Raw genomic sequence first — 69,210 nt, 5'->3', positions numbered from 1 at the left:
CCCACACGCCACGGAGCAACCAAGCCCATGCACCACAACTTCTGAAACCCACGCACCCTAGAGGCCACATGTGCAACTGAGCCCACCTGCTGCAACTCTGAGCCCACCTGCTGCAACTACCGAAGCCCATGCTCTTAGAGCCTGTGCCAAGACAGACCACTGCCATGAGAAGCCAGCACACCAAAACGAAGAGTAGCCCCACTCACCGCAACTAGAGAAAAGCCCACACACAGCAACAAAGATCCAGCACAACCATAAATAAATAATTTTTAAAAAGAAACAACTGTTAGCATTTTGGTAGATTTTCTTCCAGGCTATCACAGATACATGCACACACACACACACATAGACAGAGAGACAGAGACAGAGAGAGACAAAGAGACTGAGAGACAAAGACAATAATTTTTTCCATATATGATAGGTCTGAACTTCAGAAAGATTACTGTATTAATGTACTGAGGTTGCTGTAAAAAATTACCACAAACTTGGTGACTTAACAGGAATTTATTCTCTCACAGTTCTGGAATCCAGCAGTCTGGAATCAGTATCACTGGGATGAAATCAAGGTGCCAGCAGGGCCAGGATCACTCAGGAAGCTCTAGGAGTGTTTCTTGTCTCATCCAGCTTCTGGTTGGCTGCATGGCTCCAATTTCTCCCTCTGTGGTCACAGGGCCTTTTCTTCTTCTTTATATGTCAAATCTTCCTCTGCCTCTCTCATATAAGCACACTTGTCATTAGATTTAGGGACCACCTGGAATACTCTTCATCTTAAGATCCTTAACTTAATCACATCTGCAAAGTCCTACTTTTTTGCCAAATAAGGTAATATTCACAGGCTCCATGAATTAGGACATGGATATATTTGGGGGGCATTATTCAGCTACCACAGTCACTCTGGCAACAGTGTGTAGTAAAGATTGGGAGAGACAAGCTAAGAGATCAGAACACCGGCTAGAATACAATCATAATTTCAGGTGAAAGATGGGGAAGGACTGAACGAAGTCTTTGTAGGGATAGAGAAGGGGAAACCAAATCTAAATAACTAGAAGGTAGGATCAAGGAGGGAGAAGTCAATGGCACCCCACTCCAGTACTCTTGCCTGGAAAATCCTATGGACGGAGGAGCCTGGTAGGCTGCAGTCCATGTGGTCTCGAAGAGTTGGACACGAGTGAGCGACTTCACTTTCACGCATTGGAGAAGGAAATAGCAACCCACTCCAGTGTTCTTGCCTGGAGAATCCCAGGGACGGGGGAGCCTGGTGGGCTGCCGTCTAAGGGGTCGCACAGAGTCGGACACAACTGAAGCGAGTTAGCAGCAGCAGCAGCAGCAGCAGGATCAAGGAGACTTAATCAATTAAGAAGGTAAGGAGTAGAAGACTAGAATGATTTGCAGGTTTCTGGTTTGGGTGCCTGATTGTCTGGTTGTGCCACTAACTAGGACGGGAAGCAGGGGAAGCAGAGGGAAAGTCAATCAGTGCAGTTTTGGTCAAGGTGAGTTTGAGGTGAGAAGAGCCAACCAAGCAACAGAGGAAAAGGGTCAAAGCAAGGCTCTGATAAGTCCATTTTTTCCTAATTATCATTATCAATCACATAATACTTGAATATTTTCAAGGTGCTGAACATAATAATGGCGCTAGTGGTAAAGAACCCGCCGGCCAATGCAGGAGATGCAGGAGGCACATGTTCGATCCCTGGGTCAGGAAGACCCACCTGGAGGAGGTCATGGCAACCCACTCCAGTATTCTTGCCTGGAGAATCCCATGGACAGAGGAGCCAGGCAGGCTACAGTCCTAGTGGGGTTGCACAGAGTTGGACACACCTGAAGCGACTTAGCACGCACACTGAACATAGTAATATAGGGTTTCTCAGTACTAAGGATGATCTGTCCTCCACAAATTACCAACTAGATAAACAGGTAACATCAATGTTTTAAAAAAGGTGGCACTTCCCTGGCAGTCCAGTGGGTAAGATTCCACTTCCAATTCAGGGGCCACGGGTTCCATCCCTGATCAAGAAACTAAGATCCCACATGCCATGTGGTGCAGCCAAAAAGAAAAAAGTGAATGGTCCAGTGTGCAAGACTCTTTTTTTTTATTATTTTAATTGGAGGCTAATTGCTTTACAATATTGTGGTGGTTTTTGCCATACATTGACATGAATCAGCCATGGGTGTACATGTGTTCCCCATCCTGACCCTCCCTCCCACCTCCCTCCCCATCCCATCCCTCAAGGTCATCCCAGTGCACCAGTCCTGAGCACCCTGTCTCATGCATCGAACCTGGACTGGCCATCTATTTCACATATGGTAATATACATGTTTCAGTGCTATTATCTCAAATCATGCCACCCTCGCCTTCTCCCACAGAGTCCAAAAGTCTGTTCTTTACATCTGTGTCTCTTTTGCTGTCTCGCATATAGGGTCATCGTTACCATCTTTCTAAATTCCATATATATGCGTTAGTAAACTGTATTGGTGTTTTTCTTTCTGACTTACTTCGCTCTGTATAATAGGCTCCAGTTTCATCCACCTCATTAGAACTGATTCAAATGAGTTGTTTTTAATAGCTGATTAATATTCTATTGTGTATATGTACCACAGCTTTCTTATCCATTCGTCTGCCGATGGACATCTAGGTTGCTTCCATGTCCTGGCTATTGTAAACAGTGCTGTGATGAACATTGGGGTACACATGTCTCTTTCAATTCTGGTTTCCTCGGTGTGTATGCCCTGCAGTGGGATTGCTGGGTCGTATGGCAGTTCTATTTCCAGTTTTTTAAGGAATCTCCACACTGTTCTCCATAGTGGCTGTACTAGTTTGCATTCTCACCAACAGTGTAAGAGGGTTCCTTTTTTCAAGAATCAATATAGTGAAATGAGTATACTACCCAAAGCAATCTATAGATTCAATGCAATCCCTATCAAGCGACCAACGGTATTTTTCACAGAACTAGAACAAATAATTTCACAATTTTTATGGAAATACAAAAAACCTCGAATAGCCAAAGCAATCTTGAGAAAGAAGAATGGAACTGGAGGAATCAACCTGCCTGACTTCAGGCTATACTACAAAGCAACAGCCATCAAGAGAGTATGGTACTGGCACAAAGACAGAAATACAGATCAATGGAACAAAATAGAAAGCCCAGAGATAAATCCACGCACCTATGAACACCTTATCTTTGACAAAGGAGGCAAGAATATACAATGGAGAAAAGACAACCTCTTTAACAAGTGGTGCTGGGAAAACTGGTCAACCACATGTAAAAAAATGAAACTAGAACACTTTCTAACACCATACACAAAAATAAACTCAAAATGGATTACAGATCTAAACGTAAGACCAGAAACTATAAAACTCCTAGAGGAAAACACAGACAAAACACTCTGACGTAAATCATTGCAGGATCCTCTGTGACCCACCTCCCAGGGTAACGAAAATAAAAGCAAAAATAAACAAATGGGACCTAATTAAACTTAAAAGTTTTTGCACAACAAAGGAAACTATAAGCAATGTGAAAAGGCAGCCTTCAGAATGGGAGAAAATAATAGCAAATGAAGCAACTGACAAAGAATTAATCTCAAAAATATACAAGCAACTCCTGCAGCTCAATTCCAGAAAAATAAGCGACCCAATCAAAAAATGGGCCAAAGAACTAAACAGACATTTCTCCAAAGAAGACACACAGATGGCTAACAAACATATGAAAATATGCTCAACATCACTCATTATCAGAGAAATGCAAATCAAAACCACAATGAGGTACCATTTCAGGCCGGTCAGAATGGCTGAAATCAAAAAGTCTACAAGACTCTGTCTTAAGAACTATAAGTGGACGCCACCTGTATTCAACATTGTACTAGAGGTTCTAGCCAGGATAATTGGCAAGAAAAAGAAATAAAAGGTATACAAAATGGAAAGGGAAAAGTAAAACTTTCTCTACTTGGAGATGACATGATCTTATATACAGAGAAACCTATGGAATCCACTAAAAAATGATTAGAATAATAAAGAAGTTCAGCAGGGTTGCAGGATACAAGATCAATATACAAATGTCAAATATATTTCTATACACTTGCAATGAACAATTTGAAAATGAAAATAAGAAACAATCCTATTTGCAATAATATGAAAAAGAATAAAATGCTTAGGAACAAATTTAACAAAAGAAGTGCAAAACTTATACTTTGAAAGCTACAAAACATTGTTGAAAGAAATTAAAGAAGATCTAAATAAATGGACTTTGATTAATCAGATAACAAGAGTTATCAAGGATGTAGAGAAACTGGAACTCTGCTGGTGAGAATATAAAATAGTTGAGCTACTTTGGAAGATAGTTTGGCAGTTCCTCAAACAATTAAGCATAAAGTTACCATATGATCCAGAAATGGCACTCTACCTGAGAGAACTGAAAACATTTATTCACATAAAAGCTGGTAAAAATGAATGTTTATAGCAGCATTATTAATAATAGCCAAAAGGTACATCAACTGATGAACGGTTAAATAAATATGATATATCCATCTAATGGAATATTATTCAGTCATAAAAAAGTAATGAAGTTCTGATACATGCTACAACATGGATAAATCTTGAAAACATTATGCTAAGTGAAAAAAGCCAGTCACAAAAACCAACATATTTATATGATTCCATTTATATGAAATGTTCAGAATAGGGGAGTCTATGGAGAAAAAAAGTAGAATAAGGCTTGGATAAGGCTTTGGGAGATGGAGAGATGGGGGAAGATTGCTAAAGGATACAAGATTTCTTTTTAAAATGATGAAAATGTAAAATTGACTGATTATTAATGGTTGCACATATCCCTGAATATACTAAAATCCATTAAGTTGTACACTTTAAATGGCCAAATTGTATAGTATATAAATTCCATCTCAATAAAGCTCTTATTTTAAACAAAGAAGTATAAGTTGGACCCGAAGAAGTGATATTAACCTAAGTTGATTTCTCAAGGGACAGCACCATAGCAGAAAGTCCTGTAGAGATCTTAGGACCCATATAGACCCAAGAGTGTGTGTCTCATAAAGTCAGCTGACCCTCTGTGGAGTAAATTAGGATATGTTGCTTCCCAACCTGGGAGAGATGTTTGGATAGGTCAGAGTGAATGTTAAAGAGTGGAGTGTAGGACTTCCCTGATGGTCCAGTGGTTAAGAATCTGCCTGTCAATACAGGGGACAGAAGTTTGATCCTTCCCATGTCTGGGAAGATACCACATGCCGTGGGGCAATTAAGCCTTCAAGCCCCAGAGCCCATGCTCTGCAACAAGAGAAGTCACTGCAAAGAGAAGCCCACATACCACAACTAGAGAGTGGCCCGCACTCGGGGCAACTAGAGAAAGCCTGCTCGTAGCAATGAAGAACCAGCACAGCCACATATAAAATAAATAAATTAATTAATATTAAAAAAGAGTGTAGTCAAATTTACACTAAGTCAAACTGCCACCATTGGACTTTCTGATTAGGAGGAATAGGTGCCCTTTTGCTACATTTCTCTCCTTCTTTTTCTAAAATCTTCAAATAATTTTATTTTGTGTTTTTAACATTTCTTAACAATACAAAAAGAATTTTGCTTTCAATAGAATATTTTTTTCTTAATTTTCACTGAAGCAATGTTATTGACTCTGCTTACTTTTTAAAATTGAAGTATAGTTGATTTACAATTTGTGTTGATTTCTCCTTACAGCAAAGTGATTCAGTTATAGATAAATATACACTCTTTTTTATATTCTTTTCTATGATGGTTTATTACAGGATATTGAATATAGTTCTCTGTGCTATACAGTATGTATGACCTTGTTGTTTATCCTAACTATGTATAATAGTTTGTATCCGCTAACCCCAAAACTCCCACTCCATCCCTTCTCCAGCTCTCTCCCCTTGGCAACCACAAGTCTGTTCTTTATGAGTTTGCTTCTGTTTCATACATAGGTTCATTTGCATCATATTTTAGATTCAACATATAAGTGGTATCACATGGTATTTGCCTTTCTCTAACTTACTTCACTTAGTATGATAATCTTTAGGTCCATCCATGGTGCTACAAAAGGCATTACTTCATTCTTTTTTATGGCTGAGTAGTCTTCTTCTGTTTAAAGATGAAGATTCCTTATCTTTGACTGTCTGCCTTTTCTCCCCTCTTGTTTCACTCTTATTTCTTTCCTTATTAATCTTATATTATAGAAATGTTACTGCAATTTGAGTTCACTGAGGCTTCCCCCCTTTCTCCGTAACTCATTTGTCCAGCAATTCATCCAATAAACATACCAGGGACTACGCTAGAGGTTGGAGATAGAGATGAGTAAGAACTGGCCCCTATTGTTGAGGAGCTCACAGTCTAGCATTTCCCCATTGTCTCCCTAAATGCATATTTCCTTTTCTTCATTCCAGGGTACTTTGTGTATGTGTGTGTGTGCACGTGCTTAGTCGCTCAGTCATACCTGACTCTTTGCGACCCCATGGATTGTAGCCCACCAGGCTTCTCTGTCCATGGGATTCTCCAGGCAAGAATACTGGAGTGGGTTGCTATTTCCTTCTCCAGGGGATCTTCCTGACCCAGGAATTGAACTCTCATTACTTCCCTGGTGGCTCAGATGGTAAAGCGTCTGTCTACAATGTAGGAGGCCCAGGTTTGATCCCTGGGTTGGGAAGATCCCCTGGAGAAGGAAATGGCAATCCACTCCAGTACTATTGCCTGGAGAATCCCACGGACAGAGGAGCCTGGTAGGCTACGATCCATGGGGTCGCAAAGAGTCGGACACGACTGAGCGACTTCACTTTCACTTTCACTCCTGCATTGCAGGCGGATTCTTTGCCATCTGCGCCACCAGGGAAGCCCAGGGGTACTTTAGAATGGTATAGAACATTACGTAAAAATCCATATGCTTCCAGAGTCGGTTCTAAAGAGTGAACATCACTCTAATCAAATGGCTGCCAAGTGAAAGTAAAAGTTGCTCGTTGTGTGTGACTCTTTGTGACCCCATGGAATAGTCCATGGAATTCTCCAGGCCAGAATACTGGAGTGGGTAGCTGTTCCCTTCTCCAGGGGATCTTCCCAACCTGGGATGGAACCCAGGTCTCCCAAACTGCAGGCGGATTCTTTACCAGCTGAGCCACCAGGGAAGTATCACCATTTGTTTAATCAAGTTATATGCAGCCTTGCCTGTCATGAAAAAATAATAAAAGTTTGACATCCGGCAGTAGTTAGTTAAGTAAAGCATGGCACATGCAAATGATGGAATAATCTACAGCTATTACAATTATGTTGTAGAACACACTGTACAAGATAATTTCTACTTTGAAAAAATATATATGTGAAAAGAAAACAAAGGACTGGAAGGATATACATCAAAAAGAGTAGTTGTATCTCTAGGTATGATGGGTAGGATAAAAGTGATCATTGCTTTCTTCAAACTTTCTATGCTTTTCAACATTTTTACAGTGAACATTTATATTTTTATAATCAGAAAAGTATATATATAACTAAAATGAAAGAACTCCCATTAAGACAGGGACTGAGTTTTTACCTGTTATGGTGTTTACAGAACTTTAGGACTGCTTTATAAACGGTGAATAACAAGTAATAGAACTCAGTACTATGTCATAACTGTAACAAGGCTGAAATGAGTGTTGAATTGCAGGCCACAGTCTTACTCAACACCTGCTCTATTGTCCCCCATCAGCTCATTCTATGTTAGAGCCTTTCATCTGTGGCTAATACATACTCAAACCTATTAAATATGGGCACTCTTCGCTTACTCAAAGAGAAATATATATGCATATATATATATATATGTATTTTAACAACATGAAGGCTCCAGGGTATGAAGTCCCAAATCATTCATGAAATCAGCTCTGTTTCTCTTATAATACGAACAAGTATCTATTAAACACCTGCTATATGTCAGGCAAGTGTACATCTCACTTAATCTTAGTAGCATTGCTATATGAGATATCATTAAATTCACTCTTTCCAGTCATTTTCTTTTTTATATAATTGTATTTATTTATTTATTTTTGGCTGTGCTGGGTCTTCACTGCTGCTCGGGCTTTTCTCCAGTTGTGGCAAGCAGGGGCTACTCTCTAGTTGCAGTGCTCGGGCTTCTCATTCTGGTGGCTTCTCTTGTTGCAGAGCATGGGCTCTATAGCACTCAAGCCTCAGTAGTTGTGGCTCCTGGGCTCTAGAACACAGGCTCAACAGCTGTGGCCCACGGGTTTAGGACTTAGTTGGTCTGCAACAGGTGGGATCATCTTGGATCAGGGATTGAACCCGTGTCTCCTGCATTGGCAGGCAGATTCTCTACCACTGAGCCATCAGGGAACCCCTTTGCAGTAATTTTCTAAGCACATCTATATATAGAATTTTTCTACAAAGTTAGCATCATATTTTAACTCCTTTTGTAAAAAATGTAATATCAGAAGTGTTTTCATGTGTCATTTGTTTTTTTAATAGACTATTTTTAGAGTAGTTTTAGGTTTGCAGCAAAATAGAGCTGAAAGTACAGAGTTCCCATATACTCCCTGCCCTCCCTGCCTCCCAGCTCCACAGCCTCCCGTAACTATCAACATCCCCCACCAGCGTGGTACATCTGTTGCAACTGATGAACCTACACTGAGGCATTTGTTGTTGTTGTTCAGTTCCTAAGTCGTGTCCAACTCTTTGCCACCCTATCAACTGCAGCACGCCAGGCTTTCCTGTCCTCTACTATCTTCTAGAGTTTGATCAAGTTCATGTCCATTGAGTCGGTGATGCTATCTAACCACTGATCTTCTGCTACCCATTGGAAAAGACCCTGATGCTGGGAAAGATTAAAGGCAAAAGGAGAAAAGGGCGGCAGAAGATGACACATTAATATCATTCAAAACCCATACTTCAGGTAAGAGTTCACTTTTGTTGTGCATTCTATGGGTTCTAACATGTCACAAACATGTATTCACCATTACAGAATCATGCAGAATAGTTTCACTGCCTTAAAAATCCTCTGTGTATCATTAGTTTTTTCAAAAATGTGTTTAATGATTACATTTATTGTATGAATATAACCAAAGTTGATTTGACCAGTCCCCTATTGTAGATTTAGATGGTTTTCTTATCTCTGTTTTAAAGATGAGAAAAATAAGACCTAGTGACTTGACAAGTGATGTATCCAAAGGCAACTGGCTAAAAAGAAGGCAGAGTTGAGATTAGAGTTCTGGTCTGTCTCCAGAACCCACACACTATACCTCTGAATACACCATCAACCCCCTTTAGATTGTCTCCCCTCAACTTGAAACCAGGCACAAGGATCACAACCAGAGCAGCCAAAGATCCAAGCATGTGTTGAGAAGGGCTGGCAATACAAAAGAACAAGGTGGCCCAACTGAGATGGAACAAACTGAAAATGCAAAAAGGAGGTACAGGGACAGAGAAATAAGAAAATGAGAGATGGTTACACAGTATACTGGTTAAGATAAAGAGAAAGCTGGGTTTGGGAAATCTAAAGGGGAAAATTCTTGCTTTTATCTCTGTGTATAGGAGAGAGCAAAGATAACCTCAAGGCCATGAGGGGAGCCAGGAAGGATAAGGTTTCTGAGAAAGTGAATGAGGCAAGGCAGGATAAGACTCCCAAGGACTACAAGGCTAGGGGAGGCTTAGTGTGGGAAGGAAGAAAGGCCCAGAGCAAAGAGGCAGGCCAGAGCAGGAACTGGACACCAAACCTAAAAATGTGTCGGGACTCCCTTCCAGCCCGAGCCTCTTCTAGTATCTCAGGATACTAAATACTCTCCAGCCCTTGGAGGTCGGAGAGGGGAAGTGGAGAGCGGGGACTGTAAAGTGCTCTAACTCTAATGAGGGCTGGGAATGGATCCTGGCACGCATTTTTTTTTTTTTTTTTAAGCCAGTAGGGCTAATGCTAATACCCCCTCCCCCTACCCTACTTCTCTAGCTTCAACCCCAGCCACACCCACATGCTAAGGACCATCCAGGAGGGGGAGTGTGTGTTGTGTGTGTGTGCGCGCGTGCGCGTGCGTGCTCATGCCTAAGAGAGACAGAGAGACAGAGACAAAAAAGAGACTGGGGGAGAGAGTGTGCGCGGTGGGGGTGGGGGGTGGGGGACAAGGACAGAAAGGAGGGAGAAACAGAGAAAAAGGAGGAAGAAAATCTATCGGCCTCGGTGAGGAAAACTACTGAAGAGATAACTCAGGGGGCTCTTGGGGGAAGACTCAGGGAGAAGATCCCAGAACTTACCCTAAGACCATGGAAGGAGTGGGGGAGTGTCTTTGCAGGACCTGGTTTTGGGGTCACCAGGCAGTAACGGTTACTGCATAGGCGTTGTCATTGAGCCAGAGCCATTTAACCCGCCCTGAGTGGCTGCAGAGCAGGCTTAAGACACCCCACAACTCTGAGTCTCAGAATGGTTAGGAGGGCCCGAGGCTGCAGACAAGAGGAGGAGGGGCACGTGAGGGCTGGGTCCCTGCCTCCCCCCACCCTCCACTGTCACTCATTACCCCAGCAGTCGCCCAGGGGGCGGGCTCCGGAGAGGTGGGGTTGGGGGGAGGGTAATCTTGGCAGGCGCCTGCTGCATGGCGTAGGTAGGGACTGTTGAGGGGGGCGGACGCTGGGGGGTTGAACACGAGTGGGAAGCGGAGAGAGACACGAGGAGGGGGAGGGGACCGGGAACCATTTGAATGAGAGGAGGGGATCACGGGTAGAGTGGGCTCCAGGAGGTAGGGCGGGCACGGGTGTTGACGAGGGGCCAGACTCTTGAGCCAGGTAAGGGAAGCAGGTGCGTAGATTTGTTTTTTGTGGGTTAGTGTACTCGGCCCTTTGGTGGAAAAGGGGGTGCCTCCTTCCCCAGGGGCGGGCTTCCAAGCTCCGGAGGCTAGCTTTTCCTCAACTAACGGGGCCCCGGGCGGGGGCTCAAGCTCCATCTCCAGTGCCGACGTTCCACTCCGCAATTTCCAGGCGTCCATTGGGCTGGGAGTCTCGCGCCGGGGGCCGGCGCTGTCTCGCGAGCCCCCTCCTTGAGCCAGCCAATGGGGTTGGTTGCTGACGCCGCCCGCCCGCCTGGTGCATAGCGCTGGGCTCCGTGAGCGGCGCTGCCATTTAAAGGGGCCGCGACCCCTGTCCCGGCTGCTAGGGAGGGAGGTGGAGAAGGAGCGCGGGGCCGTCGCTGACTGCAGTTCTAGGCTTGTAGCGGTTACACTAACCCTGCCGCAGGTAGGGGTCGGGCCTGACTAAGCCGAAACGAACCTGCAAACAGGAGCTCGCAGTAGCCGGGAGGGGGGTCTGAAGAGAGACCGTAGCTCCAAAATGTCTTCCTGTAAATGCCTGCGGTGGGGGGTGGGCAACAGGAGAAGAAGGATCGGGGAGCAATAGGAAAGGGGGACTGGGCTTGAGGAAGTGGGCGACCCTGAAAGGTAACTGGGGGGAGGGGTTAGGAAAGGCAGTTGGGGGGGGCGAGGAAAGGGCTGAGGGACGACTATGCAACGCGGGGAGGGGGGGTGGGGCCAGACAGGGTGGGTAAAGACTGGGGAACTGGGGGGCTCTTGGAGAGAGGGGAGGGGAGATAGAAACTGAGACCGCGGGGGCGGGAAAGGCTCCTGGTGGCTACGGCCCTGGGAGACTCTAAGGGGGCGTTCAGCCGGAGTTGGGGGGGGGGAGTGAAAGGTGAAGGGGGAGGGGAACTGGGAGTTGCAATGGGGTGGCGGGGGCTAGGCGGGCGGGTGGAGCGCCTGAAGAGTGGGGGTACAGGGCCAAGGCGGGGAACGCTTCTTCCCACAGGGGGCGCTGTACTGGGGGGGAGGAGTGGTCATTCGCACTAAAACCTGTGGTAATGTTTGTCGATAGTGGTGGGGGCGGTTCAAGAGAAATCCAAGTGGATGGTGGGGTGTGTCCCAGAGCCTATATAAGAAGGAATTCTGGTGAAGACTACCTCTTCTGCCCTCTTTTCTACCCTTAATCTACAGCCCACATCCAGTCATCCTCATGGATCCCAGTGATTTCCCCAGTCCGTTTGACCCATTGACCCTGCCAGAGAAGCCCTTGGCTGGAGACCTTCCAGTAGACATGGAATTTGGAGAGGATCTACTGGAATCTCAGACTGCCCCAACTCGAGGATGGGCCCCCCCTGGCCCTTCTCCATCCTCGGGAGCCCTGGACCTGCTTGATACCCCTGCTGGCCTGGAGAAAGACCCTGGAGTCCTGGATGGAGCCACTGAGCTGCTGGGGCTGGGGGGGCTACTCTATAAAGCCCCCTCTCCCCCAGAGGTGGACCATGGTCCTGAGGGGACCCTTGCATGGGATGCAAGCGATCAGACCCTAGAGCCTGGACCAGGGGGCAGGACCCCTGAGGTGGTGCCACCTGACCCAGGGGCTGGGGCAAATCCCTCTTCACCTGAGGGGCTACTAGAGCCTTTGGCTCCAGATTCTCCAATAACTCTGCAATCCCCACATATTGAAGAGGAGGAGACCACCTCCATAGCTACAGGGAGAAGGGGCTCCCCTGGGCAGGAGGAGGAGCTTCCCCAAGGGCAACCACAGAGCCCAAATGCCCCCCCCAGCCCTTCAGTGGGAGAGACTCTGGGGGATGGAATCAACAGTTCTCAGACCAAACCTGGGAGCCCTAGCCCCCCTGCACACCCTTCCTTGCCAGGTAGGTTGCCTGATCAGCTGGAAAATCAAGGCTGGGGGATGGTAAGGAGGTGGCTGTGTGTTTGGGGAAGAAGTCGGGGTGGAGAGTAGGGATGTGTATGGAGGAGTTAGGGGTTTGGAAAGGAGGAATGGGGATGTGGTGAAGAAGATGAAGGAAAGTAGGGAGGGAGAAGCTCAGTGGCTCTGGAGGAAAAATAGGGGCAAGGTTTCAGGGGGTGGGTTGAGAAGACTGGATTTTGTGGGAGAGAGTCCCTTTTTCTTCTCCCGGTGGGCTTTTGGTTACCAGGGTCCTCCTTCCTTCAGGACTTGGGGAGGACACCAGGCTTCTTGGTTCTAAGATCTTTCTGTTTTATTCTAGATGTGAGTGGGGTTTCTGGGTTTGATGAATGATGCTAGGTTCTGGAGCCAAGTGCAGAGTGCTTTCAGAGGAATGGTAGACATGCAGGGCCTAGGATTGTGTCTCTGATAGTCAGAGACTTAAGAGGCTTGCATTTCTTCCCAGTTCTACCTAACACAGTGCCTCTCCCAGGTTGTGACCAGGGTCTTAGGGCTTATATAACCACCTGAGTCCAGGGGAACCTCCCCATACATTATTGCTTCCTTTTCCCCTTGCTACCTTTGGGTGGTTGCATTTGTTTTTGTTGATAAACTATAAATTCTTGAAAGGGATGTTACCTGTATTTCCTTAACTCCCAACCATTGGGATAGAAAGCTGGTGGGAAGGTAGGATTGTTTTTTCATGGAGAATAGCTGCAGCCCGCCCCCCCCCCCCCCCACTTAGTGCAGAGCTCGAGGTAACCCTGAGAGGGGCCTCAAGAAGCCACAGGCACGCGAGTTTTCCCTTTCAGTTTTGAGTAAGTTCTTCCCCAGGAATGGAGGCGGGGGTTGAGCCAGGGAGGGGGTGGTGAGGGCAGGCTCAAGAATTAGGCTGCTTTCTGCTTCCTTTGCAGGAGATGGCCTGACTGGGAAGGCGAGTGAGAAGCCGCCTGAGAGGGTGAGGGGGGAGGGGATTGGAAGGAGTCTGGTTCCCCCTATAGCTCTGGGAAGGGCAGACCCTTCATTTTCCCTCCCAGATGTTGTTCTGTGGAGAGTGTATGTGAGGAGAGTTAGGAGGAGGGAGGGAGCACTTGTGTCTATTGCTTCTTAAGGAGAAAGTCCAGCCTCCTTTTCTCCCCTCCTCCTAAGGGCTGGGCCCAGGGTCCCTACTCTCTCGCCCCCTCCCATCTCTGTACACCCCCCAAACCCTGTACTAGTGCAGCTGGCCCTTTAGCCTGCCCCTGGTGTCAGCTTTCCTCCCCATGTTTCCAAGGTGCAGAAGAGAAGCGAGCGCGTTAGAAGAGTAGAGCCTCCAAAACCTGAGGTTGTGGATTCCACTGAAAGCAGTGAGTAGGACTTGAAGTGTAACCGGGTGGGATGTAGCCGGCATGGATCTCCCAGCTCCTATGGTGCTGCACACCATGCAGAATGTGAAGCGCCTATCTCTGCCCTGGATTGGCATGGGAACCTGGGGCAGTGGGGGAAATTGAAAACAAGAGCAGTGAGAATGGAGTTTCCTGTTTCAGCTCTGCCATCCCTGTCCCCGAATCTTCTCACTTGGATCCCTACCTTCCCTTCCCTAGGACATTACAGAGTAACTAAGGGATGGTGACACCAGTAGCTTGAGATTCCAGTGTAATAGGGGCAGAGTGGAAAGCCAAGAACCATGGGGATTGGGGATCCCAGGATCAGCTGAACTACCTGCAGGTCAGGTGATGGCTGGAGGCCTGGTCCCTTAGCCTTTTCTCCCCACGCACCACCGCCCCCTCCCCCCCGCCCAGTTCCAGTGTCAGATGAGGATTCTGATGCCATGGTAGATGATCCCAACGATGAGGACTTCGTGCCATTCCGGCCCCGGCGCTCTCCTCGCATGTCTCTACGCTCGAGTGTGGCACAGAGGGCCGGGCGCTCTTCAGTAGGCACCAAGATGACGTGCGCCCACTGCCGGACACCGCTGCAGAAGGGCCAGACGGCCTACCAGCGCAAGGGGCTGCCTCAGCTCTTCTGCTCTTCATCCTGCCTCACCACTTTCTCCAAGAAGCCCTCTGGCAAAAAGACCTGCACCTTCTGCAAGAAGTACGTGAGGGTCTGGGGCTGTGGGGAGAGCAGGGATCAGGCCGGGAGTAAAGGGTGAGACAGATTCTGTTGGCAAGACCCTAGCACCATACGGGATAGAGGCAGTTCACTAATAGGAAGGGTGTCTGACAATGTTTTTGATTCTGTGGTCATTGATCCCAGAGGAGGAAGGTGGAGGCTCATGAAATGAAGGGGTGGTATCGACTAAATGTACAAACCTGTCCCCACCTCCAGGGAGATCTGGAACACCAAGGACTCAGTTGTGGCGCAGACCGGTTCGGGAGGTTCCTTCCATGAGTTCTGCACATCCGTCTGTCTCTCCCTGTATGAGGCCCAGCAGCAGCGCCCAATCCCCCAGTCTGGGGATCTTGCTGATGCCACTCGCTGCAGCATATGCCAGAAGACTGGAGAGGTGAGGAAGCTGGATGGGGGCTGACTTGCAGAGCCTGGCCAGCCCTGAGCCGCCCCTGCAATCCTGGGGCTGCAGGGGCCAGGCCCTGTGGATGAGGGATGTGGGGAGGGGGAAGCAGCCATCGTGAGGGAGTGGATTCAAGGCTAGAGCTTCTCCAGGATTGTGTGCAGCTGGCCATCCTTGCCTCCCAGGACCTCAGCATCAAGTCGACATCCTGATGTGCAGGTTGGGGGGTCCCTGGGCCCGCTGTCTGCTGTAAAGGTCTAGGGTGAGGTGGGGCGGGCCATCCTTGCACCAGGGTGGGTGGTGGTGGCCAGGCCCCAGCTCAGGGTGTGTGTGTGTGTGTGTGGCAGGTCCTGCATGAGGTCAGCAATGGCAGCGTGGTGCACCGGCTCTGCAGCAATTCTTGCTTCTCCAAATTCCGGGCCAACAAGGGACTGAAAACCAACTGTTGTGACCAGTGTGGGGCTTACATCTACACCAAGACTGGGAGCCCTGGCCCCGAGCTCCTCTTCCACGAGGGCCAACAAAAGCGGTTCTGCAACACAACCTGCTTGGGGGCATACAAGAAGGTGGGGCCGAGGGAGTAGTGCATTAGAGGGCTGTGGAAGGGGGTGTGGTCCTTGGGTGAGAAATAAAGGTGCCTGACGGGTCGAGGGCTGGGAGAAATAAAACAAATAAAGGGGGTTTCAATTGTATCTGTTATGTTTTATTTTTGAAGCTGGCTGGTGGACACACAGGTGTTTGTTAATCTCATCATCTATTCTTTTTTGTATGCCTGAAATATCTCATGTTTTAAAAATTTTAAAAATAAAAGTGAAGGGACAAATCCAGCCTCAGCCTCTCCTTCCCCATCCTCACAGAAAAACACACGGGTGTACCCATGTGTCTGGTGCAAGACCCTGTGTAAGAACTTTGAGATGCTATCCCATGTGGACCGTAATGGCAAGACCAGCTTGTTCTGTTCCCTGTGCTGTACCACTTCTTACAAAGTGAAGCAGGCAGGGCTCACTGGTAGGTGCAAAGCCCTCTTCTCTGAGACCCCTGCTGGCCTTCCTTCTACCTCCCATACTCCTCCTATAGTAACCCCTGCTGCCCAACTTCGGCCCCAACCACACTCTCCCGTGGATTTCCCGTTCCATCTCTGCACTGCCTTACACCTGCTGTGTGTTCTCTCTTTCTCTCTCTCTTTCTCTCCCTCTCCTTCTCTCTCTGTCCTTTTCTCTCTGTGCCCCAGGCCCTCCCCGACCCTGCAGCTTCTGCCGCCGCAGCCTCTCTGACCCCTGTTACTACAACAAGGTTGATCGCACAGTCTACCAATTCTGCAGCCCCAGCTGCTGGACCAAGTTCCAGGTACTCCAGACCCTGGACGAGGGATAATGGGTGTGGCAATAGAGAGGGTATGAGATGTGGGGTAGGTAGGCCTGGGCAGAGCAAAGAGCAAGCCTGACTTCCCCTCCCTCCGCCAGCCCACTGCACACATCTTGGCCCTCCCTTGTTTGTCTTCCTTCCCTCCAGCGCACGAGCCCCGAGGGGGGCATTCACCTGAGCTGTCACTACTGCCACAGCCTCTTCAGTGGCAAGCCTGAGGTCTTGGACTGGCAGGTAAGATCCCCACCCCCACCCATGTTTTGCTACATGACCAGACGTCTGTCTGAAGGGGTCCTTCTGCTTGGCTCTCGCTGGGTCCAGATGTCGCAGCCCTGTTCCCCAACCCCATGCCCCGTCCCAGGACCAGGTGTTCCAGTTCTGCTGTCGTGATTGCTGTGAGGACTTCAAGCGCCTCCGGGGTGTGGTGTCCCAGTGTGAGCATTGCCGGCAGGAGAAACTCCTGCATGAGAAGCTCCGATTCAGTGGGGTGGAGAAGAGCTTCTGCAGTGAAGGTAAGGAGATGGGGAAGGGCCAGAGAGTCCTGTACCTTGCAGCTGGGAAGAACAGCAGATTAAGTAAGGTAGGCTTGCAGGGTGGTCCATTCTGCTCAGGACACTCTGGAGGCTGTTAAACGTTTCAGGTGCACTGCCTTGAGAAAGTTGGGTCTCATGGCCACATGGAGATCTCATGTCTCTGGACTCTTCTCTGTTGCCCCCTTTCCAGGCTGTGTGCTGCTATACAAACAGGACTTCACTAAGAAGCTGGGATTATGCTGTATCACTTGTACTTATTGCTCCCAGACCTGCCAGCGCGGAGTCACCGAGCAGCTGGATGGCAGCACCTGGGACTTCTGCAGCGAGGACTGTAAGAGCAAGTACCTGCTGTGGTACTGCAAGGTAAGGGGGGCTGCATGTCACAAAGGAAGGAAAGGGCAGCAAGGAGCACGGGCTGTTGTGCCATCATCAGGCTGTGGGTCCATCTCCAGGGAGGAGGTTCCGACTAGCCCAGCTTCCGTAGAGTGGCATGGCTTATCCCAGGGCAAGGGACCCAGCACATTTTAGGGAGGCAGGTCTGACCACCCTGTCAACACCCTCAGGCTGCCCGGTGCCATGCCTGTAAGCGCCAGGGGAAGCTGCTGGAGACCATCCACTGGCGTGGGCAGATCCGTCATTTCTGCAACCAACAGTGTCTGCTGCGCTTCTACAGCCAGCAGAACCAACCCAACCTGGATACCCAGAGTGGGCCTGAGAGCCTCCTGAACAGTGAGTCCTGGGCAGGGGGCACAGTTTGTTAGAACTGGCCTGGACTCCTCTGACCCTGGGCCCAGCCCCTTTCTTCTTCCTCTCCTGCTTTCACCTCATCCCTGGCCAGAGCTCCTGTTTCTGTGTTGTTTTTTAGCTTCTGAACTGTGCAGGTACTAGAGGAATCTCATTTAAAGGTTCTGAGAGCTTTTAAAAAGGGGTTCTGAGAGTTAGATCCTACTGATTTTCTATAAGGTATATATTGTAAGGAATGGGTACCTGCCCTGGTAGAGTGGGGCATATAGGGGTTGTGGTTAGTTTTCAGAAAGAAGGAAGTGTCAACACAAGCTCAACGTAAACACCTTTAGGGAGAATGAAGACTATTGTCATTTCTAGAATATCACCACGGCACCTCCACACTCCAGGGGTACTACACTCCTGATGGCCATTTAATGGAAGGTCTCAAATTATGGGTTATTGGGGAAGCAATGTTTTTAATCCTTCTTGGCAGCCGGGAGCAAAGAATCTTTTTGGCCACTATTGCTGGGACCTAGAGAAGATTAGAGCTGGGGTGGAGTGAAGGGAAAATTCTAGACTTACCATTCACATTCGGAGTTCTCTTAACAAAGCCCTCCTGGAGCAGGGGTGAGGAAAACAGAGAGCTAGTGCCTCAGATGAGAGCATTCATTTGTTTTGATCTACAGGTCAGTCTTCTGAGGCAAAGCCCCAGACACCCTCTCAAACCAAAGTGGAGAACAGAAACACCATAAAGACCCTACAGGAAAATGGAAATCTGGGCAAGGTCAAGGCAAGAGCCAAGGGGGAAGATGGTCTCAAAGGGGTTACTGTAGCAGTGGTACTCACGTTCCTTTGTGTTTGCAGATCCCTGTGAAGACCCGACCAGCCCCTGCTGCTCCCACTCCTCCACCACCACCGCCACCACCCCCAGCAGCACCCCGCAAAAACAAAGCTGCTATGTGTAAACCACTGATGCAGAATCGGGGGGTCTCCTGCAAGGTGGAGATGAAGTCCAAAGGGAGTCAGACAGGTGAGCGAGGGTACCAAGGTGCCACAGGCTGTATTTCGTGGTCTTAGGCCTCCTCCTATGCCTGGGAGCTGGACAAGGGAGTTTCTTAGATGGCTGAAGTGTCCTGCATATTGTTCTGGAGTCCCAGGGTCATCTGTCTACCTTTGTTTCAAGGACAGCTTTGTGATACTGAGCACATGTTAGAGCTTTTGGGGGTGATGAACAAGTATCAGGTCCTGGGGTGGATGTGACTCATCTGCCAGGGTCTCTGAGAAGACCCCTTTCTTGTCAACAGAAGAGTGGAAGCCACAGGTGATCGTGCTGCCCATCCCAGTGCCCATCTTTGTGCCAGTGCCTATGCATCTGTACTGCCAGAAAGTCCCGGTGCCTTTCTCAATGCCTATCCCGGTGAGTGTTCCTGCCCTTCCTGCTGGGGGCCTCTTTCACTTTTCCAGGCTGGAGGCCACCACCCCGACTCCCTCCCTCTCACTAGCTGTTCATCTCATGTGCTAGTGTGGTTCTTGGCATTTAGTTGGGATTCATGCCTCCAGGTGCCTGTGCCCATGTTCCTGCCCACTACCTTGGAGAGCACAGACAAGATTGTGGAGACCATTGAGGAGCTGAAGGTGAAGATCCCGTCCAACCCCTTGGAGGCCGATATCCTGGCTATGGCAGAGATGATCGCAGAGGCCGAGGAGTTGGACAAGGCCTCATCTGACCTTTGTGGTATGCCATGGGCAGCGGTGGTAACGGAGACAGGGTGCTGCCAGTTTGTGTCGGCCTAAGGGGGTGGAGAATGGTGATCTTGTTGCCTGGTGGGATGGGGGAACAGTTGGGATCAGCCCCTGAAAGCCTTTGGGGGGTGCCAAGGAAGAGCTGCAGAGACTGAGCCAACCTCCCTGCCACCTAGATCTTGTGAGCAACCAGAGTGCAGAGGGACTTCTGGAAGACTGTGACCTGTTTGGGCCAGCTCGGGATGATGTCCTGGCCATGGCCGTCAAGATGGCCAATGTGTTGGATGAGCCTGGACAAGACTTGGAGGCAGACTTCCCCAAGAGTGAGTAGGATTCAGGGTGTGCCCACTGCATATAGTAGCATGTGCACCGTCAGGAAAGAAATGTTGCTTGTGACCCCAAGAATGACCCTAAACAGAAGACTCTCACAGAGAACAGTGCCAGAGATACCAGGACACTTTTCTACACTTGAGTCTTGTTTTGTTTTTGTTTTTGTTTTTGTTTTTTCTTTTTGTAGTTGTTATAAAACACATAACATAAAATTTACCAACTTAACCATGTTTAAGTTTATAATTCAGTAGTGTTAGGAATCTTCCCAGTGTTGTGAATTTTATGTGTACATGCCTGTGAGCACGTTCTTTGTGTATAGCTTTGTCCTGTTGACTATAATGAAGATGTCTGGGAGGCTCATCTCAAGTCAAGTGGACAAGTAGTGGGAGTGAGGTGGGAGGACTACAGGGTTGAGGTCTTAAAAAATCGATTTCTTCTTCCTTTCCCCTCTAGATCCTTTGGACATTAACCCCAGTGTGGACTTCCTCTTTGATTGTGGCCTGGTAGGGCCTGAGGACGTGTCTACTGAACAAGACCTTCCCCGAGCCATGAGGAAGGTGAGGACTAGAGCTTCTATATCCACAGAAGAGGGATGGAGGCATGAAGGGCAGTGGGGTGGGTGTGGGGCTTTCATAGCCAAATCAGAAGCCTTAGTTTCCCCTTCCCTAGCCTCCTTTCTCTACCACTGTGTACATTGTGTTGTGTTATTCACTCAATCATGTCCGACTCTTTGCAACCCCATGGACTGTAGCCCACCAGGCTCCTCTGTCCATAGAATTCTCCAGACAAGAATACTGGAGTGGGTTGCCATTCTATTCTCCAGAGACTGTGTGCATTAAGGTACAGCCAAACTCTAGTTTCTCCCCAGTTCATCAGAGCTCATCAGAGCTGTTCCTGGGGTCCTGTGCTGTGGAAGCTTGCTGCATTCTTAAATTGGTCCCACCCCGCCCTGGTGGTGAACACTGTCCTGACTTGCTTCCACAGTGCTCCTTGCCTTACCTCTGCTACCCACTCCTTTCTCTTCCTCTCCAGGGTCAAAAGCGGCTGGTGCTTTCAGAGAGCTGTTCCCGGGACTCCATGAGCAGCCAGCCTAGTTGTACTGGACTCAACTATTCCTATGGTGTCAATGCTTGGAAGTGCTGGGTGCAGTCGAAATATGCCAATGGAGAAACTAGCAAGGGTGATGAGCTGCGCTTTGGCCGTAAGTACCCAGGGGAGGAGGGGAAGGGGAGAGGGAGCAGGGCTGCGATTCAGCTGAAGGTGTCCATAGGGCATCCTGTGCAGATGTAGAGGAGTTGCAGAATAAGGGGAGATGCCATCTAGGTTTCAAGGCTGAAGGTTCTTTGTGTGATTGTTGGGTTTGTTCTGGAGCTGGATGTAACTAAGGGATGAAGGGGTTAATGATGGAGCTAAGGGAAATTCTCCATGTGGGGCTGTCTTAATGCCAGCTACCTCCACTGTGTATCTTTGCAGCCAAACCTATGCGTATCAAGGAGGATATTCTGGCCTGCTCAGCTGCTGAACTCAACTACGGTTTGGCCCAGTTTGTGAGAGAAATCACTCGACCCAACGGTGAACGATATGAACCTGATAGCATCTACTATCTGTGTCTTGGCATCCAACAGGTACCACTGACATGCCGCCTCACTTGTCGTAACTCAGCACAGTAGGCAGGGTCCTACCTGAAATGATTCTGTCCCACTTCCTGTTCCTCACCTCGTCTGCTGCCTTGAGCAGGCATCTCCTACTCCAGACAGGGCAAGAAATGACAATACTCTACTAAAATCAAAGCTGCATTCCAGGACTGTTGACCAAGGAGGCAGTATTCATTGCTGTCTGGATTGCTTTGTCGTCCTCAAACCCATGCTCGGAGGGGACGGATGGGCAGAGCGAGGTCTCCTGAATGGTGGGGTAATGTTTGGTTTCCATGGGGAGAAGTCAAACGTGCCTTAGCTGACAAAGGGGTGTGGGCTTGTGAAGAAGCAGCTGTGATACGTCTCTTCCAAACTGTCTTCTCCTCCAACAGGGCCTCAGCACCTGAGAGCTGTAGGTTTACCTGGGGAAAACCACTCTGGATCACTTAATCCAGCAACTGTTTCCCATGGTCTCCTAATTGTCCAGGTCACCATGCCTGAGGCCGTTGGCATCATTGTCTTTCCTCTAGGGTCCAGAGTCTAGCTGTATGTGTGTCTGTTTTTCTTTTTCCAGTACTTGTTGGAAAATAACCGAATGGTGAACATTTTCACGGACCTTTACTACCTGACTTTTGTTCAAGAACTCAACAAGTCTCTGAGTACCTGGCAGCCCACGCTCCTCCCTAACAGTAAGGGCCAGGGACTTGGCAACCCGTCTGCCCTTTGCTCTATTCTTCCAGTGTACCACTCCGAGCCCTGGACTCTTGGGTCTGCCACTCTTCACAAAAGGGTCTGAGTACAGGAGTGTGTAGTTGGGTGCCTTGGGGTTTAGAGCTAGGGGAATCAGAGCCCCTGTCCTTGAACATGAGGAGGGGATCAAGCCTTAGGTCTGAAGAGCTATCTCTGGGACCAAAAAAGTGACCAGGGTTGAGTGGTAAGTGAAGAAAGAAGGACGTTGGACTCCTGAAGGTTTACATGAGTGAAGCTCCTAATGCAGGTGGAAACTGGGGGGAAAAAATTCCCCCCAACCCCACCAAAAGCCAACAAACAAATCCAGTCCTCCTGTGCAGTATAGCAAGGTGTCAGGGTTTTACATGTGGTGGTCCTTTAGTGACCAAACGAGTCTGGTGTGCTCGGTGCTTGTGAGTGGAATGTGTGGGAGCAAAGGGGACAGGTGTGGGTAGCCAGTCCCTCCTGACAGCCTCTCCCCCTTGCCTTTGCAGATACGGTGTTCTCCCGAGTAGAGGAAGAGCACCTCTGGGAGTGTAAGCAGCTGGGGGTCTACTCACCCTTTGTCCTTCTCAACACCCTCATGTTCTTCAACACTAAGTTTTTTGGGCTTCAGACAGCTGAGGAACACATGCAGCTCTCCTTCACCAATGTGGTCCGGCAGTCCCGCAAGTGTACCACCCCTCGGGGCACCACCAAGGTGGTGAGCATCCGCTACTATGCTCCTGTCCGCCAGAGGAAAGGGCGAGGTATGATGCTGCCCCCGCCTTTGCTTTTCCTCCCCCTCTGCTTTCCCCTTCCCTGCCCCACCATACCACCAGGTTGGCCCTCTCCATTATCTCTAGCTTCCCTATCCTTCCATTCCTGGTTTCCAGAAAAAAGGAACAACAACCAGTCCTTCAATCTGCTGGGAAGTGATTATTGCATATAGGAGGTTGCCCAGTTGCCTGTTTCCTGCCTTTCCTCATTTCAGGGCAATTTACTTTTTAGGAGGTGTGGTGGACAGGTGGGAAGCTGCTGGGTGTGTTTGGCTGAAGGGGGAGTTGACAAGAGTGAATGACAGGCTTTCCATGGCTCTGCTGCTGGGCGTAACTGCCACAGTACCTTGGTTTCTATTCTGGCCCTGGAATCAGTTCCCAAGGTCCCTTTTGGACCTGAGACTCTACCAGGACTAATGTGTGGGGTGCTGGAGCCATTGCTGTTGGTCCCAGAAAGCAGCCCTGATTTTACAGTAGGGTCTGTTTTGTCAGTTTGTCCATGTGACTTCTGAGATCACCTCTTTAGGAAATCAACTTTGGGAAGATGATAGAGAGTGTTTTAACAGTGAGAACCAGGGCGCCCTTCAGAGCAGTACATTGCAGAATGTTGAGTTGGTGCAGAGAGACTGACTGACTCTTCTGCCTTTATTTCTCCATGAGCCCATTTTGTGTCCTGAGGCCTTCAACCTGTGCCCTGGACTGTGCTCTTGGAGATCTGTCGTTGAGACTGCACTTTTAATGAGTCCAGGTCATTTGCCTACTCCACAGACACAGGTCCTGGGAAACGGAAGAGAGATGATGAAGCCCCCATTTTAGAGCAGCGTGAGAACCGCATGAATCCCCTCCGCTGCCCTGTCAAGTTCTATGAATTCTATCTCTCAAAATGGTGAGTTGGCAGGTTCGCAGGAATGGCATCAGCCTGGGGACGCACGGGCTCTACTTCTCCCAGTTACTGACCTCTGTCCACCTGCCCCCCTCCTGCCCCCACCATTGCAGTCCTGAAAGCCTCCGGACGCGCAATGATGTGTTCTACCTGCAACCTGAGCGGTCCTGCATCGCTGAGTCACCTCTCTGGTATTCTGTGATCCCCATGGACCGCAGCATGTTGGAGAGCATGCTCAATCGCATTCTGGCTGTGCGTGAGATTTATGAGGAGCTGGGTCGTCCCGGGGAGGAAGACCTAGATTGAGCCCACATGCTTCCCGTATCCATCTTCCACGACGTCTGTCCCACGGCCACGTCCCACAGGGCAACAGGCCCAGGAACCGATGCTACTCATTCTGAAGGGCCCTGACTGCCCTTTTCTACTCATCCATTCCCTGCCTTCCCTAGGAATCCCTGGCTTTTACCTTCTCCCAAACCACTTGACGACCACAAGGCCCCAGTCCTCTGTACTGAGAGACTGGTCTCCCAGTGATGGGCAAAAACCAGCTAGGCCGTTTTCTTCATGTTTCAGAGTAAACTCCTGGGGCCAAACTCTGAGTGAAGTGTTCATAGCTCTGGTGATCCTGTTGGCTTTGGGTTTCCTGACCCATCCCACATAGGTCAAGGCCCTTGTTCCTAGGTTTGGCCGAGGGAAGAACCCAGCTGCCTTCTCAACCTTGTGCCCACTCACTTCTCTACTCTTCCCTGGTCACAAACTAAAGGGTCTTGTATGAAAGATATGAAAGAAACTATGAAAGTAATGAAGAGACCATTTACCTAAAACACAGAGCTTAGGCACTCTTCCCTCCCACAAGATAATTGGTGGTTGGAAGCCCCTCACTACCTTGTTCCTCCTCCCCACCCCAGCAAGCACCAACGCTTGGTGCTGCAATTTAAAAAATCTTCTAAATGCTTTTTTTCCTTCAAAGGCAGAGAATGACTCTTAAGTATGGGGAGAAGACTCCTGTCCCCTTGGTTTATGTGTTTGTCTCTCTGCCATCTTAGGTTGGCATGAGCCATGGTGTCAACATGCTTAGCGGCTTTCTGTAACTGCCTCCCTTTAGTTCAGTGGACAGAGTTCCGAAGGCAAAAACCACCTTCTGACTTGGGTTGGGGCTGGGTTCCCCACTCTTGTTCTTCCCCCATTGTAAGAGCCAGGCCAAGCCTGTGGGGGCCCTGAGTCATGCAGGATGGGATCTGTGGTCAAAGGATAGGTGAAGAATTGTGGGCATGGGTCCTGCCCCCACTGCCTCCATCTTTTCTCTTCCCCATCTTGCCTCTGTAGTTGCAGAAAACTCTTAGCGTCCGGCAAAGGGGGTACCTAGTTCTTTCCCTGTTGGCTTTGCTGTTCCCCAGCCTCCTTTTTGTGTTTTTATAACTGTCACCAGTTTAGCCACTGTTTAAATTGTATATATTGTTCTGAGGCACCTGGCCTGTCCCTTCAGTGAGCCATGCCCACCTTGTGTTGTAGTGAGAAGCTGTTGTCACGACTAACCTTCTGTCTCTGGAATTGTTTCAAATAAAGAGTTAAAATTGTCTTTTGCCTTCTATTGGGGAGGGAGAGCAATGTTTTGTTTTTGTTTTTTTTTTTTTGGGAGAGCAGTGTTTTGAGGGGTGAATGATACAGTGGAGCAATGCTGGACCACTTCAGATCTCTCAAGGTGTAAAGTGAGGTGTCCCACTGCAGGCTGAGAATCATTTTTATCCATCTCACTGAATGAATCCACTAGGAATATGGTCCTTGTTATAACAAGTTTACAAACACTCAAGAGAAAGATTTATGCAGCAGCTATCTATTAAGGACCTACTTACTACGTTTAAGGACCTAGTTTCAGATTATACATTTCAGAGAAGACAGATGAACTAGACTGAGATCCTATCCCCAGCAGGTTCCCAGGCTAGAGTGGGGAGAGAACAGTGAACAGTTAGCTGAGAGACTAGCAGAATGAAATACAATACCTAGTGCTATGGGACGGAGAAGGCAATGGCACCCCACTCCAGTACTCTTGCCTGGAAAATCCCATGGATGGAGGAGCCTAGAAGGCTTCAGTCCATGGGGTCGCTGAGGGTCGGACATGACTGAGCGACTTCACTTTCACTTTTCACTTTCATGCATTGGAGAAGGAAATGGCAACCCACTCCAGTGTTCTTGCCTGGAGAATCCCAGGGACGGGGGAGCCTGGTGGGCTGCCATCTATGGGGTTGCACAGAGCGACTTAGCAGCAGCAGCAGCAGCAGCAGCAGTGCTATGAGAAAGCGAGGAATAAGGAAGTCATTTCAGGTTTATAGGGGGGTTGTGTGCAAGTTCACTGAGGGAGGTGGCAGTTGACCCGGGTCTCAGTAAGTAGGAGGGGTTGGGGACCAGCACAATCAAAGGCTGTGATTTCCGATGAGGGGGTGAGGGGATCAGATGTGTTGCTTTAGGGAGGAGATCTCCAGGACAATATGGAGGGTCGGGGGTAGGGTAGATCAGAAGGCCAGGACATCAGTGGAAGGATTGTAGCTAAAATTCTGTGAGCCTCAATGGGGACAGAGAAGAAAAAGAGGATGAATTCAAAATGAGTTTCAGACATTTTGAAGGTCAAGTCTGTAGGCTATGGAAGAGAGGGAAGAATCAAACATGAAATCCAGGTTTCTAGCCTTGATGACTGGAAAAGTGAGACATCTTTTTTAAAAAACAGAACAAATCCACACTTTTATTTACTTAATACAGTTTCACACAGATTCTGTGTCCAATGGTCTTAGCATGAAGTTTGCTTCGGAATTCGACACAAGCCCTGCTGCTGTTCCTTAGGACGAATTACATTTCCCCAGATTGCTCTGGTTTTGTTAGGTTTTTCACCAGGAGTTGCTGTGTTATTCTTTGCTTTTAACACGACACGTCTCTTGCCTACATATAGTTCAATTTCATCTTAGGCATAAAGACTTTCAATTTTAAAAAGGGCTGTGTGCTCCTTCTGGTTCCAGACACCCTGCTAATAGCAAGCAAAAAAAAATGGCCTTGGACCACAGCCTTCCAGATATGTTTGTCCTTTTAGAAGTCTTGTTTTAAGCAGGCCTCCACAGGCTCCTAGATGGCTGAAACAGTGAAACTGACACTCCTTTAACCAAGTTGGGAAACAGAGGCAGGGTTTTGTTGTTTTGTCTTGGGGGTTGGTTGGTTGTTTTTTTCAGGGGAGTTAGGGTAGGAGGATGTTGTAACAAATTGAGGTTTTGATCACATTTGGTTTGAGACTCCACTGACACATCCATGTGGTGGGCTGTGCAACATGGCATAAAAGAAAATACCCAAACTTGAGTTTTAATCATAGTTCGGCCACGAAAACTTGGGCAAGCCTACCTTTTGAGTCTCCTCTAAAAAATGCCCTGACTTGCTCACAGAATTATTGCAAAGGTCAGATGACAAAACGGGTATGAAAGAGCAATGATGATGCTAGATGCTACTATATATACTAGGCAGTTGGAAATGTGGGTCTGAGGCTTAAAAGAGAGATAAAGTGTCTTACTTTGTTCTAGCTTTATTGAGATATAATTGACATATAATACTGCATAAGTTTGAGGTGTACAGTGTTGATTTGGTACACTTACATATTGCAAAATTATTACCACCATTGCATTAGCCAACACCTCCATCCTGTCATTTATTTACCATTTTTTTGTGTATGTGTGGTGAGAAGTTTTAAGATCTCTCATAGTAACTCTTTAGTGTATAATACAGTGTTGTTAACTATAGTCACCATGCTGCACATTAGATCCTCAGAACTTACTCATATTAGAACTGGAAGCATATACCCTTTGACCAACATCTCTCAATTTTCCCCCACACCCTAGCCCCTGCAAACTACCATTTTACTCTCTGCTTCTATGAGTTCAGCTTTTTTGGAGTCCACATACAAGTGATATCACACGGTATTTATCTTTCTCTGTCTGACTCGTTTCACTTAGCATAATGCATGAGGTGTCAATTTAGAAGTCATCTGCAAAAGGCTCCTAGCTGAAGCTATGAGAATGGACAAGATCATTCGGGGGAAATAAGAAGAGAAAAGGATAAAAAAAATGGTACCTTGGAGAATATCTTCAATTAACCAGTGAAAGGAACTGAGAAGGAGAGACCAGACAAATAGGTGGAACCCCAAATCTGCCAGGTGCCAAAGGTAAAACCACCTGATTAAAAGCTATCTTTATACCACAGGCCAGGGTGAAGCCTGTTAATTTGCTTTCTCCTACTCCCATCCTCAGCAGGGCCCAAAGCCATGTAGCTCTCCTATCTCCTTCCCCTACTAGAACAGAGAAGGGTGTGATGTCATTTGCCCAACTAGATTTCTGCCCTGTGCCCAGCCTTGTGCTAATCATAATTAAGATGAGTAAGAACTTAGAGTCTGTTCTGAGAAGTCCCCAATCTGATAGGACCAAGCTTGTGTCAAGAGTGAGCCAATTAAGGCATTTGGTGTGCAAAGTTTAAGGAGGCACTCATGGCTGGGGTCATGCAAATATAAGGTTGGCATTTGAGCCACCCTAAGAGTGACTGCCTCCTTAAGGAGGCGTTTTATACCCTAGGTGCCTTGATTGTCTCACCCTGGTCTGACCCTGGGGAAGACTCATACGTCAATAAAATAACCAAGGTAGAAAGTAATTGCTATTCATTCTGTCCCAGGAAATTAAGATGGACCACAGAGGTGATATGGCAGCTGTGTTCTCATGAAGAGTAGATAGTTTATCAGGTAGCGTAGAGGTTCAGGGATCAATGTGCACAAAGGCATGTAGGTAAAAGAGATCTTGGGAGTGTCTTCAGGAAAGGGTGGTTGGGCTGCACAGGAGGTGGAGACTGCACAGGAAAAGGGATGAGGAGTGGTGGGAGGTGTTGCTGGGGGAAAAGGGATCAGGTTGTGAAAGGCCTGCTAAGGTGACCAACCAGTTTTAGCAATGAAAGCCCAGCATCCTGGAAGCCCCTTGGTCCAGGCAAACCAAAACAGTCATACCTTATCCTCAAAGCAGTGGAAAGTCATCAAAGTATTTTCACAAAGAATTGACAGGGTAGGCTTCATGGTTTTTTGTTTGTTTGTTTTTTAAATTTTCTTGACCTCACCATGGGGTATGTGTGATCTTAGTTCCTTGACCAGGGATTGAACCCATGCCCCTTGCATTGGAAACATGGAGTCTTAACCACTGGACCACCAGGGTAGTCTTTGGCATCACGTTTTAAGGTGACTCTAGCATGTCTGGGTGAAGGGAGAACTGAGTGCTGAAGAAACCCAGGAGGCCAGTTTCAGGGAGCCAGTGGTACAGAAATGGGTATGTCCTTTGCCTAGGGCATCTGGCAGACATGAGTTCTAGATCCTTGGCTCAGCCCTTTCTTTCCTAGAGCTGTTTGGTCTGGCCAAGTTACTATGTGGGCCTGTTTCCTCATCTGTAAATTGGGGACAATAATTATGCTTACCTCCATGAATGGTGAGGATTAAGGGAGATATGGTTTAGCACAGTGCCCAGCACACAACAAGCACTTAATAAACATTAGCTTTTATTGTCTACATTACCAGTTAGGAGATAATTTCAAGGCCTGAAGGAAGACTGCAACATAATGGGAATGCTGAGGAGGAAAGGAACTTGAGAAAGATTTGGGAAGCCGACTTACAAGACTTTCTTTGTTGGTGAATTGATTATATTCTAGTGTGAATGATTTTTTGTTGTTGTTGTTGGCATTAATCCTCCAAGGAATTTGCTTTTCAAGACCTTTATCTCTAATTGTGGGATGAGGGGCTTTGCCCCTTAAAGGGAAGGTGGAAGGCAAAGAGAAAGTGGCAAAGGAACTGCTGGAAAATGAAGACCGCATTTGAGATTTCTAAGCTTAAGGGAGAGAAATAGTAGGATTTAAAAACTTGTCATGATTCACGGGGTTGAAAGGTGGGGGTTCTAAATAACTCTCTCTTCCCCTCTTGCCTGCACTCCCCAAATTGCCTTGCTTCCTAGAAATGGACAATTTCTGGATCCTGCTCCAAGCAGAGATCTTGGAAGAAGCGCAGGGCAGCCTGTTCTTCAGCTTTCATCATTCCTCTCTCCTAACCTTAGGGCCCCCCAAACATACATCTTGTTTTCCAGCAACTTAATTTTTTCATATCATACTGAGCTTCCCCCACAACCCCCCTCTATCATGAAAGCCTTCCTAGGGCAACATAGAGTGGTTACTTTGGGATAGAGGAGATAGCACAGATTCTGGATTAGAATAGACCTAAGTGTTCATTCTAGCTCTGCAGTTTTCAGCCAGACATACTACTCAACCTCTCTGAACCTCCATTTCCTCATCTACAAGTATGGGTATAGTAATAGCTATGTTACCATTACTGAGATGATACATATAAGTGCTTAATTTATCACCAAATCTGGTCCATACTTGGTGCTCCATGAGCAATCCTCTTTATTCTTTCCTTTCATCCACCTAAGTTATTTCCCTTTTTCTTTCTTTCTTTTTTGGCTGCACTGCATGGCATGTGGGATCTTAGTTCTCCAACCAGGGACTGAACCCACACCCCCTGCAGTAGAGCACAGAGTCTTCACCACCACCAAGGAAGTCCCACACTTAAGTTATTTGTAAGTCTGGGAATAAAGTTTCAGGATTTATTATGATTGAGACACATTCTTTTCATTAAAACTACATTAAGAATTAAGGCCCTCCCCCCACAACCATCCTTCCACTTATATCCGAATGTGGCCATATGTACCATTACATGTGTGCAAACATAAAGATTTACCTACTTCAGCACACAATTGACAACTAGACAGTCAAGAAAACATGTTAGGTGAGACAAAGAATTTAGCTCAGTGTTTGAAAGAGCTGGTGAATCTTTCAGTTCAGTTCAGTCGTGTCTGACTCTTTGCGACCCCATGGACTGCAGCCTCCCTGGACTGCCAGGCCTCCCTGTCCATCACCAACTCCTGGAGTTTACTCAAACTCATGTCCATTGAGTCAGTGATGCCATCCAACCATCTCATCCTCTGTCGTCCCCTTCTTCTCCCACCTTCAATCTTTCCCAGCAACAAGCTCTTTTCAAATGAGTCAGCTCTTCACATCAGGTAACCAAAGTATTGGAGTTTCAGCTTCAGCATCAGTCCTTCCAATGAATATTCAGGACTGAATTCCTTTAGGATGGACTGATTGGATCTCCTTGCAGTCCAAGGGACTCTCAAGAGTCTTCTCCAACACCAAAGCATCAATTCTTCGGTGCTCAGCCTTCTTTATAGTCCAACTCTTAAATCCATACATGACTACTAGAAAAACCATAGCTTTGACTAGATGGACCTTTGTTGGCAAAGTAATGTCTCTGCTTTTTAATATGCTGTCTAGGTTAGTCATAACTTTTCTTTCAAGGAGTAAGCATCTTTTAATTTCATGGCTGCAGTCACCATCTGCACTGATTTTGGAGCCCCAGAAAATAAAGTCAGCCACTGCTTCCACTGTTTCCCCATCTATTTGCCATGAAGTGATGGGACTGGATGCCATGATCTTAGTTTTCTGAATGTTGAGTTTTAAGCCAACTTTTTCACTCTCTTTTTTCACTTTCATAAAGAGGCTCTTTAGTTCTTCTTTGCTTTCTGCCATAAGGGTGGTGTCATCTGCACATCTGAGGTTATTGATGTTTCTTCTGGCAATCTTGATTCCAGCTTGTGCTTCATCCAGCCCAGCATTTCTCATGATGTACTCTGCATATAAGTTAAATAAGCACGGTGACTATATACAGCCTTGACGTACTCCTTTCCCGATTTGAAACCAGTCTGTTGTTCCATGTCTAGTTCTAGCTGTTGCTTCCTGACCTGAAAACAGATTTCTCAAGAGGCAGGTCAGGTGGTCTGGTATTCCCATCTCTTTAAGAATTTTCCAGTTTGATGTGGTCCACACAGTCAAAGGCTTTGGCATAGTCAATAAAGCAGAAGTAGATGCTTTTCTGGAACCCTCTTGCTCTTTCGATGATCCAACGGATGTTGACAATTTGATCTCTGGTTCCTCTGCCTTTTCTAAATCCAGCTTGAACGTCTGGAAGTTCACGGTTCACACACTGTTGAAGCCTGGCTTGGAGAATTTTGAGCGTTACTTTGCTATCATGTGAGATGAGTGCAATTGTGTGGTAGTTTGAGCATGCTTTGGCATTGCCTTTCTTTGGGATTGGGATGAAAATTGACCTTTTCCAGTCCTGCGGCCACTGCTGAGTTTTCCAAATTTGCTGGCATATTGAGTGCAGCACTTTCACAGCATCATCTTTTAAGATTTGAAATAGCTCAACTGGAATTCCATTACCTCCACTAGCTTTGTTCATAGACATGCTTCCTAAGGCCCACTTGACTTTGCACTCCAGGATGTCTGGCTCTAGGTGAGTGATCACACCATTGTGGTTATCTGGGTCGTGAAGATCTTTTTTTGTATAGTTCTTCTGTGTATTCTTGCCACTTCTTCTTAATATCTTCCGCTTCTGTTAGGTCCCTACCATTTCTCTCCTTTATTGAGCCCATCTTTGCATGAAATGTTCCCTTGGTATCTCTAATTTTCTCAAAGAGATCTCGAGTCTTTCCCATTCTATTGTTTTCCTCTATTCTTTGCATTGATCACTGAGGAAGGCTTTCTTATCTCTCCTTGCTATTCTTTGGAACTCTGCATTCAAATGGATATATCTTTACTTTTCTCCTTTGCCTGTTGCTTCTCTTCTTTTCACAGATATTTGTAAGGCCTCCTCAGACAACCATTTTGCCTTTTTGCATTTCTTTTTCTTGGTGAATCTTTGGAGGATGGCAAAGATGGCGGGAGGAAATAAAACAGACACTTGCATAGAACTTACTATCAACTAGGTACTATTCTAAGTGTCTTTTATGTAATGAGTGCATTTGATCCTCACTGCAGCCCTGTGACAGATGTACTGTTATTATCTCTATTTTACAGAAGAGGAAACTGAGGCATGGAGTGGCCAAACAACTTGGCAAAGGTCACTATGCTGTACTGACTTTTTAGAGGGTCTTCAGTTGACATGGAGAACAGTTGTTCACCATCCTGAATAAATTACCCTTTCTCTTTGAAGTCCACTGTCAAATCGCTCTGCCCTTTCCTCCATAGTTCTCCGTCAACCTTAATGCATCAAGTTGTGCAAGGTCTGCCCTGACCTTAATCTCCTCAGTACCTCCAGTCTGCCTACCATGATGAGTACAGAATTGCCTACAAGTCTAGTAGGAGCCTGGGCTTCCTAGGTGGCATAGTGGTAAAGAATCCACCTGCCAATGCAGGAGATATAAGAAACATGGGCTTGATCCCTGGGTCAGGAAGATCCCCCGGAGGAGGGTACGGCCACCTATTCCAGTATTCTTGCCTGGAGAAACCCATGGACAGAGGAGCCTGGCGGGCTATAGTCCTTAAGGGTGCAAAGAATCGGACACAGCTGAAGCAACTTAGCATGCACGCACACTAGCAGGGACCTAACTTTTAAAAAAGAAGCATACCTACCTGTGATAGTTGAGAGCTCAAACTCCTGTGTAAATTTCTACACATAGCATATGAGACCCTTCATGGCCTGGCCCCCGCCTGAATTGCCAGTCTTATTTCCTATCACACCCTGAGCCCCATCCCAGGCATTCTTTGCTCTAGGACACACTCCACTCTTTCAAGACCCTGAGCCTTTGCACATGCCTATATCCTCTTTCCTACTGCCCTTAATTCAACAGAATAAGCACTTACTGTGTGCTAAGATTATGCAAGTAATTACCACACAGTTTGATAAGAACTCTAATCAACACATACTACCACAATATCCTGCGGGAATTCAGAATGGGGGGAGGACTCCTTCTTTCTGAGGGGTTGGGGGGAGGGTGCAAGGAGAAGAGAGTTGAAGGTTTCATATTAGGAACTGACCTTTGAGCTGAGTCTTCAATGATTAGGAGTCTGCCAGTCAAGGAAGGGGGAGGAAATCTCCAAATGATCTTTGGCTCCTCAGTCTCGCCACACTCAGACATCAAGTCCTGGCGTCAATCCTGCATCCAAAGAGTCTCTTACATTTGTGTCCTCTTAACTCCTCCTGCCGTTGTCCAAGTCCCACAGGCCCGACTTGGGCTATTGCCACAGTCCCATGGCCAGTCATTCTTCCCCTCATTTTTCCAACCACCAATCCACTGTCTCTGCAGCTGCCAGAGTGAGCTCCCACACTGCAAATCTGAAGGTGGCACTCCCCTACTCAAAACTCAACTATAGAACAGTCTTAATGCCTTATAGTGACGTACAAGGCCCATTATTAACAGGTCACAGTTTATCTGTCCTGCCTCCCATCTAGCCATTTCCCTCCTCAAATCCTTCATACCAGATTGTTTGTCTAACTCTGAAGACAACACCATACCCTTTCAGATACCTGTATGGTTTCTGCCCGCTTTATTCTCCCTCCCTAAGTGCCCCAATCCTTTCCCCACCTGACAGGTTCAGACTGGCCTAGTCCAGGAATCAAAGGGAGCCTAGCTTGGTGGGCTTTTATAGCCCCTTCTGTCTCACAGGTCAAGTCTGGCATTTACGTATTGTGGAATCAGTAAATGGAGCAAGCATTCCCCTCTAGCCACCACTGTGTGCACCCAGGCTATCTGATTGGGCATCCGAATCAGTTCATGGTTGCCATGCCAATTCTCTATGGAGACTGCAGCCTGCTTTGAAATCCCAACTCAGCTGGCTGGGGCCTTGACGACTCTCCTAGTTCAACCAGTCCCTTCATCCAGGAGCTGACTCTGTTCCTTTGCCCCCAGCTCCTGGTATCTCAGCACACACAGATGCTCTAAAAAGACCAGAAATGTCTCTAAGAAGTACTAGTACCGTGAGAGAGAATGTCAAGCCATTTCCACCCTCAGATCACACCCCTTGAATATTTACCCTTAAATGGGTCATGCTCAGAAGAAGTTTGTGACATCTCCTGGACTTTGCTGTTTAGACTGCTGTCCATTCCCTGGGAAAACCCTTCATTGCCAAGTTCCTTCCACTAGCTCCAACCTGGCTGAACCAGCCTCACTCCTTTCTGGCTCATCGAGTTCTAGCATGCCCTAAGGCTGTGGTCTCAGTGCTGATGATACTATCGTCCCTTACTTTTACAGTGTATAACCAGCTTTTGAACATACCTTGTTTGAGTCTCACAAAAGCTCCTGTGAAAGAGGTAGAGAGCTTATATTTCAGATGAGGAAGCTGAGCCTCAGGATAAGTATGAAGTTTCCAGGGGCTAGAAGTAGGTTTCCTCATTTCATTGCCATCCTCACTACTACAGTTGCTCTACGGGTGTCTTCTGTGTGACGAGTACTAAGCCCCACTTGCCTCCTGTATAAGAAACCCTTACATGTTTGTGACATAACCTCGAATAAAAGTCGGTCCTAGGGTTAGTCTGCTGTACCCGCCTCCCTCTTTGCTATATATATTATGTACACCAGCTCCCCTCAAACTTCCTTTGGTCTGCTCCCACCTTCCCAGGTACTCAGTGGTAAAGAATCCGCCTGCCAGTGCACAAGATGTGGGTTTGATTCCTGGGTCGGGAAGATCCCCTAGAGGAAGAAATGGCAACCCATTCCAGTATTCTTGCCAGGAAAATCCTATGGGTAGAATAGCCTGGCAGGCTACAGTCCATGGGGTCACAACGAGTCAGACACGACTGAGCAGCTGAGCACACATGCATGCACCTGTTTCACAACACACAAGAGAAAGTGTCCTTTTGTCTGGAACACCCAACCCAGTAGCTTTATTGTCCCACCACTGCCCCCTGGAGAGGAAAGTCTTGATCTGGAGATGGAACCCCTTTCCAAGGGGAATTCTTAGAATCTGAAGAGAAACTCGATTTCTGAGGTGATAGATTTAACATTTCTCAACGTGGGAAGGGTATGAAGTTCCTTTGTTGAACCAGGATGGAATTTTAAAAACTTTCTTTGGCCTTTTGGACAGAAAGGAGGTGCTGTTGTTTGTTGTGTTGTGTTGTGGAGGGAGGGAGAATGTATTTCAATAAGATAAGAAATCTCCACTCACTGTGAGGGGATGGGGACCTCTCCCCTGACAGTAGCTGTCGGTTTACTAAGGAAGGAGATTTCTTGCAGGAAAGAAATGTCTCTCTCTTAAGAGGGGAGGAAACTCTTTTTCAGGATTGCCAAGTGTGTGGGAAAGGAATACTTGTGCACTCCTTTCTTTTCTAAAGGAGAAACCTCCTTGAATGAGGAACCTCCCAGGCTCTCTGTCTGAAGGAGAAAGATTGTTTCTAGAGAACAATTCTGGTAAGATTATGCCTGATTTTTTCTTCCTTTCTGACATACTTCCCACAGGGAGTCAGCATTCTCTGAAAGGGAGTAGCAAATAATTTTTTCTGTTAAGAGGTAGGGAAGCTGAAGGGAGAAACCCACTGTAGGGGAAACTTTTACTCCTGGGGGCCATTGGTGAGGGCAGTGACTCTGCAACAGGGAACCCTCATGAGACTGGGGGAGGCTTGGGGAACTCATGGAGCCCAGAGTGTCAAAGGAAGCTTAGAAAGGTTCTGGGCCAGCCCTTGTTTGCTCATAAGAAAGCTGAAGCTTGCAGAAGGGAATACCTTGCTACTAAGTGACAGAACCAAGACTCGAACCCAGCTTTATCAAGTGCCAGCCTGGGGCTCTTCCCACCACAGCCCCCCAGGGAAAGAGGGGAGGTACCTGCTGCTTGGGTGAGTGATGCTGAGGAAACTGCTGCTGTGAAATGCTTAACCTGTGTTAGAGACATCTCTGTGGTGGGAGGCATTGATTCCTGAGGGAAGGAAACTGGGGAGAAGGGTAGAATTAGGGCTACCATCTGAGAAAAGGGGTCAGAGTCACTGTGCAATCCAGTGGGTGGCTTGGAGAGCATCCATAGGCAGTGAAGGCTCAGTTTTGAGGGAGGACAGGCCATATTTCCTCCCAGGAGTGCAGGGGACAGGCCTCGCCAAGGTGATGTATGTTACCCTCTCAGACTTGTGAACTTTCTCCATCATTTCCTGTCTCTCCAGAGGGAGTTGTCATTTTAATCTTTTTAAAATCAGAGGAAGGTGCCCAAGGAAACTTTTTGAGGGCATGTAGATGTTTTATAATAGATTGTGGTCATGTTTACAAAACTGCACAAAATCACCCAAACTCAATATATTACCTACATATTTAAAATGGATGAAAAAAATCAATCAGAGAAAGGGATGAGTGAATTAGAGTCCAATAAAGCTGTTATTTTAAAACGGGGACAAAAGAACCCAAACCAAACAAAAAACAGGAGAGAATGGCTCTGGGCCTGGTTGTGCCTGGCCTGTGAGGTAGTGGGATATGCGCGGCAGTCCCTCCTTGGCAGCTTCAGCTACTCAAATTGCTCTCTTTCTTTTCCCATTTCTTTCTTGATCAGCAAAAAGCCAAGGCCAGCTCATCCAGGGGGTGGTCAGAGATTGCAGGAGAAAGAACTTCACAAACACACAAGCCACCTCTTCGTTTACTGTAAAATCCTGTTTAATGTGTAACATTTCAGGCAGAGAGAGGCCTTGGGGACTGGAGGCAAAGGCAACCCTGACCAACCCCCACTCCAACTTATCTGCCTGCTTCTCCCTCCCTAGCTCCTCCACCCCAGATATGTCCTTCTTTTCCTCAGGGCCAGCAAGCACTGTTCCTCCTTTTCTTTCGTTTGCTACCCTCCCTTCCCCACCCACACGTCCACAGCACCCTCCCTCCACTCCACTTGCCCACATCCCTCCCCACCAATGTGACTCCAGAAATAGGGTATCTGACAGCACGGGGTTAAGATTAGTTTCATAATTGGAGATGTTGTCAGAGCATCCCACCTCTGGTCCCCAGTGGTCCCAGGGAGAGGGAGAGGGAAGAGAAAGGGGTGCAGGCAACGAGAGCTGCCTGCACCCCCGATAGCCTTGAGTGCTGGCGTGGGTGGCCTCCAGCTCCCCACACCTTCAGGCCCTGAGGCAGAAGGCCCTGGGGAGGAAGGGAAGTAGGGAGGGAAGGAAAGTTTTGATGGAGCAACCCCTAGCAGGCAGAGGCCTGCGCACTGGCAGGGGAGAAGGAGGGGCAGGCCTGGGGCAGGACAGGGGTAGGGGGCAGGATGGGAGGTTGCCTGGTCTGTGGCATCAGCAGGCCGAGCAGCGGTCACTCTTCTCAGCCAGCCCAGCCCCGGTGCCGGGGCTGCGGCGCAGTATGTCTTTCAGGGAGCCGTCCTGCTCACTCAGCAGCTTGTTGATCTCATTCTGCTTGTATTCAGGTGAGAGGCGATGGCCGAAGCCCCCTGAGCCCTTGCGGGAGGGTGGATTGGAGCGGCGCTGGGCTCGGCGGGCACAGGCCCGGAAGATGAGGTACACCACCTCAGCCACATTGAGGATGATGCAGATGCCTGAGGCGGCCAGCATGAAGACCGTGAAGATGGTTTTCTCTGTGGGGCGGGACACGAAGCAGTCCACTGTGTTGGGGCAGGGGTAGGCATCACACTTGACCAGCCGCACCATGGCGTAGCCAGGGTAGAGTAGATAAAAGACATACATGAAAGCAGCCTCGAACAACAGCCGGAAGACCACGCTGATCACATAGGTCCACCACAGTGTCCCTGAGATGTGGACCTTGTGCCTCTTCACCTCCTCCAGGTGCAGGGGGTCGCCGTGGCCCTCAAGTCGAAGCATTTTCTTTTCAATGTGCTGCTGGTGTGCCACGTGCATGGCCACGAGGAGAGCTGGGGTGGACACCAAGATGAGCTGCAGAGACCACAGACGCACGTGGGAAATGGGGAAAAAGTGGTCGTAGCAGACACTATTGCAGCCAGGCTGGAGGGTGTTGCAGATGAAGGAAGACTTCTCATCACCCCACACGCTCTCAGCAGCCACCACCAGCACCATGATTCTGAAGATGAAGATGACAGAGAGCCATACTCGGCCAATGGCAGTAGAATGCCGATTCACGCCGCTGAGCAAGGTGTACAAACCCGTCCAGTTCATCCTGCCTCATTCACACCTGCAAAACATGAGCCACAGAACAAGCTGTCAGAAAGCTGGGGTGGAAAGCCAGGCTCCATAACACTGCCTGACACCTCCCCCCAACCCTTCCAAGAGCCAGTGACAAGAAAGGAAGAAGGAGAGTCATAGCTTTTCTCACCACTCCCTCTCCCTTGCCAGCCTCTCCTTCTCTTTCTTTTCCTCCTCACTCATTCACTTGATGACTTGACCTCCCTGAGCCCCATCTCTCTTCTCCACCTTCATCCAACATTCTCTCCTCTCCTGCCCTTCCTTGCCAGGTCCATCTTGTTCTGCCATCAGCCATCCTCTTTAGCTTCTCCTCCCCCAGCTCCTTAAGTTTGGACCTGGGCTAAACCCACAAAGCCCCGTTACCTTGGGGAGCGCCTATCCCTGAGGCCACCCAGACAGGTTCCCTATGGTCTCATGTCTATGCAGGGGGAGTGGTCCCTGGGTTCGCGCCTGCGTCCCAATTCATCACCGCCCGGTGCTGGGGAGTCATATGCTGCTTTATACCCAGTGTGTGCACAATGGGACCTTTGTGGGGCTCTGAACAACGCCCTTTAGAATTCAGATCAAACGCCCTGACTTCCGCCCACCCTACACACAGAGCACTTGTGTCCCAGCGCCGGACACCCAGCCTGCACCCACCTGTTCTGTGCCCGCCCGGTCCATCGCCGCACCCACCCCATAGCCCCACCAGAAGAATGGCCACGGCGGGGGGGAAGACGGAACAAGGACAGGTGCATGTAAGATGGGACCCAGGGGAACCAGAAGCCTCTGGCCTAAGGCCCTCTCCCATGACTCTACTAGAAACTTAGATTCAGCAGGATTTTTCCTGGCTTAAATCCCCTCCAGGATATGGGTGAGCCTGAGGTTAGGAAAAGGAACTCACTTTTATCAAGCTAGGAACTGTGCTAAGTATTTTCCCATATATTCTTTCTTTTGACCCACTTAGCAAGCCTCTAAGAACTGCTACCCCAGTCTTTCCAGCTGAGGAAACTGAAGCTCAGATAAGTTAAGTAACTCACTTAAGGTCACACAGCTGAAGTGTCTGAGTAGGATGAAACACAAAAGTGTCTGAAGCAGAAGCCTAAGCTCTTTGCATGGTGCAGTCTTTGTGCTTTTGCAGATGGTGTTTCCCGAAGTGTAGGCTAGCTGTTAATGATGACGACAACAGCAACAGAAGCAAGGCTACCCATAAAAACACAAGAAACAAGGAAGCTGCTAACCTGTGAGTGCAGTCCGATCCCAAAGTCATGGAGCAAAGCCTGACCATCTCTCCTTGAGCCCGTACAGAGGATGGCCAAGTGAGGACAAGCCAGAAGAAAAAGCAAGTTAACCAAGCCAACAGAAAAAGGTTAGAAGATGGAAAAGATAAGAGCCACCTAGCTTCGGGTTTTTTGTTTTTTTTTTTAATCTACTATGACTCTGGGGTAAGTTACCAAACCTTTGAGTCTGTGTGCACATCTATAAATGAGGTTCATACCCAGTGTTATTGTGAGGTTCAATGAAGCAACCTGTAAAAGTTCTTAGCCCAGCTCCAATTTCATGGTTAGTGATCAAGGGAAGTAAAACCTTATCAGGAAGAGAAAACAATGTGGTTTGGGGGGGAACTAAGTGGTTTGCCAAACCCAATATCCCTCTTTATTTCTTCCCAATGCTGCTGTTGACCTATAGAGTCTGTCTGAAATAGAACAGACCATTCTGTTGCTGCCCTGCCCGCGGGTCAAGTATATATTGTAACTCCTGGTTTCCGGAGCTTGCCAGTTGCTCTAGGGAAGAAATTCCCCTCTGTCTCTTAGGCAAGGGGAGGGGGCTTCCTTCTACCTCCCACCTTGTCTGCCATTACAAGATTATGCTGCAAGCCAGGAACTAGCTGTGAGAACATAAGGCCTGAACTTTGTGGCAAGTTCTGGGTGGTCCTCGCTGTTGTAGAGGGAAGGGGGAGGGTATTAGTAGCTAGAAAAATTTGTTGTTCTTTAGTCATTAAGTCATGGCGGACTCTTTTGTGACCCCATGGACTGTAGCCAGCCATGGGTTGGGTTTTTCTGTCCATGGGTTTTTCCAGGCAAGAATACTGGAGCAGGTTGCCATTTTCTTCTCAGGGGATCGTCCCAACCTACAAATTGAACCCAGGTCTCTTGCATCTCCTGCATTGGCAGACGGATTCTTTACCACTGAGCCACCAGAGAAGCCCAAGAAAAGTTGGGGGAGCGGAATGAAAGAAACTAAGGGGTAAAGGGATAGTCTGCACAAGCTTTCTTAATTCAGCTTAAAAAAAAAAAAAAGCCTCAGTCAGTTCATGCTGTGGGCCTAAACCAGTGCGGGAAAAGCAGGAACACAGGTGCCCTTTCTCCCAACCCTGGGATTCTGAAGGCAGAGCTGGTACAGGAGGTACAATGCAAAGAAATGCTTCATCCAATGAGACCTGTTAGAGTCAAAATAGGTGGTGGAGGAGCATATTGTTAAGAATAACCATTTCCCAAGCCCCTGCTCTCTGCCAGGCCCTTGCACACCATCTCCTGTAAACCTCAAAAGAACCCTGAGAGGTAGGTGCTATTTGTAACCCTCATGTCACAGATGAGGAAACTGAGGTAGACAAAGGTGAAGGGACTTCTCTCAGTGTCACAAGGTTCATGTGAGTACATGCCAGAGCTGGGATGTTTGAGCCAGATCAAGCTGACTCCCTGGTGGCTCAGTGGTAAAGTCTGCCTGCAGTGCAAGAGATGCAGGAGGCGCAGGTTTGTTCCCTGGGTCGGGAAGATCCCCTGGAGAAGGGAACGGCAACCCACTCTAGAATTCTTGCCTGGAGAATCCCATGGGCAGAGGAGCCTGGCAGGTTACAGCCCATAGGGTCACAAAGAGTCAGACACGACTTAGCAACTAACACACATGCACACACACACGCACACACACAGACACACAAGCTGACTCCAGAGCCCATGTTTTTTCCCAGAAGCTTTGCTGCCTCAGATACAATTATAATTTTTCTTTCTATGAGTGCTTTTAAGAAACAGAGAGATTGAAGATTGGTCTGACTTTTATTCTCCTTTAGCCCTTCTCTTCTTTCCTATAACTGACAACTCTTCTCCTCCCCTCCCTTCCCAGGGCTTTCAGTTGCCTCCAGATTTGTTCTGTTTTCCCCTCCTTACCTTTCTCTGGCTGCTTCCTCAAACCCCAAAGCCAACTTCAGCTGTTCTCTTCTCTTCTGTCGTTTAGGGATGTCTCACAGACAGCCTGGCCACCCCTGAGTTTCTAGGTTCTTTTAGCTCTCCACCTCCCACCTTCTTGAGCCCTCTGGGACATAGCCAGAAGCTCCCTTTAGAGCACCTAAGGACCCTTGTGTGAGCACTGAGATCTCAATTTTTGCTCTCCGTTTAGAAAGAGCTGATCCCTATGTCAACATCAGTACTCAAGGGTTTCATTTCAAAAACATTCATGGGAGTTACCTGATTTTGAAATCCAAACTGTTTTTGTGACTTTGGGTTAAAGTCCAGGTGTTGATATGCTCTGTGTTGCTCCAGGCATGTTTGGCTCCTGTGTTTAATTAGACAAGATTTCTCTGACCCTGTCTGGCTCTGCCCTTGTCCTCAGATCCAGATTTGCCCAAGCACTCAAGCACAGGTCAAAATCAGGAGACTGTCCTTAGTCCCTCCAACTAATATTATACCCATTTCTCAGACAGAGAAGGTGAGGCTCAGAGAAGTTAAACAACTTACCTCAATGACAACTGCACTTCTGCTAAATGGTAGAGTCAAATTTCAAATTTGTTTTCCTCTGACCTCAAAGTCTTTGTACCTTGGCAGCCTTTCTTCCTTTAAGGACACTGCATTCTGAGATCAATTAGATCTCAGAACTCAAAAACTGTTCTCCGCATTCCTTTCCACATGTGCCTGCATGCGTGTGTATGCGTGTACACACACACACACATTCAAGTCTATGTCTTTCTGCTCCTACCTCTTTCCTATCCCTCCTTCCAACTATGGGAAATCCTTGTATCTTTTTGGTTTCGGAAAGAGGGGCCTGGCTTGGCTAAATGAGGTTACACTCAGCCTCAGACTCCATACTCCCTCCCCCATTTCACAGGCAGCCTCTGGCAAGAAAGGACAGGGGACTTTTTTTCAGATTTTCTTCTGAGTTTCCAGCTGCCTTCATCAGTTTGGTGTGGCTAAGACCAAACCACTCCATCCCTCTCCCTCTTCACCCGCTTCTCTTCCCTGCCTCCAGCCTGTGGTTCCACAGCACCTGTCACTGCACTGTTCCCTCCACACTGTCATATGTATCCTGTGGCCAGGCTTGGGTCAGGGCCAGTCTAGCTCATTCCAGTTTTCTCCTTCTCTCGCTCTGTCATGATCTTTCCACATGGTAATATCAGCTCCCTTTCTCACTGTTTGGGCTATACCCTTTTACTCCTCCATCAACTCTCTGACTTCCTGTTGCTCTCTACTTGGGCTTATTATAGCAGCCACCACTTAGAGAATACCTATTCTGTGCTAGGAGTAGTCTGTTCCTTAACTCTTATCCCCACAACAGACCTGTGAGCTGTGAGTTATTGTCTGCAGTTCACAGATGAAGCAATGGAGACTCAAAGAAGCTGAGTAATTGATCACATAGCTGGTAAGCCAGTGCTGGAACTCAGATTAGGGCTCATGTTGGCCCCTCATCAAAGCCTGGGTCCCTTCCCCATTGCTCTGCTGCATCCTCCTCTATACTTCTCTCCATTCAAACCCATCTTGTCGCTATTCTCCTCTCTTCTCATTTTCTAAGTCCGTGCATTCTGCCGTGCCATTCCCAACAGATGGAACAACTTTCAAACAACTAGGGGGCTACCCATCCTTTAGATCTCCCAGTCATCAGTTACTCCAAGCTCAGCTTGAGTCTCCCTGCCTCTCTCAAGAAAATGGAAATACATGTTCCCAAACCTTGGCCCGGCTGGCTGGTCCTCTGTGCCTACCGAGTGTGCTGTATTCATCCGCCCGCAGCCCCTATGTTGATTGCACGCCTGGTTAGCCTTCTAATCAGGGAAGGAAAACAGCACCTGGCAGTGCCCAGCGGCCCCCACTGAACCCTAACCCTGTGTGGCAGGAAATGTCTTAAAGATATAAACTTAGCCACTCTGAGCCTGGGGGCCCCCTCCAATCTTTCTGGGGATTTGATCCTGTGGGGATGAGGGTGATTCTTGCCTGGGCAAAAAAGAGTGAGAGTAGAAGCAACACTGAGCCTGGGAAAAGGATGAGTTGGGGGCTACAGAGAGAGACTAAGCAAGCCTGGCACCCGGGTAGGAGGTGCTTCAGTCCAACTCAGAGGGAAACACAGAAGGGATCTAAGTGGCTGAATGCAGAGCCCAGGAGAAGGCAAGAACCAAACCTCTCCCCAACCCCCACTTCTTCCCTCCTGGGCCACACCAGCCCCTGGGCCCATGTCCCTCAGCCCGCAGCTTCCTCACCTGGCTGCTGCTGCCCTTTCCCAGGGAATGTCTGCAGGCGTGTCTGCACTATGTCACTAGGTACTGTCAGCCCAGTCCAGGGGAGGGACAAAGAGCCCAGGGCTGGAGCCAGATATGGCCCACAGCCCAAGAGGAACCAGACAAACATTAACCAGCTCTACCTCCTCCCTCATACAATCATTAAATAAGATTGATCCCCTGAACTCCCGGTGACTTTGGAGAGACAAATCACATAGCCTGAAGTTACTGCCCCATCCCAGAGGAAGAGAGGCATCTTTGTCACCCATGTATGCATGTTTAGCCCAATCTGGGAGACAGAACTGGACCTGGGCCTCAGCCTTCAGCCTTCCCCCACCCGCCGGCCACAGGTAGATCCGGTGTGTGGATGAGCTACAGAGAGGGCTCCTGCACTGGGTGCCATCCCTTCCAGCTCCCAACCTTGAAAATGCTGACTATAGGGAGAGAAAAAACAGCCACAGGCAATGGCTACTGGCCCCTTGAGGCCAAAGTGAGAGATAGCAGGGCTTCCCCCACATGGCCATACCAGGGTTCTCTTGGGCTTTCTGCTTATTACCCATGCCCTAAGTGGCTAGGGATGGACCAAAGTGTTTCCAGTCCCATCCCACAACCCCCAAACCTCTTCCAAATTGCCTTCTACCTTCGGGGCCAAGGCAGTTGAGCCACAAAATGTACCGTGTGCAGCAACAGATCTTGGCAATCATTAAGGTAAACAGAGAATGTCAACCATTAACTGAGAGAGAAGTCCAGTCTAAAGGACAGTACCTGAAGACCCTGCTAATTCTGTGGCCCGGGTGGCAGTGAAGAAATAACTGAAGTCAGCTTCACTGGTTCCCTGCCTTCTCTTCACTCCAGCCCGAGCTCACTGCCAGGAAGAGAGCCAGAACTCTAGCTTCCCTTGGCCATACCCGGGCATATAGGTACATCAATTGATAAGTCTTTACTGGACACCTGTTGAGTACCCAGTACTGGTTACATGCCAGGGGCAGATGGCAAAAGAGGGGAAAACATTCTAGCTGTTCTTAAGGAATTTATCAACTTCCTGAGGAAATGAGACGAAGACTCAAAAGTTGCCAGGAAAATGTCGGTGCATGTTCAGTTATGTGGTTCTAACTTAGACTGCTGAGGGAGTTGGAAGAAGGGGAAGTGAAGTGAAAGTCGCTCAGTCGTGTCAGACTCCTTGCAACCCCATGGACTATACAGTCTAAGGAGTTCTCCAGGCCAGAATACCGGAGTGGGTAGCCTTTCCCTTCTCCAGGGGATCTTCCCAACCCAGGAATCAAACCCAGGTCTCCCGCATTGCAGGCAGATTCTTTATCAGCTGAGCCACAAGGGGAAGATGAAGATAAATTGAGATAATCAGGGAAGGCTTCCTGGAGGAGGTAAAGCGTGAGTGGAAAAGTGAAAGATGGGTGCGAATTGGAAAGGGGAAGGGTAGGGCTAGCTTTCCAGGGAAGAGGAACACTGAGTAAAGGTCCAAAGGTAGGAATGAGTGGGACATGACTGGGAGACAGAAAGGAGGCAAGACTGTGTTGGGTGGCTGTGGACGATACCAGCAGTCAGGTAAAGGGCTCAGAGCAGGAAGGATATTCAAAGTCAGGTCGGGAATTCCTTCAGCGAGTGTCTGGTAAACTTATAAGGCAAAACTAAGCTTGACACCATGGGGGCAGGCTGAGTGCCATTCTTTGGCACTTGGCAGTTCATGCTGAGCATTCAGGTTGGAGTGGATAACAAGGACTAGCATTTCTGGAGTACTTAATGGGTGAAAGGCAGTGTTCAAAGTGTTTTGCAAGTATTACTTGGATCCTCAAAATAGATCTCTGCAGAAGGTGTTATTAATATTCCCATGTTACAGGGGAATTAAGGCCTACAGAAGTTAAGTGACGTGAGTGAGGTCACTCAACCAGCAAGTGACAAAGCAAGATTTGAACCCAGGCAGTCTTGTGCCAGAGGTTGTTTAACCACAACATCAGAATTAATGAGCTCTACAGGTTCCATGGAGAATCTGAGTGAGAACTGGTCCTTAACTCTAGAAGGTTCAAAACTAGCTGGAGAGATGAGATATATGCCCGAGTACCTACAACAAGGGATTATGTCCTGAATGACCTGTGTAGATACGAGGGGCCAGAAGGCATTCAGATGTAGGATTAAAAGGTACTTATTATTGGAAGAGACAGAGTTGGATGTAGATCATAAAGGAGATGGAGAGGCCAGCCATTCCAGGTGACAGGAAACTGTGAGATGTGTTTAGGGAACGGTGGGCAGACCTGTTTGACCAGAAGAGAAAGCTCCTATAACAGAGCTCCTAGGAAGGGAAAATACAGGTCAATATCAGTGTGTACTCATTGTTTCTTAGAGTTCTGGCAGGGTTTCTCTAGGTGCTTATAGTTTTAGGCTACAGGAAGTCTTTTTGAGTAGCTTGTAGTGGTATAAAAAATACTGTTGCTAGAATTGACTTGTCCTCTGCCTGTTTATTGCTGCTTGAACACATCTTCTGGAAAGGGGAGAGAAGAGAGAGCATGGGAGGGGAGGAAAATGGAGAGGAGAGGAGGAAAACTACTACAGCGAGCAGTGCAAATCCATTGGCTCCTGGTAAGCAGCTAAAATCAGCGTCTGCCTTGAATCCTAAGCAGCCTTTCTTCTCACAATGGACGTTTGGGGGGAATATTAAAAAAAAATTATTTTTTACATCAGCCTGTTTACTTCCTCAGATTCACTCAGGAAGATCTTTATTAGATCTTAAAACATACAAGATAAGAGGTCTTAAACATAAGCCTGCTGTCTCCAGGATGGCTCAGATATTAGCCCAAACAAGGCCTTTCCTGTTCTGTCCCACCCAGGACCAGGACAGTTGCTGGAAGAAATTGATCGCTTTATTTCAGAGCACATTTCTCCAGCAACATCATCAGAGTTCAGAGGTTCTAAACTCATCAACAGAATCAGAAAGCCAGTGGGAGCTCTGCTCATTACATCCCGGAACAGCGCCCAGCTGCCTCAGCCCAGCGATCTTAAGGCTTCCCTGGATGGTCTGCAGCAGCGCTGCCTCGCATGTGGAGTCCATCATCAAGCCAGTCCCTGGGCCTCATTACCAAACAAAATGTGGCATTTTCTATGGCTTTGATCAATGAGACAGCACTGCTGTATGGCTCAGAAATCAAAGGAGACAGCTTCCCATATAAATGTTGCTTAAGACACACAGGCCAAAAAGATCTTCCCAAATGGGTCCATAGGATTAAGGAAATGGCTAACCCTGAAAATCTGCAGAACATTTCAAAAGTTCCCACCCCAGCTCAGGCTGTGGAAGGTTATGCAAACTGTTTCCAGTAAGGGCTGCTAGGGAAAGATGGAAGTTGTCCTGTATTAATAATTGCTCTTGATTGTTACAAATCCTTTTTATTTATTTATTTTTAAATTATCTATTTATTTATTTGGCTGCACCAGGTCTTAGTTGCAGCATGCAGGATCTTTGATCTTCATTGACGCCTATGGGATTTTTGGTTGTGACATGTGAACTCTTAATTGTGGCATGCAGGATCTAGTTTCCTGAGCAGGGATCAAACCTGAGCCCCCTGCATTGGGAGTGTGGAGTCTTAGTCACTGGACCACCAGAGAAGTCCCCACAGATCCTTTTGAAAAGATGTAATTGTATGAATGAGTTTGTGCCTCAGGAATTCATATTCTTAGAAGAGATCAAAAAGGGAGAGTTAACAGTATTTTTCCAAGGGGATTTCTGAAGAACTGAGGCAGATAGTGCACCAGTTCACTTGACGTTAAGCATATACCCTTTGCTCTCAGGACAGTGTGGAGCAGGGAACAAAGCAAAATTGCTTCAGCTCTCCTGCGCAAAAAACCTAAAAGTGTGAAATATCCTTAAACCAGCCCCATATTGTCAGGATGGTGCACTCATTCTACCAACAGTAAAGCCAAAAGTGAGGTGGTGCTTCTTGGAGCTTATAGATTTCCTGGGAGTAAGAGCATTAAGCAGCACCGTATCTACTCCCTGCAGTTTGAAATTCTTTTTGCCCCTGCCTCCCTCATTTTTATATTTTATTAAGACCCTGGACTTCCCTGATGGTCCAGTGGTCAAGAATCTGCCTTCTAACGCAGGGGGCACCAGTTTGATCCCTGGTCCCAGAAGATCCCAAATGCCACAGAGCAACTAAGCCCGTGAGCCACAACTCCTGAGCCGACACTGGAACTGCCGAAGCCCATGCACCTAGAGCCTGTGCTCTGCAACAAGAGAAGTCATCACAATGAGAAGCCAGGTGCACATGGCAACAATAGCCCTCCTGCTCACTGCAACTAGAGAAAGCCTGTGTGTAGGCCCACCACAGCCAAAAAATAAAAGAATAAATCTTTTTTTAAGAGACTCAAACTCCTGGGGTTTAGGAATGGTCCTGTATTTCACTGATGTCTGATCACTGCACCAACAGAGAGTATGCTTGCAAAAGACCCCAGGAAATTCCACATCATTTCAGGTAGCCAAGTGAAACAAGCATAATGAGAAACTGGAACTGTTGGGCTCCTATCTTAATGTTACAGCTTGATGTCCATTTCCTGATCTTTCTGCTTTGGGGTACAAGGCACTGTAAGACCCAGGGAGCAGAGCAGGGGAAGAAAACTCCCAGGTTGCATCCAATCCCAAGGGTAGAAGTAGTGTGATAGGGTTGAGGAATCAGAGAGCAGTCCAGGTTGTAGCCAAAAAAAAACAAAACAAAATGGAGCCAAGTGTCAAGTATGAAGGGTGACGCAAAAAGGACACAGAAGAATTTAGCTTGTTCTGTTAATTGTCCAACCTGATGAGCTAACACCCTGCCCATTAAGCTGTTAATAATTTAGTACTTTCCAGTTTCCTTTCTTTATATACACACCTATCATTGAACTCATATTGTATATAAAGGGAACTTCTTTTTCAGAGGATCTGTTTCCAGGACTTCCAATTAGAAACGTATTGGTTCATCACCCACCCCCTCAAACTGATAATCCAAATAAAACATGTAAATCAGACCCTAAATAGAAGCCCTGAGGCTCATCCTTTCTGTCTAATCTTTGGACTCCTCTGCCCTTCCCGCTGTCAACCAAGTTTGCCAACCATAACACCACAAATGCCTTATTGAGAATCCCCTTGTCTCAGCAGCCACTCTGCCCCTGTTATTTCTTTGAACCACTCAGCACTGCTAGGTCAATACCTAGGGGAGTGTCAGGCTGTTGATGACATCCTGAAAGCAAAGGCTTCTGCTAACAAGTATTGTTCATAGGAGGGATGAAAGGCTATCTAGGTAGGAAACCCAGACATCTTCCCCCCTATTTTACCTGCCCCAACTGACTCTGTTGACAGTTAAAGGGCTGATTCCTAGGCCCATTCAGATCCCTGAAATCATGAATTTTGATTGCTTTTTGATTCCATTTTGGTTCATTTGGTTGCTTTTTCCTCCTATAAAAGACAAGGATGATTGAGCTACTTCACTGTTTCCTAGGAAATGGGTGTTCAGTGGCATTGGATTTGCCAGCATGAGGGCGCTTTTCAGAGTGTCAAGCAGTTATTGATTGCTGAATCTGTGTTAGTGCTTTAATAAACATAAACTGCTCTTTCTCACTGTTGACATTTCACCTCACAGTGTTGGGGATAGGTTGAACTGTAGCATGCACTGAGGTTTGGCATTATTCCTAGCGAACATTGTCTATGAAACTGAGCTCCACACCTTGATAAAGAAGCCCTGACTGTTATCACATGAGTCACTAGAACTTCCACAATGATTTCATACTTATCACAGGCTTTTGGGAAGGGCTCTTTCCCAAGTATTAACCCACACTCTAAATTATGTAGCCACATATGTAACACTGGAGTGTTTCACTCAGTTCCAATGATGCTAAGTTTGTCTCTGAGCCCAGAAGAGCAATTTCTGATGCTGATTTCCTGATGGCTCCTGCTTCCAATTCCATACTATGCTGTACCCCTTATACTGAAAATCTGAGTATCAGAAAACCATCATAACTTACCTCTCTTCAGGACGCTCAAAGCCACCACACATAGTGTGAGAATCTTAAACTGAATGGTATCTGAGACTGGGCTTCTACCCTATCTATTTTCCTTCTTAACCACATTTTTTGATATGTCTATACTTGCCATCTATACTTCTTCATCTGGTATTCACTTTTCAGTTCCACTCCAATCCAGCTTCTGCACCTGCTCCCTACTCCATTGAAATAATTTTCACCAAAGTCACTTTGTTACTAAATCCATTGGACATTCCTCAGAACTAGTCTTACTGACTCTGAGATGTTGGAGTCACTTGACCACTCCCACCTTCTCTAAACTTTCTTCTTTGATTTTTCCATATATAAATATATAGCCTCATCCTGTGGCATGTGGGGTCTTAGTTCCCCAACCAGGGATTAAACCCATGCTTCCTGTATTGGGAGTGCAGAGTTTAAACCACTGGACTTCCAGGGATGTCCTTCCCTTTTATATTAATCTTTATGTTTGCTGTTACACAAGCAATGTATGTTCCTTATGGAAAACTGGAAAATACCAAAACAATTCATAGGATAATAATAAAAATAATCTGTAGCATCACCATCCAGAGATAACCATTACTACAAGGTGTGAAACCTTACAGTCATTTTTCAATGAAAATATACACTTATATTTTTATAAAACTGTCATCATATACTACATATTATTTTTATTGAGATAAAACATTTTATTAACTCTAGGTGTACAGCATAATGATTCAATACTTGTATACATTGTGGAACGATCAGTACAGTCACTCTAGCTAACATCCATCTCCACAGAATTTTTTTCTTGTGATGAGAATTTTTAAGATCTACTCCTAACAACTTTCAAATATACAATACAGTATTATTTCTACATTTACCATGCTGCTCATTACATCCCCATGACTTATTCATTTTGTAACTGCAAATGCATACCCTTTGATTTCCTTCACACTTTTGCCCACCTTCCACCCCCCACCTCTCGCAATCATCAATCTGTTCTCAGCAATGCATACTGTTCTATATCCTCTTTCACTTGCTATTATATCATGTTTAAAGATGTCGCTTGCCTTTTGGAAACGAAGTTATGATAAACCTAAACAGCTTATTAAAAAGCAGAGACATTACTTTGCCAACAAAGATCCATCTAGTCAAAGCTGTGGTTTTTCCAGTAGTCATGTATGGATGTGAGATTTGGGCCATAAAGGCGGCTGGGTGCTGAAGAATTGATGCTTTTGAATTGTGGTGTTGGAGAAGACTCTTGAGAGTCCCTTGGACTGTAGGGAGATCAAACGAGTCAATCCTAAATCAATCCTGAATATTCATTGGAAACACTGATGTTGAAGCTGAAGCTCCAAAACTTTGGCCACCTGATGAGAAGAGCCAACTCATTGGAAAAGACCCTGATGCTGGGAAAGATTGAAGGCAAAAGGAGAAAGGGACGACAGAGGATGAGATGGTTGGGTGGCATCACTGACTCAATGGACATGAATTCGAGCAAGCTCTGGGAGATGGTGAAGGACAAGGGAGCCTGGTGTGTTGCAGCCCATGGGGTCACAAAGAGTTGAACACGACTTAACTACTGAACAACAACAAAGATGTCTCTAAATATTTTTCTAAAGTGTATTTTTTAATGGCTACAGATTCTTTTTTGAATTTTCTTACACTTTTCTCTTCAGGTCTCTCTCTTGTCTAACTGATTGCTCCATGCTTTTCTTTTACTCTGTCCCTTAAATGTTGATGTTCCTCAGAGTTCTAGTCCCTCTGTTCCTGTCACTTTTCAGGCTCTCCCTGAGTAGGCTCATCTAACCCATGGCTTCAACTACAGATAGATTCAAATCTGTATTTTCAGGCCAGACCTCACTCCTGGTCTCCAAATATGTATATGATGTTCATCTCATCTCTTCTGCTCCCAAATCTGCTGCCCCTCCAGTGTTCCCTCATCCCACTGAATGGTCTCATATCCACCCAATAGCTCAAGCCAGGAATCTACGGACTCAGCACTAGCTTCCTCCCCTTGCTTAGCCTCCTTTAACTCTGCATTTGATAAATAACTGAACCCTGTAGGTTTTGCTTCCTCATATCTTTCAGCTCCTTTTCTTTCTATTCCACTTCCACTGCCCTAGTATAGACTACAATAATTTTACAATTGGGTTAGTAAACCAGTTTCCTGTCTCCCTTCCTCCATTCCTGGCCTCTTCCAATCCATTCTCCAAATTTTCCTTAGAGTGGCCTTTCTAAAATATATATCTGATCATACCCCTCCCCTGCTTCAAATTCTCCATTGGTTCCTCATTGCCTTTAGGATAAAATCTGCCTATAATACCTCTTCCTCATTTCTTTGCCAACTCTCCATTCCTTGAAACTCAGCTCACAGTCTGCTCTTCACATACAAAGGCTGAGGAGTGGAGAGACGTAGCCAGTGGCTTTTTATGCTAAATTCAGGAGTTAAGGTTTTGTTCCATCCACTTTCTCTCTCCCTTAGTTTCTCCTCTGTACTGTATATCTCTGCGATAGCACTTATCGGAGTCCACCATATTGTCTGGTTACTTATGTGTCTTCTCTATTAGGATAACACTTTAAAAAAGTATTTGACTGTACTGGGTCTTAGTTGTGGGATATAGTTGCGGGATATAGACACATGGGATATAGTTCCTAACCAGGCATCCAGTCCATGCCCCCTGTACTGGGAGCGTGGAGTTTTAACCACTGGTCCACCAGGGAATTTCTTAGAATAACAATTTTTTTAAGGGCACATTCCATTCAAATCTGCATCAGTACCCATGTACCTTACATGTAGTAGGTGTTTAGAAAAATTTTGATGAATGATAATTGATAACGATGGAGGTGGCCAACAAAGAAATGAACTTGAGGTTTTCAACCTGTCCTTAAACTGTCAACATGAGAATGCAGGAAATTCCCGAGATTCAGTGATTAGGACTCTGTATTCTCACTGCTGAGGGCCTGAGTTCAATCCCTGGTCTGGGAACTAAGATCCCACAAGTCACAAGGTCTGGCCAAAATGAGAATGCAAGTCATCTTTTATCTTGCCATTACTCTAGAAATAGGATGATCTGCACAGAGGCCTTAGCTGAAACCTGTGTCCAATGCTACTGAGAGACCATTAAGAACCTACTTGGCCTGCATTACCCCTCACAATTACCCACTGTTCCAAGGGAAGTGATCCAGGGAACTTGATCAAGAATCCTTTTCCATACTACACAGCCATAAAAAAGAATGAAATAATGCCATTTTCAACAACATGGCTGCAACTAGAGATTATCATACTAAGTGTGGAAAATTCTTCAAGAAATGGGAATACCAGGCCACCTGACCTACCTCCTGAGAAATCTGTCTGCAGGTCAGGAAGCAACAGTTAGAAATGGACATGGAACAACAGACTGGTTCCAAATCAGGAAAGGAGTACGTCAAGGCTGTATATTGTCACCCTGCTTATTTAACTTATATGCAGAGTACATCATGAGAAACGCTGGGCTGGAAGAAGCACAAGCTGGAGTCAAGATTGCCGGGAGAAATACCAATAACCTCACATATGCAGATGACACCACCCTTATGGCAGAAAGCAAAGAAGAACTAAAGAACCTCTTGATAAAAGTGAAAGAGGAGAGTGAAAAAGTTGGCTTAAAACTCAACATTCAGGAAACTAAGATCATGGCATCTGGTCCCATCACTTCATGACAAATAGATGGGGAAACAGTGCAAACAGTGACAGACTTTATTTTGGGGGGCTCCAAAATCACTGCAGATGGTGATTGCAGCCATGAAATTAAAAGACCCTTGCTCCTTGGAAGTAAAACTATGACCAACCTAGACAGTGTATTAAAAAGCAGAGACATTACTTTGCCAACAAAGGTCCATCTAGTCAAAGCTATGGTTTTTCCAGTAGTCATGTATGGATGTGAGAGTTGGACTATAAAGAAAGCTGAGCACTGAAGAAAGGATGCTTTTGAACTGTGGTGTTGGAGAAGACTCTTGAGAGTCCCTTGGACTGCAAGGAGATCCACCCAGTCCATCCTAAAGGAAATCAGTCCTGAATATTCATTGGAAGACTGATATTGAAGCTGAAACTCCAATATTTTGGCCACCTGATGTGAAGAACTGACTCATTTGAAAAGACCCTGATGATGGGAAAGATTGAAGGCAGGAGGAGAAGGGGACAACAGAGGATGAGATGGTTGGATGGCATCACGGACTCAATGGACATGAGTTTGGATGAACTCCGGGAGTTGGTGGTGGACAGGGAGGCCTGGTGTGCTGCGGTTCATGGAGTCACAAAGAGTCAGACATGACTGAGAGACTGAACGCAACTGAAATCAAAAAGAGAAAGATAAATACCATATGATATTACATATGTGTGGGATCTGAAATATGACACAAACGATTATATGTATGAGACAGAAACAGAATCATGGATGTAGAGAACAGACTGGTGGTTGCCAAGGCAGAGGGGACTGGGGGAGGGATGGAGTGAGAGACTGGGGTTAGCAGATGTAGTTTTTATATACAGAATGGATAAACAACAAGGTCCTACTCTACAGCACAGAGAACTATATTCAATATCCTATGATAAGCCTTAATGGAAAATAATATAAAAAGAATATATATATATATCTGAATCACTTTGCTGTACAATAGTAATTAGCACAACATTATACATCAACTATACTTCAATTGACAGAAAGAATCCTTTTCCAGGGAAAGATTAACTCATGGATCATGGGAACCTCCCTATGCAAATGGCTCCAAAGACGTTCTACTTCTACCTTCTCCCCTCTTTAGCACCAGTCACTGCTCTCTCTAGCTATTTGTAAACCAGCTGGCAAGGAACAATGGACCTACATTGATCTCAGCTTATTTTAAAGAATGTGTGGATAAGAATTTTATCTGAGTTGTCTCACCTCTCCTACCTTATCACCCTCAAGCAAACTGTCAGGTTGAACCAAGGCTTCCTGAAGCACTTTGTTGAAGATCGGCCAGTAGAGTTTCCCAGATTTTTCTTCTCTCAACATGTCACTCCATGTTCAGCAACAGGAGTTGGTCTTGCTGAATTACTAATGAGGGGATGTCTCAAGACTTGGCTCCACAGTTTTCCTCTCCTTTCCTTTCCTTTCAATAAATATCTGTTAAGTACCTATTGTGTGCCAGGAACTCTCCTGGGTCCATGGAGGATGCAAAGATGAATGAGACAAGTCTCATTAGTAGGTTAAATAATCAGCTTGAATATAAGGTAAGTGAAATAAGTGTTAAAACGAAGTATAAGCAATATGTTGTGGGAACACAGGTGAAAAAAAGGGAGACAGGAACTCACTAAACACTCAGCTGTGTTGTCAATTCCTGTAACATACGTTATCATAAAGATTAATTCTGACTGGGGGAATCTGAAAAGTATTCATGCACTAGGACATTTAATTGGGCCCTGAAAAATGAATAAGAATTTGACAGGAAGAAAATCAAAGATATTCAAAGTTGAGAGAACACTATGTAAAAAGGCAGTAGGGCATGAAAGTGCATGAGTTGTTCAAAGAACACAGAGTTTTGGGCACGGCTGGGTCATGAAGTATAATAAGGGTAGTATGGGTAATGAAGCATGGAAAGGTGGGCTGGCAGCACATTTTGGAGGAGTTTTGATACCTAGCTTGGACATCTGAGACTTCCCTGGTGGCTCAGATGGTAAAAGCGTCTGCCTACAATGCAGGAGACCTGGGTTCGATCCCTGGGTTGGGAAGATCCCCTAGAGAAGGAAATGGCAACCCACTCCAGTACTATTGCCTGGAAAATCCCATGGACAGAGGAGCCTGGTAGGCTATAGTCCATGGGATCACAAAGAGTCGGACACGACTGAGCGACTTCACTTTCAGACATTTGAATTTTATATAGTAGGCGAGGAGGAACCACCAAAAACTTTTCAATGAGGGGAATGACAAGATGGAAATGAAGCTTTAGGGAGATTAACTTGGCAGGATGAACTGGGGATGGCGTAAAGGAAAGGTTGCAGGAGTAGGTAGAAGGCTGTGTCAATAATCCAGGCACAAAGTTATAAATATTCAGTCTTGGGAAGTGGCAGTGGTGACAGGTCCAATAAGACAGCAAGAGGCAACATGGTGCAGGACAAAGCACATTGACCTGGAGCTCCAGTAGTCCTGGGTTCCAGTCCTGACTCATATTTACAGGCTGTGGGGATTTACCTTTCAGGGATTCAGATTTCTTTTCTGAAAAAGGTGAAGCTTTGGGAAATAATTATCTTTAACTTCTCTTCCAGCTCTAATGGCCTCTGGTTCAAAATAAGTCACTTGTCCAATATCACAGAACCATTATTTGGTCCCAGGCAGTCTTGTCCCTACAGGCATTGTGCTTAACTCCTGCACTACATGGACATTTATATAGGACCAATTGACCAGATTTGATAAGGAATTAGCTGACTAGGAGAATGAAGGCAGCATTGATATGGTAATGGAGTCAGAGGGAAGCTAGCGTTGTAAGGAAAGATGATATTTCAGACATGCTAAGTATGAGGTGTTGGTGGAACATCTGACTAACTATTGAAAGGGTGGGATAGCAGCTCTGGAGAGAGGCAAGGATGGGAGATTTCAAGCTGGCAATCAAGAAACCTAAAAGCAATCCTAGAAACTGTGCAAAAAGATGAATTTTTAGAAAGAGAAAGTGAGTATAGGAGGGCAAAGAGCAAAGAACTGTGGAAAGTGAGAAAAGGGTGGAAATAAAGACAAGGAAGGAACAATTGACTGTGAACCTTGAACAAGCTACTTCCATTTCCTGGCTCTTTTGTCTCCTCATTTGTAAAATGAAGGAGTTGGCACAAGTAAGCGATAAGGCTGAGACGTTCTATGCATAATCAGAGAAGACAGAAGAGAAGAGAATGCCATGGAAACTGAAGAAGAGAGTTTCTAAAAGAAGATTTGAAGAGGTCACTTGCATCTAATGGTGCAGAGGTGTCAGGAATTAAGGATTTAGATGAAGCCACTGCATTTAGCAGTTTAAAACGATCCTCTCAAAGGTAAGGCTTCTCTCTCTCACACACACCACTACTTTTCTGTACACTTTCTCCTACCACTTCTAAGCGCAAATATTCTGCAAAGTTCCGTTCTCTGTCCTTCACAGCAGTGCAACCACTCTCCAAAGTAATAAGGTAAATCAAAAATCTCTGGTCCATATTTTCTTTTTGCACTTCAATTCACATTTCTAATTGCCTATTGGGCACTTCCATCAGTGACTGCAATTTAGCTGGCAGTAAAAATAACAGTATTAAACATAATCACTAACATTTATTGAGTACTTAATCTTGTTTTGTCCTATACAGTAGGCATCATCCCTATTATGCAGATGAGGAAACTGAGGTTCAGAAATATTAAATAATGTGTCTGTGCTTGCTCAGTCATGTATGATTCTTTGCGACCCTATGGACTGTAGCCCATGAGGCTCCTCTGTCCATGGGATTCTCCAGGCAAGAATACTGGAGTGGGTTGCCATGCCCTCCTCCAGGGGCTCTTTCTGACTCAGGGATCAAACCCGCATCTCTTGAGCCTCCCGCAAGGGCAGGAGGATTCTTTACCACTAGCGCCACCTGGGAAGCCCAATGTTTCTAAGAGCATGCAAATGGAATGTTGCAGAACCAGAATTCTTCCTGATTCCAGAGCTCAAGAGATTAATAATTTCACTATGATCAATCACCAAGTCATCATCTTTATTTCCTAAATTAGCTCAAATGCCTTGCTTTGCTGTTTGTTTCATTCTCCTCCAACATTTTGCCACCCTCTTAGAACAGGCGCTCATCCTCTTTTACTCAGAAAGTTATGGAAGTCTCTCAGTGTCTCTTCCCACTTGCAGTTGGACTCTTTCAATTCTGGACATGTGACTGATCTAGCTTAAAATAACTCTGGAAGCTTCCCATTATCTCTGTTAAAGTCCAAACTCACTAACATGCCCTTTATCTGCACTGAGCCACAAGTCATCCCCAAACATGGCAGAGACATTTCTGTCTACAAGCTCTTGCCTTTGTGTCCTTCTACTTAGAACGCCCTCTCCACCCTCCACCAGGAGAATTTTCACTCATCTTTCATAATCCCAGCTCTAAAGTCATTTCCTCTGTCAGGATTTCTCAGATTCCCAACCCCTTCTGATAGAAATTATTCTTCCCTCATCTAAGCCCCTAGACCTCTTTGTCTGTCTCCTATCGTGTTATCGGCACCTTGGGGACAGTGACCTCACCTTGATCTTCTTCATATCCCCAAGAGCCAAGGCACCCAATAATATGTTCTCTGGAGTTGAAAGAAATTGTAATACTCACCTTCTGTATATTTGTTATTTAACACATGGTAACTGGTATTGTGGGCTTCCTTGGTGGCTCAGCGGTAAATAATGTGCCTGCAATGCAGGAGACCTGCGTTTGATCCTTGGGTCAGGAATATCCCCTGGAGGAGGGCATGGCAGCCCACTCTAGTATTCTTGCCTGGAGAATCCCATGGATAGAGGAGCCTGGTGGGCCACAGTCCATAGGGTCACAAAGAGTCAGACATGACTGAAACAACTGAGTAAGCACAGACACGACTGAAACGAGACTGAAGTGACTTAGCACACACACAGCTAGTGTTGCTATTGTGAAAAGAACTACCCAGATTCTGATTTTAAGAAAAAATAGTTAACACTGACATCTTCACATTATAGTTCAGTCTCTGCATTCTGGTCTCTGCCCCAACCATCAGCTTTCATTATGCTGATAAGTGGTTTCCATATTAGAAAAGCTGCAGACATACTTCAGAGGGAACTTCTCAGTAGTGTGTGATGCTAAGAACAAATCTCATTTCTAGAAAATTATTCTTTCTTTGGTTTCCATTATATCATGCTCATGATTTTTGTCTGCACTGTCCTCCTTGGGCTCCTCTGTAGATGTTCCCCAGAGGTCTAGCCTCAGTGTCTTCTTTTGTGTGTCTGTGTGTGTGTGTGTGTGAAAAGGTCTCTTTAAGAAAAAGTTCAGTTAACAAAAAAATTTAACAAGGTTCACTTAGCAAAATACACCTGAAAGGAAATCACAGTACAAAGAAAGTTTTTAGTCAAGGCCTCACCAATTCCTACAGTATTAGTGATGTGTCTCAATTTTCAAAACAAACTTTTAAAAAGCTTAAACTTAACCTAAGAAATTTTAAATGAAAATAAACCAGAATGAACAAACATGAGAAATGTCCTCTTGGAATTAAGGATCTAGCACCTTGAGTTTTCCAAAACAGCACGCCTCCACAATGTGTACACGATGATGTGGTGTAAAAGATCCACACTTAACGTACTTAAAACTACTTTAACTCAGATAACATCACTCCAGAAGTACACTACCCAAATGTTAATCAAGAAAAGCTGAAAATAGTTTTAGTTTACTCAATATCTCATGCTAGAAGAAAGGTTGCATGAGAAAACACTTAAGAGGTAATTTTTTAATCCAGATTTCACAAACTCATGGTGCAAAATGGGTCCCCTAGCTTCCTCTCGAGTAGTAACTGTTTTTCACTGTTTGTTGGCTGCCTGTGAAAAAATTTTGACTGAAATAACTCAAAAGCTACTACAAAACTAGTCATATCTACCCATGCTGTTCTGGGCACCATAGCCAGCCCCGTAACAGCCACTTACAGACTGGCTCTCAAGACCACTGTAAGTAGACTGGGTTGACACTCCCATGTCTTGCATCATCTGGCTGGTATATGACCCGTTGCTGGCCCCTGTTGTGGAATTCAAGAAAAGTTCTATGTATCTATGTTGCATGTTTGCCCTGTTTTTGGACATGGCCACCATGGCTTCTTCATGAGTGGCAAACTCAACATCAGCTTCACTGGTCACTCTTCCATCAGGGCCAATCTCAATGTGGACTCTCACAGGGTTGAGCAGGGAGAAGTTGTAAATGTCATTCTCTGTGGCTTTGTAAGGCAGCCCTCTCATATGGACGCAGTGTCCAGTGGTGCTCTGGACAGTGAACTCACCATCTCTATACCTGTGGTCATATATCTCAGAGAGACAGTAACTGAGGTCTCTCTCAAACAGGTCGGTGGTGAAGCCATAGACATCACCGAGGCTGCTGTACTCCTCATGACCCCCATAGCCTGCACTGTAGCACCAGACCTCATCCTCTCCAGGCCTGCCTGCTTGATGATGCCAGTATACCTCCTGGCTGTGCCAGGGTGGTCACAGGGCCCTGGCAGCTGCACTGACATGAACTTCAGTGGGGGATCCAAGTATGACCTAACTCCTTCCTGACTGCTGTTGAACACCTCAATATACCTGTGCCCTATTCTCTTCTTGAAGAGATCTCTAGTTTTTCCCATTCTGTTGTTTTCTTCTGTTTCTTTGCATTGATCACTGAGAAAGGCTTTCTTATCTCTCTTTGCTATTCTTTGGAACTCTGCATTCAGACGCTTATATGGTTCCTTTTCTCCTTTGCTTTTCGCTTCTCTTCTTTTCACAGCTATTTGTAAGGCCTCCCCAGACAGCCATTTTGCTTTTTTGCATTTCTTTTCCATGGGGATGGTCTTGATTCCTGTCTCCTGTACAATGTCACGAACCTCCGTCCATAGTTCATTGGGCACTCTATCTATCAGATCTAGTCCCTTAAATCTATTTCTCACTGCCACTGTATAATCATAAGGGATTTGATTTAGGTCATACCTGAATGGTCTAGTGGTTTTCCCTACTTTCTTCAATTTAAGTCTGAATTTGGCCATAAGGAGTTCATGATCTGAGCCACAGTCAGCTCCCGGTCTTATTTTTGCTGACTGTATAGAGCTTCTCCATTTTTGGCTGCAAAGAATATAATCAATCTGATTTTGGTGTTGACCATCTGGTGATGTCCATGTGTAGAGTCTTATCTTGTGTTGTTCAAAGACAGTGTTTGCTATGACCAGTGCGTTCTCTTGGCAAAACTCTATTAGCCTTTGCCCTGCCTCATTCTTTACTCCAAGGCCAAATTTGCCTGTTACTCCAGGTGTTTCTTGACTTCCTACTTTTGCATTCCAGTCCCCTATACTGAAAAGGACACCTCTTGGGGTGTTAATTCTAAAAGGTCTTGTAGGTCTTCAGAGAACTGTTCAACTTCAGCTTCTTCAGTGTTCCTGGTTGGGGCATAGACTTGGATTACTGTGATATTGAACGGTTTGCCTTGGAAATGAACAGAGATCATTCTGTCGTTTTTGAGATTGCATCCAAGTACTGCATTTCAGACTCTTTTGTTGACCATGATGGCTACTCCATTTCTTCTAAGGGATTCCTGCCCACAGTAGTAGATATAATGGTCATCTGAGTTAAATTCACCCATTCCAGTTCATTTTAGTTTGCTGATTGACATTCACTCTTGCCATCTCCTGTTTGACCACTTCCAATTTACCTTGATTCATAGACCTAACATTCCAGGTTCCTAATGCAATACTGCTCTTTACAGCAATGGACCTTGCTTCTATCACCAGTCACATCCACAGCTGGGTATTGTTTTTGCTTTGGCTCTATCCCTTCATTCTTTCTGGAGTTATTTCTCCACTGATCTCCAGTAGCATATTGAGCACCTACTGACCTGGGGAGTTCCTCTTTAAGTATCCTATCATTTTGCCTTTTCATACTGTTCATGGGGTTCTCAAGGCAAGAATACTGAAATGGTTTGCCATTCCCTTCTCCAGTGGACAACATTCTGTCAGACCTCTCCACCATGACCCGCCCGTCTTGGGTGGTCCCACACGGCATGGCTTAGTTTCATTGAGTTAGACAAGGCTGTGGTCCGTGTGATAAGCTTGACTAGTTTTCTGTGATTATGGTTTCAGTGTGTCTGCCCTCAGATGCCCTCTCGCAACACCTACGGTCTTACTTGTGTTTCTCTTACTTTGGACGTGGGGTACTTCACGGCTGCTCCAGCAAAGTGCAGCTGCTGCTCCTTACCTTGCAAGAGGTGTATCTCCTCACCGCCGCCCCTCCTGACCTTGAACGTGGAGTAGCTCCTCTCGGCCCTCCTGCACCTGCCCAGCCACCGCTCCTTGGACGTGGAGTTGCTCCTCTCCGTCGCCGCCCCTGGCCTCTGGCGGTGGGTAGCTCCTCTTAGTTGCCGCCCTTGGCCTCGGGTGGGGGGTAGCTCCTTCAGGACACTGCCCCTGACCTCGATGTGGGCTAGCTCTGCCCAGACGCCTCCCCTGACCTCCACGTGGGCTAGCTCCTCCCGGCTGCAACTGCGCCGTCGCAGACTGGCACTCTCGGCCGCCGTCCCTGACCTCGACGTGGGCTAGCTCCTCTCGGCTGCAACTGCCCCATCGCAGACTGGCACTCTCGGCTGCCGCCCCTGACCTTGGACGTGGGGTAGCTCCTCTCGGCCGCCGCCCCTGAGCTCGACGTGGGCTAGCTCCTCCCAGACGCTGCCCCTGACTTCGACGTGGGCTAGCTCCTCCCAGATGCCTCCCCTGACCTCCACGCGGGCTAGTTCCTCTCGGTTGCTCCTGCGCTGTCCCAGACTGGCGCTGTCGCAGACTGGCACTCTCGGCCGCTGCCCCTGACCTCGGACGTGGGCTAGCTCCTCCCGGCCGCCGCCCCTGACCTCGACGTGGGCTAGCTCCTCTCGGCCGCCGCCCCTGACCTCGACGTGGGCTAGCTCCTCTCGGCTGCAACTGCCCCATCGCAGACTGGCACTCTCGGCCGCTGCCCCGACCTTGGACGTGGGGTAGTTCCTCCCGGCCGCTGCCCCTGACCTCGACCTGGGCTAGCTCCTCCCAGACGCCGCCCCTGACCTCGACGTGGGCTAGCTCCTCCCAGACACCGCCCCTGACCTCGACGTAGGCTAGCTACTCTCTGCTGCTCCTGCGCCGTCGCAGACTGGCACTCTCGGCTGCCTCCCCTGACCTTGGACGTGGGCTAGCTCCTCCCGGCCGCCGCCCCGACCTCGACGTGGGCTAGCTCCTCTCGGCCGCCGCCCCTGACCTCAACGTGGGCTAGCTCCTCCCAGACGCTGCCCCTGACCTCGACGTGGGCTAGCTCCTCTCGGCCGCCGCCCCTGACCTCGACGTGGGCTAGCTCCTCCCAGACGCTGCGCCTGACTTCGAAGTGGGCTAGCTCCTCCCGACGCCGCCCCTGACCTCGACGTGGGCTAGCTCCTCTCGGCCGCCACCCCTGACCTCGACGTGGGCTAGCTCCTCTCGGCTGCAACTGCCCCATCGCAGACTGGCACTCTCGGCTGCTGTCCCTGACTTTGGACGTGGGGTAGCTCCTCCCGGCTGCCGCCCCTGACCTCGACGTGGGCTAGCTCCTCTCGGCCGCCGCCCCTGACCTGGACGTGGGCTAGCTCCTCCCAGACGCCACCCCTGACCTCCACGCGGGCTAGCTCCTCCCAGACGCCGCCCCTGACCTCGACGTGGGCTAGCTCCTCCCAGACGCCGCCCCTGACCTCGACGTGGGCTAGCTCCTCTCAGCCGCCGCCCCTGACCTCGACGTGGGCTAGCTCCTCCCAGACGCCGCCCCTGGCCTCGACGTGGGCTAGCTCCTCCCAGACGCCGCCCCTGACCTCCACGCGGGCTAGCTCCTCCCAGATGCCGCCCCTGACCTCGACGTGGGCTAGCTCCTCCCAGACGCCGCCCCTGACCTCGACGTGGGCTAGCTCCTCCCAGACGCCGCCCCTGACCTCGACGTGGGCTAGCTCCTCCCAGACGCCGCCCCTGACCTCGACGTGGGCTAGCTCCTCCCAGACGCCGCCCCTGACGTTGGACGTGGGGTAGCTCCTCCCGGCCGCCGCCCCGACCTCGACGTGGGCTAGCTCCTCCCGGCCGCCGCCCCTGACCTCGACGTGGGCTAGCTCCTCCCGGCCGCCGCCCCTGACCTCGACGTGGGCTAGCTCCTCCCGGCCGCCGCCCCTGACTTCGACGTGGGCTAGCTCCTCCCAGACGCCGCCCCTGACCTCGACGTGGGCTAGCTCCTCTCGGCCGCCGCCCCTGACCTCGACGTGGGCTAGCTCTCGGCCGCCGCCCCTGACCTCGACGTGGGCTAGCTCCTCCCAGATGCCGCCCCTGACCTCCACGCGGGCTAGCTCCTCTCGGCTGCTCCTGCGCTGTCCCAGACTGGCGCTCTCGGCCGCCGCCCCTGACCTCGGACATGAGGTAGCTCCTCCCCGACACAGCCCCTGACCTCCACGTGGGCTAGCTCCTCCCAGACGCCGCCCCTGACCTCCACGTGGGCTAGCTCCTCCCAGACGCCGCCCCTGACCTCCACGTGGGCTAGCTCCTCCCAGACGCCGCCCCTGACCTCGACGTGGGCTAGCTCCTCCCAGATGCCGCCCCTGACCTCCACGCGGGCTAGCTCCTCTCGGCTGCTCCTGCGCTGTCCCAGACTGGCGCCGTCGCAGATTGGCACTCTCGGCCACCGCCCCTGACCTCGGACGTGGGGTAGCTCCTCCCTGTCGCCGCCCCTGACCTCAACGTGGGCTAGCTCCTCTCGGCTGCAACTGCGCCATTGCAGACTGGCACTCTCGGCTGCCGCCCCTGACCTCGGACGTGAGGTAGCTCCTCCCCGACGCCGCCCCTGACCTCGACGTGGGGTAGCTCCTCCCGGATGCCGCCCCTGACCACGGACGTTGTGTAGCTCCTCCCGGCCACCGCCCCTGACCTCGACGTGGGGTAGCTCCTCCCCGATGCCGCCCCTGACCTCGGGCATGGGGTAACTCCTTGCGGCCGCCGCCCCTGACCTCGGATGTGGGGTAGCTCCTTTCGGCTGCTGCCCCTGGCCTGGGACTTGGGGTAGCTCCTCAGCTGCTCCTGCAATGTCGCAGCCTGGTGCTCTCAGCCGCCGCCCTGGACCTCCGACGTGAGGTAGGTCCTCTCGGCCGCCGTCCCGGATCTCAGACGTGGGGTAGCTCCTCTCGGCCGCCGCCCCTGGCCTCGGACGTTGGGTAGTCATCCCGGCCGCCATCCCTGACCTCGGATGTGGGGTAGCTCCTCTCGGCCGCTGCCCTGGATCTCTTACGTGGGGTAGCTCCTCCCGGCTGACACCCTTGGCTTCGGGTGGGGGGTAGCTCCTCTTGGCCACTGTCCCTGACCTAGGGTAGAGGGTCGCTCCTCCTGGCTGCTGGCCTGACCTCAGGCATGGGGTAGCTCCTCCCGGCCGTGGCCACTGACTTCAGGTGTGGGGTTAGCTCGTCTTGCCTGCTGCTCCTGACCTCGGACGTGGAAACATTTCATGCAAAGATGGGCTCGATAAAGGACAGAAATGGTATGGACCAAAGAGAAGCAGAAGATATTAAGAAGAGGTGGCAAGAATACACAGAAGAACTGTACAAAAAAGATCCTCACGACCAAGATAATCACGATGGTTTGATCACTCACCTAGAGCCAGACATCCTGGAATGTGAAGTCAGGTGGGCCTTAGAAAGCATCACTAAGAACAAAACTAGTGGAGGTGATGAAATTCGAGTTGAGCTAGTTCAAATCCTGAAAGATGATGCTGTGAAAGTGCTGCACTCAATATGCCAGCAAATTTGGAAAACTCAGCAGTGGCCACAGGACTGGAAAAGGTCAGTTTTCATTCCAATCCCAAAGAAAAGTAATGCCAAAGAATGCTCAAACTACCGCACAATTGCACTCATCTCACACGCTAGTAAAGTAATGCTCAAAATTCTCCAAGCCAGGCTTTAGCAGTATGTGAACCATGAACTTCCAGATGTTCAAGCTGGTTTTAGAAAAGGCAGAGGAACCAGAGATCAAATTGCCGACATCTGTTGTGTCATCGAAAAAGCAAGAGAGTTCCAGAAAAACATCTGTTTCTGCTTTATTGACTATGCCAAAGCCTTTGACTGTGTGGATCACAATAAACTATGGAAAATTCTGAAAGAGATGGGAATACCAGACCACCTGACCTGCCTGTTGAGAAACCTATATACAGGTCAGGAAGCAACAGTTAGAACTGAACATGGAACAACAGACTGGTTCCAAATAGGAAAAGGAGTACTGCCGGGGTCCAGCCCCGGCTGATCCAGGGTATTCGAAGGAGAGACGGCGTAGGCGAGGGTCAGGAAACAACTGCTTAATTAAACATGAGTTAAGGATATAAAGAATAATAGAATGAGGATAGCTCAGTAGGAAAATTCAGTGGAGAAAAGAGGCTGAGTAGCTTGGTTTACGCGGGAGACCAATAAAACTTCAAGACAAGAAGTTTGCACCACTTACATAGGCCGCAGGCGTCCTTCCGTTCTCCCGAAGGAGAGGAGACACTGAGGCCTCCCCGGTCGGATCTTAGAAGCACAGGCATAATTAGCAAGCATGGTGGGTTCCGCGCTCCAGATGGAGACTCAGCCAGAATTTGAGAGAGAGAGCGACATGGGGAGACCAAGTTTCAGTGAACAAGACACGCACTTTATTTTCCAAAGTAGTTTTTATACCTTAAGTTATGCATAGAGAATAATGGGGGAAGGGGTGGAGTCATGCAAGGACAGCAGTTCCTGGTTCTAATTGAAGCCAGGCTTTCAAACTTATCATATGTATAAGTTCAGGTGATTGACATCATCTTCTGGCCCGGAGGCCTGTTAACATTTTAAGAAACTTATCTTTCTCTAAAGGTGATTATTCCAAAGTCAGGCACCAGCCTCCAAAAAAGCATTGGACAAAGCTGCATTTTACATTTCTATACACCCATTATATCAATCAATACACTGCCAAGGACACAGTAGGTAAGGAGTATGGAGACTTAGCAGCAAACATTGGCTCAATAAGTGAAAAATACAAAAAGAAAACCACACCAATACAATTTCTAATCAATCTTTTAACTACTCAAAAGAATCTGTGTTTAGACAGTTTAGAACATCTCCTGCCTCTCACAGTTGGGAGGCTCTGAACAATCACATGTGGCCAGAAAAACCCATTCAGGCAGGCTAGAGGATTTCCAAAGGAGTTTGTAGGTTGAAACACTGTCACACCCAGGAATTATTAACTGGAGCTGTAAGCTAATTCTTTTTTCAGAGAGAGGTAGTGGGGGACAGCCCCCTGTAAAGTCAGAGGTGTAGGTGAAAGCACAAAGCAGAAAGTAGGCAGACTCTGGTTTTGGGGGTAGATGCTCGAGAATTTCCAGGGGGACTCCTGAGGCTCGATCCCGCCTTTGCGTATGCCGAGCCTCCTTCCTCATGACCTTTGTCATGGGTGGAGTGCCTCACGCTGGCTCCCAGCATTGATAGAATTCTAGTTGAGCTATTCCAGATCCTGAAAGATGATGCTGTGGAAAGTGCTGCACTCAATATGGAATATACACTCAATATGCAATATGCCGGCTCCTGGCAGAGTACATCAAGACTGTATATTATCACCATGCTTATGTAACTTATACGCAGAGTACATCATGAGAAATGCTGGGCTGGAAGAAGCACAAGGTGGAATCAAGATTGCAGGAGGAAATATCAATAACCTCAGATATGCAGATGACACCACCCTTATGGAAGAAAGTGAAGAGGAACTCAAAAGCCTCTTGATGAAAGTGAAAGAGGAGAGTGAAAAATTTGGCTTAAAGCTCTACATTCAGGAAACGAAGTCATGGCATCTGGTCCCATCACTTCGTGGGAAATAGATGGTGAAACAATGGAAACAGTGTCAGACTTTATTTTTCTGGGCTCCAAAATCACTGCAGATTGTGACAGCAGCCATGAAATTAAAAGACGCTTACTCCTTGGAAGGAAAGTTATGACCAACCTAGTAGCATATTCAAAAGCAGAGACATTATTTTGCCAACAAAGGTCCGTCTAGTCAAGGCTATGGTTTTTCCAGTGGTCATGTATGGATGTGAGAATTGGACTGTGAAGAAAGCTGAGCACTAAAGAATTGATGCTTTTGAACTGTGGTGTTGGAGAAGACTCTTGAGAGTCCCTTGGACTGCAAGGAGATCCAACCAGTCCATTCTGAAGGAGATCAGCCCTGGGATTTCTTTGGAAGGAATGATGCTAAAGCTGAAACTCCAGTACTTTGGCCACCTCATGTGAAGAGTTGACTCATTGGAAAAGACTCTGATGCTGGGAGGGATTGGGAGCAGGAGGAGAAGGGGACGACAGAGGATGAGATGGCTGGATGGCATCACTGACTCGATGGACGTGAGTTTGAGTGAACTGGAGTTGGTGACGGACAGGGAGGCCTGGTGTGCTGCAATTCATGGGGTCACAAAGAGTCAGACATGACTGAGCGACTGAACTGAACTGAACTGATTCTCTTCTTATTCTTCCCTAGAGCCTTCTCTGCTAACTCCTGTGAAGCAAACGGCACAAAGGCTTCCCCTGTAGTCTTGCCCTCAGGGTCCACAGGCAGTGTGATCCTGTTTGGCATGATTTCCAACCCTGAGAAGAACTGAATGATGTCCTCCTTGTGCATCCAAACGGGAGTCCTCGAAGTCTAAGGAAACCATCACTGGAAGAGTCACCACTGTTTGGACCACTGTGCTTCAACACCAATTCCATCTCGGTTCTCTGAGACTTGAACACTTCAATGTACCAACGTCCCACGCTTACCCTGTCTTTTCTAAGGGGCATTTGTACATCATCTTCCGATTGAAGTTCAAGAAAAAGTTGATTGAACAAAAAGTTCAACAAAAGTTGATTGAAGTTCAACTTCTGATTGAAGTTCACCACTCTGCCTGCTTTCTGTAGTGTAGATAAAATGAACACATGTGACCCCATCACGGATCATGCAGTTGGAGAGGAAATTCTGCACATCCTCAACAGAGCAGGACCAGGGCAGGCCATGGAGCTTGACCACAAAGCCTTCATCTCTCTCAGGGCCTAACATCATGGACACTTGACAGAGCAGACGTCAAACAAGCTTAGGTGCAGCTTTGTGTGGCTGAAAAGAAAACA

At 47.6% G+C, this 69,210-nt stretch overlaps 2 protein-coding genes and 2 pseudogenes across 13 annotated transcripts; 1 reads left to right on the top strand and 3 right to left on the bottom strand.

The window, feature by feature from the left end:
* Window positions 1-10,045: 10,045 nt before the first annotated feature.
* On the top strand, window positions 10,046-25,454 carry ZMYM3 (zinc finger MYM-type containing 3). Of its 9 annotated transcripts, none has more exons than XM_044937000.2 (25): window positions 10,046-10,166; window positions 11,962-12,647; window positions 13,597-13,640; window positions 13,956-14,028; window positions 14,464-14,758; window positions 14,993-15,170; window positions 15,524-15,742; window positions 16,034-16,184; window positions 16,408-16,523; window positions 16,689-16,775; window positions 16,903-17,053; window positions 17,265-17,437; window positions 17,638-17,803; window positions 18,487-18,590; window positions 18,665-18,830; window positions 19,105-19,217; window positions 19,361-19,535; window positions 19,720-19,866; window positions 20,327-20,430; window positions 20,906-21,074; window positions 21,347-21,498; window positions 22,082-22,196; window positions 22,731-22,985; window positions 23,763-23,880; window positions 23,991-25,454. In XM_044937000.2, exons 2-25 carry the CDS (start codon window positions 11,981-11,983, stop codon window positions 24,181-24,183), a joined length of 4,131 nt encoding a protein of 1,376 aa, XP_044792935.1. In that variant the 5' UTR covers window positions 10,046-10,166; window positions 11,962-11,980; the 3' UTR covers window positions 24,184-25,454. The 9 variants fall into 9 exon arrangements, with proteins under 9 accessions (XP_044792935.1, XP_044792933.1, XP_044792934.1 ...); XM_044936998.2 differs by lacking the exon at window positions 10,046-10,166 and adding an exon at window positions 10,459-10,584; XM_044936999.2 differs by lacking the exon at window positions 10,046-10,166 and adding an exon at window positions 10,623-10,765.
* Window positions 25,455-26,622: 1,168 nt separating this feature from the next.
* Window positions 26,623-27,551, bottom strand: LOC102412479 (annotated as a pseudogene).
* A 9,818-nt stretch (window positions 27,552-37,369) lies between these two features.
* On the bottom strand, window positions 37,370-44,476 carry GJB1 (gap junction protein beta 1). 4 transcript variants are annotated; one of them, XM_025276095.2, is made up of 3 exons: window positions 44,337-44,359; window positions 42,340-42,427; window positions 37,370-38,888 (listed from the first exon to the last, which is right to left on the bottom strand). In XM_025276095.2, exon 3 carries the CDS (start codon window positions 38,870-38,872, stop codon window positions 38,018-38,020), a length of 855 nt encoding a protein of 284 aa, XP_025131880.1. In that variant the 5' UTR covers window positions 38,873-38,888; window positions 42,340-42,427; window positions 44,337-44,359; the 3' UTR covers window positions 37,370-38,017. The 4 variants fall into 4 exon arrangements, with proteins under 4 accessions (XP_025131880.1, XP_006079480.1, XP_006079482.1 ...); XM_006079418.3 differs by lacking the exon at window positions 42,340-42,427 and having other exon boundaries at window positions 44,337-44,476; XM_006079420.3 differs by lacking the exons at window positions 42,340-42,427; window positions 44,337-44,359 and adding an exon at window positions 42,043-42,181.
* A 15,472-nt stretch (window positions 44,477-59,948) lies between these two features.
* On the bottom strand, window positions 59,949-69,199 carry LOC102414791 (annotated as a pseudogene).
* Between the last annotated feature and the right edge of the window lie 11 nt (window positions 69,200-69,210).

This window comes from Bubalus bubalis, chromosome X (genome assembly GCF_019923935.1).
Source record: "Bubalus bubalis isolate 160015118507 breed Murrah chromosome X, NDDB_SH_1, whole genome shotgun sequence".
Classification (NCBI taxonomy): Eukaryota; Metazoa; Chordata; class Mammalia; order Artiodactyla; family Bovidae; genus Bubalus; species Bubalus bubalis.
This window is presented reverse-complemented; position numbering and strand designations above follow the sequence as displayed.

Coding starts and splice junctions, on each gene's coding strand:
- GJB1 (XM_006079418.3), bottom strand. CDS start 38,872: ATGAACTGGACGGGTTTGTACACCTTGCTCAGCGGCGTGAATCGGCAT.
- ZMYM3 (XM_044937000.2), top strand. CDS start 11,981: ATGGATCCCAGTGATTTCCCCAGTCCGTTTGACCCATTGACCCTGCCA. Junction 19,867..20,326: donor GGAGGCAGACTTCCCCAAGA/GTGAGTAGGATT, acceptor TTTCCCCTCTAG/ATCCTTTGGACATTAACCCC. Junction 21,499..22,081: donor TGTGTCTTGGCATCCAACAG/GTACCACTGACA, acceptor TTCTTTTTCCAG/TACTTGTTGGAAAATAACCG.